This window comes from Artibeus jamaicensis, unplaced genomic scaffold, assembly GCF_021234435.1.
Source record: "Artibeus jamaicensis isolate MK-2021 breed Jamaican fruit bat unplaced genomic scaffold, CSHL_Jam_final contig_233, whole genome shotgun sequence".
Lineage (NCBI taxonomy): Eukaryota > Metazoa > Chordata > Mammalia > Chiroptera > Phyllostomidae > Artibeus > Artibeus jamaicensis.
In genome coordinates this window covers 68740087-68812175 of record NW_026521486.1, presented here as the reverse complement: position 1 = coordinate 68812175, position 72089 = coordinate 68740087, and the positions used below count along the sequence as shown (strand labels likewise).

General features: G+C 35.9%; 1 long non-coding RNA gene and 1 pseudogene across 2 annotated transcripts; one reads left to right on the top strand and one right to left on the bottom strand.

The window, feature by feature from the left end:
- Positions 1-36808: 36808 nt before the first annotated feature.
- Positions 36809-48557, bottom strand: LOC119040428 (60S ribosome subunit biogenesis protein NIP7 homolog; annotated as a pseudogene).
- A 13098-nt stretch (positions 48558-61655) lies between these two features.
- Positions 61656-70616, top strand: LOC128626817 (uncharacterized). Of its 2 annotated transcripts, none has more exons than XR_008390875.1 (4): positions 61656-61820; positions 67239-67309; positions 67747-67833; positions 69113-70616. It is a non-coding gene; the product is annotated as an uncharacterized LOC128626817 (long non-coding RNA). The 2 variants fall into 2 exon arrangements; XR_008390874.1 differs by having other exon boundaries at positions 61656-61825.
- Positions 70617-72089: the final 1473 nt, after the last annotated feature.

Here is a 72089-nt window from a genome sequence, read left to right as displayed (position 1 = left end):
TTTACCCCTGACTGGTGTAGCTCAGTGGATTGAGCGCGGGCCTGAGAACCAAGCAACCACAGTTCAATTCCCAGTCAGGGCACATGCCTGGGTTGCAGGCCAGTTCTCTCCCTCTCTCCTTCCTTTCCCCTCTAAAGATAAATAAATTAAATCTTTAAAAGAAAGAAATAGTTTTAATGAACATTAGGAAAGTTCATCGTACATTTCTATTCATTTGTAAAAATACACTTTACGTTATAAAGAAGGTAGTAGAATTTAAACCCATTTGTTGCTAATTTAAACAAGAAATGATTGTTTCCTAATTATACCTCTCAGGGTTGTCAAACTAATTTCCACTGGGGGCCACATAAGCCTCTCAGTTGCCTTCAAAGTGCAAATGTAATTTTAGGACTGTGTAAGTGTAACTACTCCTTAATAGTTAAGTGAGGGCCGGGCACTGCCGCCAGGTAGAAACAAGGCAACCTGCCAGATAAAACAAGGTGGAAGGCCGGATTTGGCCTGCGGGCCTTGTGTTTGCCACCTGTGCTCTCTGTGCATGAGAAGGAAGTAGGATGTGAAACGATGTGTCTCTGATGAAAACAGAATGACTACGATCTCCCGGTGTCTCCACGCAGTCACTTCACGGTCACAGTTACACCAAATGACCAGTTTGCTCACGTTTCCTGATAGTTGGTGAAATGTAAGAATTCCGGACATACTCAGCATTTTATTCACACATGAACAAATATACAATGTTTTTAAATAAATGTATACTCACATTTCTTTTCTAATACAAAGTCTAGCTGCTTGTCTCAACATAGGAAAAATTAGCTTGTAAGTTTCTTCCTGAGAACATTTGTTCTCTGGAAAATTTATTTTGACTTTCATTTTTTGTAAGTTAGTGCAGCAAGATATTTTTATTATTAGGTAACAATGCAAAGAAAAAAAATATTCTTGTAAAATAAGCCAAAATGTTTCAATTTCTTCTGCCTATAGAAGAAATTTATCAAAACCAGTATAGTGAAGAAAGTATGAGGACTATTTTTGAGAAGAGAAATATATTTTTCAAGAAAATTTAGAATGGAGATCATTTGTCCTTATTTTTAAACCTTAAGATTGAAGTAACTTGGCATATTCTCATACCTGGGAGGGTCTCATTAGCAGGACATACAGCACTTGGGTATAATCTGGGACAGTTGAACTTTTCTACATGTAAGTGTGCCCCGTTTGACAGCTATTATTAATATTAAAAGTTGAGGTAAGTCAGTAAGATTATTATAATGCTGTGGTTATAAGTAATGAACACGTATAACATATATATTTTATAACGTAATAAATACCAATTATTTAAGAAATTCAGATGGATATATATGCATATATATGGGAGTAAAATAAGTGAAACAATACATTACTCTTTTATTATTTTCCTTTGCTAGGCATTGTGTCTATAGCTGTAATTAATAACAACATAGTCTATATCCTTATAAAACTTTTAAAAAATTTTTTTCACAATGAAAACAAGTATTCAATTGATGTGCTCAAGTGCATATTGAAAAAGAAGTGTAACTGACTTCCATTCCTGGTATGTCAGACTAATCTAGACTAAATCTAGGCTATGTCCTGCTGTGAATAATTAGGAAAAAAATGTTTAAAACATTTGTTTGACAGCATTGAAAATCTAACAAGGCCCTACAATGGCATGGTTCCTAGATCTGAGAAAAGAAGAACTCCAGGCAAAAGAGTCCAGCTTGGGAGCTGCATTTGCAATGAGTGTGTGTAACAGTTCGGCAAGAGGGGGCCTAGAACTATGGGACCGTGAAGAAGTAAAGAAACCAATTTTGGAATACAGGGTCTGTCAAGAAGAGACCCCTGAAAATCTTACATACACTTTTTGGGAACTCCATAGAGCTAAAATATGGAATTAAGGATAGAAGAGGCAATCCTGGCCTCTTTGCAGGGATGAATCCTGATTTTTTTTAAAGGATTTTATTTATTTATTTTTAGAGAGAGGGGAAAGGAGGGAGAAAGAAACATGAATGTGTGGTTGCCTCTCCTACACACCCTACCAGGGGCCTGGCCAACAAATCAGGCATGTGCCCTGACTGGGAATCGACCCACAAACCCCTTGGTTCAGTGCCTCAGTCCACTGAACCACATCAGCCATGGCTGAATCTTGATTTTGTAACATGACAGTTTCTGATTGGATTAGGTGATCTTTGGTTGAAAGGCCCTTGACAAACTGCCACTCTTAATGATTATAGTGACATCCAGGCCTCAGATAGTATCTACAGTGTACCATATACAATTCCAAGACAGTAGCAAGGTGTAAGGTAGCATCACTGAAATTCATGAGGAACCACAGGTCATGCCTCTTACTGGGAATTCTGGGAACTACAGCTCCCAGTGTCTCCCCTGTGATGCAAGGGCCTAAGAAGATAATAGAGGTGATAGAGAGCTGACACTGGACAGTGCAGCACAGTATGGACCATGATATGGACAACAAGATTGAAAAACTTCAGTTAACACATATAAGACAGCTGCACCTAACCGCAGGATTTATATTTTAAAAAATCAATTTATCAAAATTGACTCTCTGTGAACCATGAGGGAAGACCCAAGCAATAATTAAAAATTTTAATCACATAAATGTGTTCTGCATGTACAATAGATAGATATTAACCTGAAATATTGAAATAAGTAGGAAATAACTAATTATCAAAAATAGTTAGAAAATGAATGTTATTAAGGCTGCTGGACACGAAGACACTATATATAATTTCATTATATTTCTATGTTCAAAGTCAGAGAATAAATGGTAAATGATGCTATTTCCATAGCAACACAAAAATATACACACATATTTGGTATAAAGCTAAAAAATATCAAAGTTCTAATAAAACTAAAATAATTTGGAGAGCCACTGATAAGTTATAAGTAAATCAAGGCATATTTCATTTGCAGGATAGTTCATAAATTCTAATTCCCCAATATTGCTGTTTAGATTTCTTGTAATATCAATAAAATTTTCAATAGCATGTGTGTCCATCTTTATGTAAATCAAAATTTTGATTTCTAAATTTATACAAAGACACAAAGGATTTAGAGTATCAGTGAAGTCATCCATGAAAAATGGCAAATATTTTTCATCAGGCATAAAGGACAATGTTTTTAATAAAAGGTGTTCAGAAAACTTGTCTGTGCAGAAAATATGAAACTTGGATATTACCTAATACCACATATACATATAAATAAGAAGTGCACTATAGTTCTAACGACAAAGGCCAAAATAAATCCATACAGGATACATACATACATACACACACAGGGCTTCTAGAATATACTATAGAAAATATGTTCACAATTTTATGTTATGGAGCTATGAATTCGCTGGGACACTAAACAGTATCTTACTTACTGACACTTCCAACCAACTCCTTCTGTACTTTATTGAGATAATAGTCATGACTTTCAAAAGAGTCTCCACAAGTTCTTTATTCTTACTGGCCCTTAAACTTTTATCAATTGAACATAATAATGCTTTTTTCTTTCTACCTAAAATGTGTTTTGTGTGTGTACATATTTTGGAGGCAAAACAAGAGCAAGAAATTTCTGGGGAGAAGGAATGGTTCCTCTTTGATATTAATTAGCACAATTAAGGTGATAACGTCTCAGATTTTTTCCCCATTTTCCAACTGCTCCCTGCCACTCCAGCTGAAGCATTCCTTTCCACCAGGCTAACAAACCCCGCCTCCTCCCAGTACAAAGGGGGAAATATACACGCTGTTCTCCAAAAATCCGTATCTTTAACTTTGGAAACTGAAGTTACCAATGTAAAACACAGTTTTGCTAGACAACCACATTCAACACATTGCATTTCAGAATTGAAATGCAATAAATAAAGGCAATGCATGGCCTTCCAATGAAAAGTATTTGACAGCTGAAAAAAAGGAAAAGGAGATGAATACCCAGGAAGATGCACAGGGGCTGGATTTCATTAAAACTTCTCAGACAAACCCTCTCTGGACAGCATTTTCTTAGAGACCAGCTGTCTCCGTGTTTCAACAGCATAGAGATTCACGCTTGACATTCCAGAAATAATCAAATATTGGTGACATTTGTCATAATGATGACATTACATTATATCAGTGTCAAAGAGAGAATTATATAAAACCTCTTGGGGAAAAGAAAGGAGGGAAGAGTTTTCCTTACCTTCAAATGTTACTATCAAACAGAGAAAGATGAATTTATACACTGAGATAGCTTGTTTTACAAACATATTCTGTCAATAGAGTCAATCTTATGTAACTTTAAATAGTGACGTAATTAATATATAATATAAAGTATATGTCTAAAGTAATAAAGCCTTATTAATAACTTTAATAGATTTGGTTACTTTTTAAATGTTTGACTCAATTAGTGAAATAGAATTTTGCCAGCTAGTTTCTCATTCTATATCAAAACAATAATAAATTAACTGATCTTACAAAAGACAAATGAAATACTTGTAAAGAATTTATTTATTTATTTTTACACAGAAGGGAAAGGGAGAAGAAAAAGAGGGAGAAAAACATCAATGTGTGAGAGAAACATTGATCTGTCTCTTGCATGCCCTCCTCTTGGGACCCGCAAGCCAGGTGTTGGGAAATCTCTCTGCCTGGTTTCAGGAATTGTAACTACTTCCATAAGGTTGAGTGAGTGACCTGTAGAATGTGAACCACAAGGAGACAAAGCTTGTCTCTGGTAGCCAACTCTGCCTCAGCTTCCTCCCCTACCCCAAAGCTTGGTCAATGTCCTTGACGCGTAAGACTCCTCACACAGAGTGGGGCAACCTAAGCCAGACACGATCACTTGGGAGGCCATCATGGAAGGACTCATGGGGGCTGTGACAAAGAGGGAGCAATGGACCCTTGTCCCCCAGCTATTCTGACATAGCCCGAGTCCTCATAGTTCTTTGAATGCTATCTATTGTTTTATCCTTACCTGTATTCTTGTGCAAATGAACCCAATAAAAGCCCCTTGAGGAAGGGGCTTTCGGCCCTTCCCCTTTGAGGGATCAGCCACCTTTCCTCCCCAAGCAGATCATGTTGTGGTACTTTCACTTTCATTCGTGGTGACGAGAGTTGGGGGAGACTTTCTGAAGAAAGTTGCCCCTGCACCCAGACGTGCACTGACTGGGATTTAAACTGGCAAACTTTTGTTCACAAGCCAGCGCTCAATCCACAGAACCATACAAACCAGGCTCATTACATAATTTTACATATTTAGAAATTATTATATGGAGCTTAGCAGTACCTGTGTAACCTTTTAAAAAAGTTTTCTATATATATATCAATATGAATTTTATAGCATGATATACATTATGCCTTAATTTTATTTTACTTTTGTAAAATAGTATTTGGCATATATATATACATATATACACGTACACATATATGTGTATATATACATATATCTATGAATCTCTATAAGCTTACACACGACTGTATGATTTGTAGGATTTACCATGTGGAATCTAGAATAAATAGGAGAAAAGTGTTGTATAAAAGAATGAATAGATTTCAAAAAGGGAAAAGAGTGTTGAAATCCATCACACCCTTATAAAACAAAACTGTAACTGTACTCAGAGAAGTCCAACATGATTCACGTCACTTAAATAATTGACTCTTGGGGGACTTTCCAGTATGTTTCCGGGAGCCGCAAGCATATTGCCCTTGAAAGGCAGTCATTCTTATCCTTAACTGTGCTATGCCCCTGGGAAAAGGCAATAATAGAAAAAGGAAGTAAAATAAGAAAAACCCCCATGAAACTAGCTGTCATTCCCAAATCTATCCATTATCAGCTGTGGAAGCTTGAGGAAACTCTTCAGCTTCTCAAAGTTTCAGTTCCCTTCTCAGCAAACGACTAAGGTTCTCAGCAGTTCTTCCTTATGGAGATTTATATTTTCCATAGCACTGGCAAACTCATTTTTTTAACATGCTTAGTTCTAGATTTATGAAGGGAACAGCACAGGAAACTCCTGTTGAGCACACGGAAGCCTGTTATTTAAAAGTTGAAAACTTAACCCTTCTTTTGACTCTACTTTGTTTCCTGAGCCCACGCAGCGCAGCTGGCTTACTTCATGAAAAGAAAAGAAAAAGGTAAGTTTAAAACTTAAAATATTAGGTTGAAAAGGAGTGTGCATATAAAGTTTTCAGTGATTTCAGCAGGTTCTTGTTCAGGGTATATATATGGGTCGACCTTCCACTTATGGTGAAGCTCTATTAATTAAAAAAGTTATGTAAACAAAGAGCACTAGAAACTAAGAGAAAGGAGGATTTTGCTTGTTTTTAATAAGAAGTATTCTGCATTTGATGTGAAATACACTTGTTTTTTTTTAACTTTTTTATTGATTATGCCATTACATTTGTTCTATTCCTCCCCTCCACCCTGCATGCCCCTCCCCCACCATTTCCCCCTTTAGTTCATGAACACGTGTCTCAAATTCTTTAGATTCTGTATTTTCCCTACTATTCTTACCCTCCCCCTATTTTCTATCTACTGTCTATTACTACTTATTTTCTGTACCTTCTCCCCCCTTCTCCTTCTCTCACTCCCCTGTTGCTAATCCTCCACGTGATCTTCATTTCTATGATTCACTCCTGATCCAGCTGTCCTCTTAATTTGCTTTTGTTTTAGGTGTGGTTGTTGATAACTGTGAGTTTGCTGTCCTTTCACTGTTCAACTTTTTTATCTTCTTTTTCTTAGGTAAATCCCTTTAACATTTCATATAATAAGGGCTTGGTGATGATGAACTCCTTCAATTTGACCTTATCTGAGAAACACTTTATCTGTCCTTCCATTCTAAATGAAAACTTTGCTGGATAGAGCAATCTTGGTTGTAGGTCTTTGGATTTCATGACTTGGAATACCTCTTTCCAGCCCCTTCTTGCCTGTAAGGTCTCATTTGAGAAATCAGCTGACAGTCTGATGGGAACTCCTTTGTAGGTGACTGTCTCCTTATCTCTTGCTGCTTCTAGAATTCTCTCCTTCATTTTAATCTTGGCTAATATAATGATGATGGGCCTCGGTGTGTTTCTTCTTGGGTCCAACTTCTTTGGGACTCTCTGAGCTTCCTGGATTTCCTGGAAGTCTATTTCCTCTGCCAGAATGGGGAAGTTCTCTTTTATTATTTGTTTGAATAAGGTTTCCACTCGTGACTCTTCCCCTTCTGGTACCCCTATAATTCGAATGTTGGAATGTTTAAAGATGTCCTGGAGGTTCCTAAGCCTCTCCTCCTTTTTTTGAATTCTTGCTTCTTGACTCTTTTCTATTTGGCCATTATTTGCTTTCTTCTGATCCACTCCATTGATTTGAGTCCCAGACTCCTTTCCATTACTATTGGTGTCCTTTGCATTACCATTCATTTCAATTAGTTTAGCTTTCATATGTTTCTCTAATTTGTGACTAAAATCAACCAGTTCTGTGAGGATCCTGATAACCAGTGTTTTGAACTGTGCATCTGAAAGTTTGGCTATCTCCTCATCGCTTAGATTTATCGGCTCTGGGGCTCTGAGTTGTTCTTGAGCCATTTTGGCTGCTGTTTGCGCAGCTGTTTGCGCTGGTAAGTAGAGGGGCAAAACCTTAGTTGTTTACCAGGGCGGGGCCACCCAGGTTGCTGGTTTGTGACGCTGTGTGTGGGGGCGTGGTCAGAGAGGGAGCAATGGCGGTCCTCTCCGCTAGCCCAGTTTGTCCTGTCCCTCCACTCACCCCGGCCTGTTTATCCAAGCAGAATTGTCCGAGCCTGCTGCCCCGCCGTGCGGTCTCAATGCTCGCCTCTTCACTGGTTTATTTGCACGCAAATGCGCGCCTCTTCCACGTGTGCACCCGTAGCTAGCCCGCAATCCACGTCTTTGGCTGCTAGCGCGCCACCAGGTCAGGGATCTCTATGGTCAACTGGCTTCGCTGCTGGCTTACCCGTTTAGCTGAGCATTTTGTCCTTTTTTTCGGACTCCGTATTGTTGATTTTCTGTGTGGTCTGGTTGTGTTAATCGTTGTTAAAAATAGTTGTTTTTAGATTTGGTTGTGCACGGAAGCAAGGGTCCACCTATGCCTCCATCTTGGCGGAAGTCCTGAAATACACTTCTATATGTTCAAATAAATAAATGCATTGTGGCAAAACTGGAAAAACATATGAAGCCAATGATTAGAAAAAGAAATTATATTTATGTGGGGTATCAAAAAGAGCTATTGCTTTATTTATATTGCTGGAATTTCTTAGAAAAACTATCCAATATTATTCACCTAATTTATATTCATTGTTAATTAGAAGGCAGATAAAATTGTACTGAGGGGTAAATGAAAGCAGGCTATGCCAAATTCACACATCCCTAAAGAGGCTCCACAGACGACTGTACAATTACATGCTCATGTTTGTGTCCCCATCATTTCTTTTCCTGCAGTTTGGGTCTTACCTCTACCTTGAAACCAGGGACAGGAGTGGAAGAGAATTTTGCCCCTTTCTTCTAACACTCCACCTTTCCTACCCACTATGCTGCTTTTTATTCTTTCAGGATTAGGGTATAGTGTTACAGAAAACAACTCAGCTGCTTTCGAGTGTACGGAGTGGAAGTTTATTTTCATGTGCGCTCGGACCCAGAGGAGTCAGTCTCCAAATTCTGGGCCCAATCAGTGGGGAGTAATGGCTTATATAGGGTGAGGGGGGCAGTCTGTCACTCGGACCCTTACTTCTAGCACAAAAGTAGGAAGCAGCTTACCGAAGCAAGAAAGCAGCAGAACTGCTGATAGGAGTTAATACGAATTTCTTTGTTCTTACTCCTCAGTTACTTAGTTACTTGCTCTCCCTGATCCTGTTGACTAACTGGCTCGCTCCCCTCCTGGGCAGGCCACTACATAGGAATTAGGCATTATATAAAGAAAGGAAAGTTAACATTTTGCCTAGTCATTCATAGGTTTCTCTCAACTGTTGGCCATTCACTGTCATAGCAGAACACAAAACAGATGCTAAGTGTTCCATGGGAAACTGATTTAGAAGAACTGATTGCTGATATCATAAATATTTGCTCAGCATTATATCCTTTTATTCCACTGCCATCATGGATTGGTCCAACCAATGGACTTTAGCCTTTAATAATATTGTAATGAAAGGTCAGGCAGCGCACTATTTTTACATGTCTTCATACTTCTGGGACTCCTGTAAGTTCACAAAAATCTTCTCATGCTGTGCTCCAACTGCATTACATGAGGTCTACAGTTCTGTACTAAAGCATATGTCTTCTTGGATAATGGGAGTATATAGCCTTGTCATTCTTGGAAACATCTAAAATGTCTTTAGGAGTTTCTCCTCCTGATTCCTATCAATTTGGCTGTGAAGAAGTATCCTTTTTTTTAAAGTATATTTTACCGATTATCCTATTACAGCTGTCCTGTTTTTTTCTCCCCTTTATACCACTCCACCCTGTACCAGCCTACCCTCCAGCATTCCCCCACCTTAGTTCATGTTCATGGGTTAAGCATAGAAGTTCCTTGGCTTCTCTATTTCCTACTCTTAACCTTACCTGTTTATTTTATGTCTGACAATTATGCTTCTTATTTCTTGTACCTTTCCCCCCATTCTTCCCTTCTCTCTCACCACTGATAACCCTCCATGGTATCTCCATTTCTGTGAATCTATTACTGTTGTAGTTGTTTGTTTAGGTGTTTTTTTAGGTTCAATTATTGATAGCTGCGAGTTTGTTGCCATTTAATTGTTCATAGTTTTTTTTATCTCCTATTTCATAGATAAGTCCCTTTAACATTTCCTATAATAAGGGCTTGGTGATGAAGAACTCCTTTAACTTCACCTTATCTGAGAAGCACTTTATCTGTCCTTTCATTTTAAATGTGAGCTTTGCTGGATAGAATAATCTTGGATGTAGGTCCTTGTCTTTCATGACTTTAAATACTTCTTTCCAGCCCCTTCTTGCCTATAAGGTTTGTTTTTAAGCCAGCTGATAGTCTCATGGATGCTCCTTTGTACGTAACTCTCTTCTCTTGCTGCTTTTAAGATTTTCTTATCTTTAATCTTGGGTAACTTAGTTATGATGTGCCTTGGTGTGTTTCTCCTTGGGTCCAATTTCTTTGGCACTCTCTGAGCTTCCTGGACTTTCAGGAAGTATATTTCCTTTGCCACATTGGGGAGGTTTTCCTTTATTATTTTTTTCAAGCAAGTTTTCAATATCTTGCTCTTCCTCTTCTCCTTCTGGCACCCCTATGATTTAGATGTTGGAACATTTGAAGTTGTCCCAGAGGTTCCTAAGTGTCTCCTCAGTTTTTTGAATTCTTGTTTCTTCATTCCGTTCTGGATGGATGTTTAATTCTTCTTTTGTTCGAAGTTGTTGATTTGAGTCCTGGTTTCCTTCCCATCACTGTTGGTCTCTGTAAATTTTCCTTTATTTCACTTTGTGTAGCCTTCATTTCTTCCTTCATTTTGCAACCATACTCAACCATTTCTGTGAGCATCCTGGTTACCAGTGTTGTCTATCTCCTTGTTGCTTACTTCTTTTTCTGGCGTTTTGATCAGTTCTTTCATTCAGGCCTTCTTTCTTTGTCTTGGGGCATCTGTTATGTTGTGAAGGGGAGAACCTTAGTTATTCATCAGGGCAGAGAAACCCTCTTTTCTGTGTTGTGGCACTGTCTGTGGGGAAGGGGCCAGAGAGGGAACAGTGCTGCTCGTGCTCTTGCCCCACTTTCTGTCACTTCTCTTGCTTCCCACAAGTGGATTGTACCTTTTCAGGTGTTGATTCTCAGGTGGGTAGGTTTGTGTACCTTCTAGGATCCCGTGGTACTGTCTAATGGACTCTCCTCTGAGGCTGGGAGTTTCTTCCACCTCATAACCCCCACAGAATTTTCCAGCTAGAGGTCTTCAGTCTTTAGTTTCCTGGTCAGCCAGCCCCTGCCTTGCCTGTGCGGTCTGCAGCCTTGCCGCATGTGTTCTGTCCATGTGGTTGCCAGTCTCTGTCCGTTCGGCCTGTCTGGATGAATGTTTCTTTAACTCCTTTGTTGTCAGAGTTCCGTGCGGTTTGATTTTTCTGGCAGTTCTGGTTGTTTTTTTTTTTTCTTTTCAAATTGATCGTTATCCTTCTTTTGGTTATGAGAGGAAGTGAAGTGTTTCCACCTATGGCTCCATCTTGGCTGGAACTCCATGTGAGAAGGTGAAGAAGTATCCTTAAGCATAGAAGTATGACAGCACTCTGAATCCCTACAATATCTCTTTAATTAACCAACATTTCTCCAATAAATCTGTAATCTCTGAAAACTCTTGATAGTTAAATATGTCGGGTTGCTTTGACTGTCTTTCATTATGTTCTGCAAGATTGTATCTGACTCTGTTCTTGAAAATGGGTGGATTAGTCCACCTGTTATGTTCAGGCTTAGTGCCTCTCCCAACAGGTCAATCTCATTCATAATATAAAGCTTGACAATCGAAAACTGTTATATCACTAAGTAAGATTTGGAGCTGGGAGTAAGAAATAGAGATAAAGATAAGTGGAAGTATGCTAGTATTGTTTTTTTTAATGGAGTTAATAGATATTACCTATATTTATAGATTAACAAATACATTTTTGAGTATATGATAAGTTAATAGTTGCAGAAATGAAAATTTGAAATCTGTTAACAATAATTGGCTTTGGAAACTACCCTGGGAATTGGAAATAAGAAAGACTTTTATTTTCATACCCTATATATTTCCTCAAGGCAACTGTGCAGACTATGTGTGTGAGTTATCAGAAAAATTGACTAATCAACTTATATTGTCATATATTGGCTCAACTTTCCTCAGATACAGAGAGTACACACACACACACACACACACACACACACACATAATATTTTTCTCAAATGTACCAATGTAGTGCTTACTGGGGGAAATATATTAACTTTTAATTTTATTAAACAAACTTTTAAAAATGCTTTTTTATCAGACAATAAAGACAAAGATTAGGCACTTTTTTATAGTTCAGGAAAACAGAGTATACAAAGCCGTGACATATTTCTAACAGAGATTTTATGGTATAGTTTAGTCAGTTTTTTAACACGTAGCAATCTCTTTCACTGGGACTATTGAAGAAGTAATTTAGGCCTTTTGTAGGTTTCCTCAGAAAGAATTTCTGATACAAAACTACAGATTTTGATTTACTAAATTTCAGTTCTCTTTTAAGTCTCACAAAATTTTATACTAGTAATATCAGTATTGATTGAATCTTAACTATCCATACTTACATGTTAACATTAAAAATACTTTTTTGAAAATAGTGTTATGAATTATTTTTAGCCTGCTCAAAACACTGATGTTCATCTATGGTTAATGAAGACTGATTCTGAAGCTTCAAGATTATGAGCTGTGCTGATCCTGGCCTTACCTAGCAAAATCCTCAGCTACTGTAGTTAGAATGCCTAAGCTGCTCATTCTCCTAGAAGTGGGGATGTCTGGTTAAAATACCACTGCCTTCTGCCCATGTTCTGCCTTTCAATGAGAAGACACTCTTATTGTACTCGCCTATTCCCTTCAGGCATCCTGTCACTGTTTGGCAACTAACTTAACCTCTTAGTTAACATGTATTCGAGCCAGGTTGTGATTGATATTAATATTCCTGACAACCCAAGGGAGAACCTTATGACATATTTTTACCAATGCCAATTCCAAGTAAAGTAAGATCTTTTGAGAATAGCCAATGCTGCTTTCATTATTGCTTTTTCTCTCATTAGAATAAAAGAAGCTCATTTTATGCGCTGCACTTCAATATCAAATTCTGCCAACAGTAAGAAGAAATTTATGTAGAACAATATTGTGTGTGTATGTGTGTATAATCAGCACCTATTTTCCTTTTTTAAACAGCAAAAATCAGGAGATATAAAGCAAGAAATTTGCTGTGTTCTTATAATTCTTAGATTACTTTATTCACTTAACATTTATTAAGAGGTTACAATGTACCAGGAATTCTTCTAGGCATTTGGGTATATTTGTGCATAAAAGAGAATAGATTTCTAATTCCATGGAGCTTATATTTTAGCAAGAGAGAATATAAATTATATAACTAATATGTTATATTAGTTATATAATTATTTCAGCCAAAGGAAATAAAAGGAAATAAAAGGGAGGAAAAAAGGAAATAAATTTAAATTCATATGAAATAATATTTTGGTATTAGTGATCACACATAGATATTTATATTCCAAATCCCTAGAAAAAATTACATGGGATCAAAGTTTAGGTGTGCTTGGGAAACAATAACTTTTCCCATTTTGCTGGAACTTTGACAGATAAATGAATTATATAGCTGTGGATTTATATATAGATAAAGATAAGAAGAGATTGTTTTTGATACTTGAAGTTTTTAAGAATTTCAGGCTTTCAAGATTCTTTCCAACCCAGATTAGGAAAATGCCAAAATAGCCTTTCAAAATGACATGCTATCTTAGGGGTGCAAATTTAAAAGAGACAATAAATATGCCAATGAATATTTGCTTATGGAATGTGGGGATGTGGAAAGTTGCCCTGAGATACGATCATCTGGAGATAACTCTGAGGAAATATATGATCTGTGAGCAAAGTGACAAGGAGATAGTCAGGCAGGTATTCCAAATAGGGGTTGAAGCATGTGTCTTGAAAAAATATAAAAATATAGTTCTTAATTTGAGAATCATAAAAAGTATGTGTATATGCCTATAACATGGTAAGCATGTGAGAAAAGCATGGGAGAGAGAGTTGAAGAGGTTAGACAGGAAGATTACACAGTATCTCATATGCCAGGGCAAGGAGTGTGGACTACACTGTAAGGGTGATGAAAGCATTTAAAGCACTGGTCCCCAACCTCTTAACCCCTTTGACACCAGGGACCAGTTTTGTGGAAGACAATTTTCCATGGACTGTGGGTGGAGGAAGGGTTTAGGGATGACTTAAGTGCATTGCATTTACTGTGCACTTTATTTCTATTACTATTACACTGTAATAGATAATGAAATAATTATACAACTCACCATAATGCAGAATCAGTGGGAGTCCTGAGCTTGTGTTCCTGAACCTTGGTGTGATGGCAGACAGTGACACCCAAAGTGTGTGGCTTATGTGCAGTCTACTCTGTAATCTCATTTTGGTTGCCTGTCCCTTCAGAAAATCCTGCTTCTCAAAGGTAGGATGTTGGAAATGGAAGCTGGTTTTTCAGTGCTTTTGTGGCAATCTCAGGATATTCCACCTTAATTTTAATTCAGAACATATGGGGATTTGAAGTTGTCTCAAATATATTTTTACGGCCACCATCATTTGTGATCTCAAGCAGTTGATGCTCTTCTGGCATGGACAAAGCCGGTTCACCGGGCTTAGTCACAGATGGGTCACAGATCCATTCCTTCCCAGCTTGCAGGTCTTTTGTGGTTGGGAAGTAATGCCCAAATTCTTTGGAAAGCTGAGATAGGTGATGGTTTTCATGCACCAACTGGGAAAAAGAAGGCCTTGTCTCAACCTCTCAAAAGCTCTGCTAAGTTTTAAAACATGTCAAAAATCCCAGTGTTCAATTTCAGTTTGACTTCGAATGCAGTCACTGTATCTGCAGACTTGAACACAGTTGTTGTTGTCCCCTGAAGGGGACAAATTGAGTTCATTGAGCAAGTTGAATATGTCACACAAGTAAGCAAGTTTTGTGTCCTATTCTGTACCACTGAAATGTACTGCCAGAGGTGACTGTTTTTCTCACAGTAATCTCTGGAGCAGCTCTCATAACACAAAAACTCTGGCCAGGGATCCGCCTGTAGAAAGCCATCTCACTTCTGCGTATAAGAGAAAACGTGTGCTCTGTGTCCATCTCCTTGCAGAGCTGCACGAACAGATGTGAGTTAAAGGCATGCACTTTAATGTGGTGAATAATTTTAATCACTTCCTACAAAATGCTGTTAAGTTCAGGTGACATTTTTTGGCTAGCCAGCATTTCCCTATGGGTGATACAGTATGTAGACTCACATTGAGAAGTGACCTCTTTGACCTGAGTAATGAAACCAGAAAGCTGTCCAGTCATAGCAGCCGCTCCATCCATGCATGTACTGACACAAAATGACCAATTCAGTTTTCCTGATATTTAATCATTCAAAGACTTGAATAGTTCTTCTTAGCTTTAGCAATGCAGTTAGCCACTGAGAGTGATGCTCTCACTGCAGACACATTTGATGAAGTGGTAGCCTTCAATAATTGCTTCTATTCTTTGTGTTCATCTTTTTTTTCTTTTGAAAAACTCCAAAGTTTTAATGCAGGGTGCTTGGTCTCCATTTGGTGAAACAGTTTTGAAGGTTCCATGGCTTCATTAGGTAGCTGGTCACATGTTATACAACGTGGGCTTGGAGAATGGGAATCGCCCATTGCAATGAATCTGTAATTTAAATAGGACTTTTGGTATTTTCTTTTAAATGCAGCTTTCTTCTTGTTGGCAGTCTTAGAGTTCCCTGATGTGTCTTTGTTCCTAAGATGATTAGATGCTGATCAGAACCTCACTGCCCTGAAGGCTTAATGATTAAGGAGTGGTCCTATAAGGGAATATGATGCAAGTGTGTCAGGATGCTGGAAAAGCCAGTTTGAATCAAAAGGAAAGAAAAAAAGAAAGAACTCATGGACATGACAACGGTGAAGTGATTGTGGGGGGGGAGGGAGTGGGCATACAAATGGTGGTGGAAAAAATAAAATAATAAAATACAATGATAAGAAAGAAAAAAGAAACATTCGTATGAAAGAAATAAAGTTTTTATGCAGTTACAATTTCCAAGGGGATTGTTAAACTATTAGAAAAAATGGCCTTTGCCTAGCCACAAAGGTTTGGGGACTTTGCAAAAACACTTCTCTTTCATAATGCAAAAGCCTCTAAAGTTAAAGAGCTTGGATGGGAAAGAGAATAGCTTAGAATGTAAAAGAAAGAGGAAGTGAGGAACACAGGGTCACCTCTATTTTCTCCTACCCCAATTAGTGTTACCTCCTTTTCTGGAAAGAACAATGAAACACATATTATGTTCCTATACTATAAGTGGTGTGTTTTTGACTCTACTTATTAATAGACAGTGTGCATGAAAATGTTCAGTGTCCTCAATGAAGTTAGAATTCAACTGTAAAACAAACCTGTGGACTTCTTTTGTTTCATAATTTACCACTGCACAATATTTCAGGAAAAAGTTGTACAACTTCAATCCTAAATTGGATTTCTGCTATCCCACTCCACATGACCTTTCTTAGCAAGTTTCCCTCACTGCCAATTCTTCTGTAGCAGACAAATCTAACAGTTCCCCCTACACTTACTATATTTTTGATCACCGCCTCTCGCTTTGTTCCCCATTATATTTCTACCTTCTTACTGTAGATAAATTCAGACTTTTTGGCATCTTTATATTTTTCAAGCTATACTTTCAAGATCAATCCAACAGAAGACCAGTGGAAAAGCTAATCAAATAGCAGATCTTTCATAGAAGAGGGGTGTGTGTGTGTGTGTGTGTGTGTGTGTGTGTGTGAGTGAGAGTGTGTGGATGTCGAGAGGGAGCTGTGAATACTTCAACACTAACCATTTTGGTTCAGATAGATGAGATATTATCTTTAGAATTTTTAATACATAAAAATATATGAGGAATCTTTCTACAAAAGACACATTTTCTGAAATTACAAAATAGTTAAATTATCCAATTTTAAGTTTTAAATTCTAAATTTCAAGTGGTACTAAACTTAATCAAGAATCAGGAACTCATGCTTTCAAAAAAGCCTATTAAACAATTAATTTGTCTCTATCTTAATTAACGAGGAAGCAATTCAACCAACTTAGCTTTTAAATTTAATCATAATCTAAATGGACACAGAATGTTGTGTTATTGCAGCTCAGTAAGAGATTGTAGGCAGCTAGGAGGAGCATTTCAACTCTTTCAGTTGCTTCATTTATTCAGAAGGTGATAACAAGGCAGCGAGTCATCAAGAAGTTGTCTGCTGAGATGATGGCGCATTTTTCAGAGTTTGTCTCTAGATATGTACTATAAAGGACATGACCTTCATGTACAGTTGGAGTGTATTTATAAGAGTTCTCACATACAATATCAAAAGCATAAACCACAGAAGGGAAAATTTGATAAATAGAACCTTATAAAATAAGAAATATATATTTTGCTTTGCAAAAGACCATTTGAAAAGATGACATGGTAGTTAAAATTACAAAAATTATTTCTCTATGGCATTTTTACATGTATGCTAATCAGCTATATAATTTAATGTTATACACAACATGTAAAATTTAAACTTAATAATTGTGTCTCACCTATGGCAAGTTGAAATAAATATAATTATTTTGGCTGTTTTCATCTAAATAATTGATTCAACTTGCACAGTCTATCATTACTGAAAGCAGAAGTTCTTTTTTAAAAAGATTTTATATATGTATTTTTAGAGAGAGGAGAATGGAGGGAGAAAGAGAGGGAGAGACATATCAGTGTGCGGTTGCCTCTCACATGCCCTCCCCTGGAGACCTGGCCCACAACCCAGGCATGTGTCCTGATTAGGAAGTGAACCAACGACCCTTTGTAGTCCAGCACTCAATACACCGAGCCACACCAGCCAGGGTTGAAAGCAGATGTTCTGAATTCAATTCTCAAACAACCATTTAATATCCTACCTCCAAAATAGCAATTGATTTTCTGTAAAAGCCATATTGACCTAAAGATGATGAAGGCTTTGTCCTGTACAGGATATCTGATGATAATATGAACAATTAGAGGGAGAGAGAGAATGAGAGAGATAGAGACAGAGAGAACAAGGAGGAGGAGGAGGGGGAGGTAGGGGAGGAGAAGGAGAAGGGGAGGGGGAGGAGAAGAGGAGAGGAGAGATGCTGAGACAGCCTCTTTATAAGTATAAGAAAAAGGCTCTGGGTAAGAATATGTGAACTCCTGACTTGAGTAGTAATATGGTAACTAAAAGAGGGGTGACAAATAAGAGAAAGTAGTATTTACAAAAATTGTTAAATGCTTCATGTTCTTCATCCATTATTTTCTTTAAAAAAATAGTAGCATTAATGCAAAGCTTTTGATGATATATTGCCAAACTATAAGGCAAGTTAAAAAAAAACAAGACAAAGTCAAAGTATAACAGTAGAAGGCTGTCTGAAAATTTGAACATAATCACCTAGAAGCAGTGTTAAGCAACAGAATTCTTTGTGATTACATATTTCAAAATGAAACAGAAAAATTGTGTCTAATAAATATTCCAAATTATTACATATATTTTCAAATATTTGAATGAGTTAACAGCTTTTGAATATATGCATTTTCTTTGAAGTATAAGCAAAATTAACTTATGGGCCTTTAAATTTATTTTCATTTAATAGTGAAGTACTTAACAGTCAAAAGCATTTATTTCAACAACTGGTTTTAAAGATTGGGTATCTACAGGCCAAAAAGAAAAAAACCCTCTAAACAAAAGGCATAATGCTATGCCTTACAAAAATAAATTGAAAATGAATCACAGACTTCCATGTAGGGTATAAATTATATAGTACTTGTATAAAACATCTTTATACTTTCAAGGAGTTATTGGCTGATAATGGGCATATGGTTTCCTCACTGATAGGCCCTTGCATACTAGTAGTTTCCTATATTGTCATCACTACCGAAAGCAAATAGCTACCTCAACTTTAGTAGATGAAAGTACTGCTGGTAAAAATAACAGAATTTCTTGTGTTGAATAGATGTTTTCCTGCAATGGATCAGCAGATTAAATCTATTAATAGAAAATAGTAAATGTTAATTTATAACTTAAAAAGAATGTTTCCTACTCATGTAACTATATGGTTCTTAAGTTTTGTGGACAAAAGTGAACAGATAAGTTTACTCTGGACATATTGCATAGGAACACTTTGAATGGTCAGTTGGAAGCAGAGGACTGAAACTCAGAAGAGAAGAGAGCGAATGTCAGTAGATATCACAGGTATGCAGATGGCATTACAATGAGTGAAACAAGAATGAACCAAGGACAGAATCCTGTGTAGAGGCTATAAAGAGAAGACAGAAAGAGAAGAGAAAAATGTGACCCAGATGTTTAACAAATGTTTGAATAAAGCCTACAGGGAAAAGTAAAATGTTGAATGCACAAAAAAATCATCTCAAATGCAAATTTGCCTCAATTTATATTTTCCATCTTTCTGTCTATTATTTATAAGACTTCCAAGGGTCAATTAGATCACTAAGTACACACATAAAACCATGAAATACAGACAATTAAAGGAAGGTTGATGCATATTTCTAATCTTATCTCCACTATTATTACATACTTGTTTTTAGAACATCATTAAGATATGTTTAAATCTAAGGACCAAATAAAGATTGTGAATGAAAAAAAATGTTTTCTATAGGAAACCATTAGCTACAGCTTTTAAATAATGACATTAAAATGTTGTGTTTTTTTTCAAATGAATTTGACACAATATTGGTAAAGATTTGGTGGATTAACCATTAGGTGCCACTGAGGAAAACTGCATTAACCATTTCATGACCATTGTTTCATCAGATAATGAGATCTTTGTATCCCAAAATAAGGACATCAGTCTAACTGCTCTTGTAAGCACTGAAGTAGGTGTTCAAGTAGAAAGAGCAGTTAGCCACAATGACCCTTGAATTTTCCTCAAATAACTCCAATTAAAAATCCAGCCATATACAGTGATGTAGATTATAATATATTGCACTCAGAACTAAAAAATGTATTATTCCATTGGGGAATCATATTCAGGAATTAAATCACTGAAGGGTTTAACCACCTGGAAAGTTCAGTAATTCACTAATGCCTCTACAGTTAAATATTTGATTTGATTAAATTTAAAGGCATTAATGATCCTGCTTGACTTGGTAAAGGAGAGACTGTTAATTCATGGCAAGTAGTGGCATAAAAGTTACTTAAATTATCATTGATAGCTACTTATCATCAAATGCTTGTAAATGCCAAGGCTTTGAGTACCAAGTGGAAGACTTAGTAAAACAAAGAGTAAACTGTTGGTTGTATCTAAGGATATTCACTGAAGAACTTGAGGAAAGTAATAAATGTGCTTGGGGCTTTATTTTTTAATTTTTATTTTTAAATACGTTTCGAAACATTTTAAAGATTTTATTTATTTATTTTTAGAGAGAGAGAGAAAAGGAGGGAGAGATATCAATGTGTGGTTGCCTCTCACATGGCCCCCACTGGGCACCTGGCCCACAACCTAGGTGTGTACCCTGACTGGGAATCAAACCCGTGATACTTCAATTCACAGCCCTCACTCAGTCCACTGAGCTACACCAGCCAGGGACTGCTTGGGGCTTTAAATCCTGAGCTTGAAGTCCAAGTGAGTGACCAGAAAGCTTCAATGACTATCCTAAAAGAACACATTTCCTATAGCTTTAGGACTAAGATTTCCAAAAACCAAACTAAAAGGCTAATGATGTTGCAAATAGCTGAATTTCAATACAAAATTTAATCTCCCATCTCCCAGTATCCCTTTTGTTAAAATTAGGGCATTGATTGGGAAAGTAAGGAACCAGAAAACTGAGATGGGGACATACTGGAAGATTTTCCTAAAGCTGGAGAACTTGAACTCTTGAATCTGTTGAGTCTTTTTTTGTAGCCCTAATCTGTATTTGAGGAGGTGAGTCTCCTCTTGTCTAAAGAAATTTAATCTTCCCCACCCCAGGCAATTGCCTTGTAGAGTATTTCTGACCCTTTCTTGATCCTACCCTCAATACCTCTATATGCTACTAGACCAATGAATAGATGTACACCAGCAGACCCCAGAAGATGAAGTTCAAAGTGTAACCTATGAGGTGGTATTGACACTGAAGAAAAGAATTGCATGATTTTCCTAATTAAGATAGAAACCTAGGAAACATTTCTGGAAATACATTCAAAGAATGCAATGTTAGTTCAAGAAAAAAATTATTACTATAGCACACTCTGAGAGATTTTGAATTCATTATGTTATCTTGAGTGGCTAACAATAACTTACAAGTTTGCTTACCTTGTGGCCCATACTAAATAAAGTTGGAATGCCAAAAAAAAAAAAATTACACTGTACCAGTAAGTGTACAAAGTCTTACAGATGTCAGAGTACTTGAGTGGATTTATCATGTAATAGCTGCTTACTTATCCATTGACTGTGTTTCTTAGGAGAATCAAGAGTAAACTTGAAAGCAACTCTGTGAGAAATATATGTGTGGTGGGAACCCTGGAATCTTCAGTGAGCCCTTGGTGAGGTACTCACAGCGGGCCAAGAATGACAGTGGGACCTGCCTCCAGAGAACTCTGCAGGTACGAGAGTTTGGGCCATCCCCACCGGACAAGGAACCTGGGAGAACTGAGGCACTTTCTGAGAGGAAAGGGAGAATAAAATCATAAACTCATAGTGTAAGAAAGTAGATGCAAATACCTGCTGCAATCACATGACCATTAGCAAATTGAGGGCTATAAGAGGTCTGTAGTTGGAAAATGGATGGATAAACATATGTGCTTGAATGGTTTAAACCCAGGCATGATTCCATAACAGAGAACCTGAGTATAGCTAGGATCAAACTTAAATTTAAATAAATGTTCTTATATTATGATATTAAATACTAAACTATATTAATATGATTTAAAATAAAACCAGAAGAAGAAAATTTTTTAGCATTTTGTATGATTAGTTTCCTATATGGGTAATACTAACTATGGAAATAATAAAAGGATGTTTCCTAGTATATAATAAGTATATACTTATATATACTTATGTAAGTACATATACTTATATAAGTATATACTAGTATATATAGTATATCATATCATATATAATATGATATTTGCATGAAATAGAAGGAATATGAACTAAAGATTATTAAAGTCAGTAATGAGAAGGAAGAAAGGATTTACAGAGCCACTGCTATAATCTCCGAAGATGAAGGTTTCTGCAATGATTAAGCTGCATCACTAAGCCTTTTTTGGCACTCACGAATCTCAGGTGTGCCTGATTTTTATTTTAAGTATCTTTGAGAAACAGGAAGTTTATTTTTTCCTGACTTTATTTACCCACAATTTATTAAACCCAGAATCATGTGCAGTGGCTACACATGATTAAAGAGTAGACATTGGAAGTGAAGTAGTAAGCAAGAGAGCACTACAGATAACCATTAACAAAATATAAGAAATGCACTTACCAATACCAAAAGTTATTGATGTTTTCAGATAAAATAGCTGGCAGTGTTTCCATATCTGGGCTTATTTAAGAGAGTCAACATAGGACAGCAGCAGTCAGCAGCTCCTAAGGCAAACCTGGTACTTGGTCCTAGTAGCCCTGTTTCTTACCCTGACCGGTGTGGCTCAGTTGTTCAGGCATCATTTCACAAGGCACTAAGTCCCCGGGATTCCCAGTCAGGGCACATGCCCAGGTTACAGTTGGTCCCCAGTTGGGACGTGTGCAAGCAGCAACTGACTGATGTTTTCATCTCACATCGATGTTTCTCCCCTCTCTCCTTCCCTTCGCTCTCTCTAAAAAATAAATAAAATTGAAAAAGAAACTGTATTTCTCTTAATTAGACTGAGTTTCCATGCAATGAAACTTGAAAGGGGAAAATAATGTTTTAAAATAGGGAGATAAATGGTGATGGAAGGAAACTTGACTTGGGATGGTGAACACATAATACAATACACAGATAATGTATTATAATCAACCTGAAATCTATATAGTTTTATTAACCAATGTCACCCCAATAAATTCAATAAAAAAGAAAAAATAAAGCAGAAAAAACTAAAATTAAAAAATCTATATACACTTATTAAATTTAATTCAATCAATAAATAGAGTTTTCTGTTTATTTTGTTTTGTTTTGCAGATAGAATAGACACTTGCTTAAGAGCATAAACTCTGCTCCCTGACTGCCTGGGTTTGAATCCTGGCTCAAAAATCCACTGGGTTCATGGATTTGGGTCACTTACTTTACTTCTGTGTCACAGTTGCCTCATTTGTGAAATGGACATAAGGTGCTGTTAAGCAATCAGTCTACAGATCAGTTAATGTGTATAAATTGCTTAGGATAGAACCTAGCATGTAGTAGGTACTATGGAATTATATACAATTATTATTTTATTTTAGACAATTTTGAAACCTTAGTTTGTATCAGGCGCTGTAGGAAACATTCTCAGTTTTTCCTAGTATTTACCTCTCCTTCCACCCCAAAATAGAGATAAATATTAAATTTTGCATCTATTGCAATAGCACATTGAATACTAACAGCTGTCAAAAATAGCCAAAATAAGTGTGTGATGTCAAAAGCAGGACTATGGCTTTTTAGTTCCCTCTCTCCCTGTCACTGTGCTCTTTCCATTCTGCTGGTATCATTGACTTCCAGGAGTGATGCTCTGTGGCCTACCTGGGTTTCTTATCTAGATGCAAGGGAAACAATCTGATTAATTAATTAATATTAAGTAATTTATGAACTCTAGCTCGGCTTTCTGGTATAACATAATTAAGACATTTTAACTATCAGAGATGTCCAACTGCATTAAGGGATGCTTTACAATGCATGTGCCAGTCCTTCTCAGTGCTCTTTGAAAGCAGGAGCACACTGTTTTTTGGTTGTCAATCAATGTTCAGTAATCAGTAATCAATGATCTATACAAGTTTGCTGTATAGCTTCAGGTTTATTTTGGTATATATCAATGATAGATTGTTGCAAAGACCAGCTATAGCTACATTTAAGTTAATCAAAACAAGTATTAATCTGAAGTCAGGATACACCATCAAGAGATTCATAAATTTATCCAATAAAAGTGTAGACACTGGGGGGCTCCAAATTTTTTTAGAGCTTCACCAAGAAGTAGTCAGTTACTCAGAATAAATTTGAGTGAAGATTGGTCACATCAGGCACCCTGGTTTGTTAAGTTTCTCTTCCAAGCCTAGGCTTGTACATAAGGTTGAGACAATCCAGCTGTGAACCTTGGCTGGTGACCTACTGTAGACAATCTCACCTGCACCAGGTGTACCACCCCATACGAAGCTCAGGCCTGAACCTCCTTCTAATGCAACAAGCTTAGCCTAACACTTCTTATGTATCTCGGGAAAAATAGATTCCCTAACTCAATTTTCAGAACTAGAACAAGGGATAGTTATCCAGATGTTTCTGCGAATTATCCTCATAAATGCTTACACCAGCTAGTATATACTAGCTTGTGATATAAGGGAAATATTGTGAAATGATTCTTATGCTGGAGGTTGTACTAGAAAAATTGATAACAATAATTTTAATAATGATGCTAATTGTAAATATATAAATATCTTATTGCTCTTATTGTGTACAATGCTTAAAAAGCAAACATTACTTGTATTATTTTATTTTATCACTACAACACTCACCTGAGCTAGTATTAAAATGTTGACAAATATAAAGAACAGAGTTAGTCCTGGCTGGTGTAGCTCAGTGGATTGAGCGCAGGCCTGTGAACCAAAGTATTGACAGTTCAATTTCCTGTCAGGGCACGTGCCTGGGTTGCGGACCAGGTCCCCGGTCGGGAGCATGAGAGAGGCAACCACACATTGATGTTTCTCTCCCCCTCTTTCTCTCTCCCTTCCTCTCTGTCTAAAAATAAATAAATGAAATCTTTATTTTTTTTTTTAAAAAGAATGGAGTCATAGCTGGGCAGTGTAACTCCAAGGTCTTACTCTATGTGACATTTAAGTATAGTGGCAACTTTTGCCTACATTCCTGCCAGGGGTTCCCACCTATGTTCTTGTCATGCTACTAGGCAGCAAGGAAAACAGGGAATTCACGTGTGCACATGATCTCCTTCATCCTGTGAGTCCAGAAGACTCTGAAGGATGCTGCTGAAGTTCACCACCACTGACACAAGGTAGCCTGAGGATGCCACCCTGTACAGCACAGAGAGAAACAGAATCAAAGTTACTGTGTTGTAACTGTGAATTGTAGCCTATGCTTTAGAAGGCATCCAACCAACATCCCCTTTTAGAATTTGAGTGTGTTAGCACTGTGTATAATTTTTAAAGGCTATGGGTTTTATGGAACTCTATATGTCCTTTAGAAAAACACTAATAAGTCATAGACTTTGAAAACTTACCCAGGAAATGTAGGAAGATGCTCTTCTTGAAACAAGAAAGGCAAATGCAGAAGCAGAAGGCCACTTTTATAACGCCATAGAAATAAATATATAATCACGTGGTTCTGTTTTCCTGACACTAAAAAATACCTTAATGTCAGCTCACAGAATTGACCCAGAAAAGATACATCAATTGCCACTTCTGTTTGTGCACCTTTAAAAATTTTGTTGATGAAAATATATCAATAAGATGTTAACACCAAGTATCTGCTAAAAATCAGCCCACCCACCACTAATGCAGTCTAAAAGATAACAGTTTCACTGATATGCTTTCAAAACACATTCTTTAAAATGTGACTTTGTAAATAATGTTAAAATTAAAATATTAACATAAGAGAAAATCTTCTACTGCACAACCATTAATTGAATTGAATAAATATCTAATGACAAACTTGTTCTTGCAAATCATTATACAGTAAAACTACACTTGACAACATATTATAATCCTTCATTCTGTTTTCGAGCTTGTGGTAACTGTTCTTATCTTTTTACTGATGGCAATAGGCCACAGCATATATTCCCTAGCCATGCACTACAAGCAATCTCTTAGAACAGCAGCCTCTGAAATTGAGTAGGTAAAACGGCAGCATTTGGAGAGAGTAGCCAATAACAAGCAGGTCTATAAGATCTCCCAGCAGATAGATTATTTTTAAATTTAGCCTGTTGGGACATTGTTCTCTGAAGGGTCTGTTTGTTCTTCATTGCTGCTTTCGCTATATGTTTTGTTGCCACGACTTTCACGTTAGCACACAGCATCAACAATTTCTGACACCCACGTCGGATGGAGTTTATTACTACTCACCAGGAGGGTTCACTGTCAGTAAGCCCACACTTAACACTGGGAAAATCGAGACTAGGAGTTATAAATATGTAGTTGTAGAAAAACAGCATATTTTTTTTCATAATTTCAGCATTAGGACTTATATGAATTTTTAAACTTTTTATTAAATTTATTGGAGTGACATTGGTTACGAGGGTCATATAGGTTTCAAGTGCACAGTTTTTATAACACATGGTCAGGATATTGCATGGTGTGCCCACCACCCAAAGTCAAATCATGTTCTATTACCATGTATTTGGCCGCCTTTGTAGCCAAATCATTTTCTGAGGAGCACCATACTGTTGTCTGTCTGTGTCTCTGGGTTTTGGTTTTATATCCTACATGTGAGTGCAATCATGTAGCTCTTAGCTTTTTGTGACATGAATTTATTGTATTAGAACTGATTGACTTAAGACAAAATACCATGAAGTGATAAATGAAGTAGAACTAGAGAATAATGGAGAAAAGTAATAAATAAATAAGTGTTTTTTCCACTAACGAAATTTCTTAACACTGAGTCTGGCTTCAAAATAACATTTTGTAATTATGGAGCTGGTAGCTACACATTATTGAGGATTTACTGTGCCTGGCACTGTGTGAAAGTATCATATGCATTACTGCTAATTCTCACAAGAATAGATTAAGGGCATTATACTTTCTTTATTTTAGATATAGGAAAAATGAGTCTGAGTTCATTCAAATAGCTTTCCTATAACTAGCTAGTTAGCATCCAACTAGTTCCTAAGAAACAAGGTGGCACAGAAAATTAAGCAATCTTAGATGATTCACAATAAAGTTGTAGTTTTGCTACTTTCTTCTGCTAGTGACTACTATAACACTTTTTATAAAAATAGAAAACTGTTTGATAAAACAGAAAATCTACCCACTCCTGAACTAAGCAGTGAGGAACTTCTTGGCTCTACAACTGGAAAACCCAGAGGCAGAGTTTGTCCTAGAAGGCTAATGTGAAAGATCAAGATTGCATTTCATCGCGTTTCTTCATTATAGCCACCCACAGCTTTGTCTTGGCCCAAGGCTGCCACGGCAATGTTGGACAGATGCCAGCGGCAGCACAGGCGTGCAGGCGTCCTCGCCATGTCTGTGGTAATAAAGGAGAACCGTGACACAACCATCAGAGAAAAGGGCTGAGCTTCATACTAATCAGGTCTTTCTAAACAGATTTGTAAACCAATGGCGTGCACTGATTGCAGAGCTATGTCCACGTGTCACTGTGGCACAGGAAATGGGACGGAAGAGCCAATGTCTTAGAAAAAAAAATCCTGACCTGATGTGGAAACAATCTTGATGTTTTCAAAAAAACTTCAGATAAAAGGCAGGTAACATATCGTTGGGAGAAAAACAAGAGTAACTAATGTGAAGGCTGGAAACAGTGATACAGTCCAAATCATGTGAAATTCTCATAGGCCATATTAAAGAGTTTAGACCTGATTCTAAATTCAAATCATCATTTTAAATTAAAAAAGTGTACTATCTAAATTAGGCCTTAGAAAGTGTGCTCTGGCTTTTGTGGGAATATATGATTTCTAGAAATAAGAGCAGTGAGACTGGTTTGTTCCAGTAGTCAAGGAAAGAGATAATGATCACTAGGACCAGAATTATGAGTTATACATATAACTCATAATCAATAAATTAATTCTTCTTCCACTGTAAATCTTCATAGGCCTACTCTATGTTGACAATCTACATTAAACAATTGATATTGATTTGCTAGATACCTCTATCAAGTAAGACTTTTCTGGAGTAAAGAAATCACAGTGCTCATTCCCTTGACAAGCATAGATTTAAAACCAAGGAAAATGAAGTGAAATAATCCACGTTGCACCAGAATCAGTACATTATTGGTCTTCTAAATTACTGAATCACATTGCACTTCAATACTTACTTTTCTTCCCAATGCATGAAACAGATGATTGCTATATACTCAAAGTTCAGATAAGAAAAATATTATAGTTAGCTCTGCTTTTATACAAAATTACCACTTCACATATCCTGTTGTATCGAACTCATTAAATACATGTTCATGTGTTCCTCTGCTTGAACTTTATTGGTAGCAGTGAGAAATTATTTCTGTTGTATTTGATGAAGTCTAACCACAAGTCACTCATTTTTCTCACATAAGAGGGACTAGAATGTATGAACGGAAAGCTTCAGACAGTAAGAAATGTTTCTCCATTGCTCCTTTCTGACTTGAAGACATTGATATATAACTTCTGAAATTAAAGAGATTTTCTGTTCTTTCTACACATGGACTAGAGGTTTTTCTATTTGAAAATATGAGTGGTTGGTGTAAGGCTTCTTTAACTCTAACACTCTATTTAAGATTAGTGATGTGAAAACTTTGGATTGGTGTTCTCTAAACTTTTGATTGCCTAACTTTTCTAAAACCTGTGTTTATTTCTCTTGCTTTCAGCACCATTTGTTTCTTGATCAAGAACAAAAGATTTTGGACTTTCAATTTATTATGATAATCATAGGAATAAGCCATTGATAAACTATGAAATATGTTGTGAATAAAGACCATTGGCAGCATTATATATTTTTTTACTTAAAGCACAAAATATGGAAGAACTATATTTACACTGATACCAGAGTCACCGCACCTTACATATCAGTGGCTCTAGTCCAATGTGAAAAAAATGCTAAAGACCATGTGAGGTGAAAGTTCCATTAAGCAAATTAAAAAATATACCCTCTTATTCAAGGATAATCCACTTCTATTATGGATCTCATCTGCTTTCTCATAACAATATCATTGACCTATTCTTACTTTATTAATAAAATTTTGTTAATTTTATTAATCAACTACAAATATTATAGATGATTGTAACTCTTAGAGGATTCTTATACACTTGCACTTTGCCTAGACAGAATAACAGATTAGATTGTTGTGATGATGATTTCCTAGAGTTAATATTGTATATAAATCAATTATGTCTGTGATATTGCTGGCCTTAATTGACACAGTTGATCTTCCCAGGTGAATAACTTCTTTCTTCTTCAGCACTTCACAAATGCATTTATTGAATATGTAAACTTTTTAAAAAATAAAATGGGTCTCCAGAAAAACTTATATTTTTTTCTCAAGGTGAATGAAACTATGTTACTCATTATAAAAATCAAAACAATTTCTAAAGATGTATACAATTTATACTAAGGGAAAATCTCAATTATTTAGGATGTCCTTGAATATTCTCCCTATTCAGATCATTGTAATAAGACAGTTTAGAATCTAAAAGATGTAGTTCTATCTCTACCAATATAGTTTCTGGCAAAATAAAATCAGTTGATTATGCTGTTAATAATCCTTCTGAGAACCAAAAAGGGGGTGGTTGTATGAACCCCCTTAGAAACAGAGTCATTACCAGGTCCTTACAGCAAAACTGCTAAAGATTGAAGAGAGGTTAGACTGGTCTGTTTTCTTGTTAAGTTGCAACATTTTATTAGTTAGATAACTCTAGCCAGTATGAGAAACTAAAAATAGACAGGATCTTAAACATAATAGAACATTATTTTCTGTTCACATAATAGTCCATAACAGGTGTTCCTGGATGACAGGAAACTTCCATTTTATGTTGTGAATCAGAAACTCAAATTCATTTCAGCCTGCAGCTCTACCATTTCTCAGCATTACATTCTTATCTGCACCTCTGTGGTGGGAAAGCTTGTGGGTGGTGGTAGAGGTGCCTGTGAATCTTAAAAGTCTTGCGTCAGAAATAGACACATGAACTTCTGTTCATATTTATTGCTAAAATGCAGTCCCATGTCTCCCACTTGATTGTAAAGGGAGCTACATATTACAGGCAAAGGGTTTGCAAGGTGAAAATAACATTTTTAATAAAAAGCTAACAATACCCGCCAAAATAAAGAATGCTAATCTCCATATCTATTTAAAGACTTCTTGCTGCACATTTAATGCCCTTAGATCCTCATGCAAGAAATACAACTCGAAATACGACCCAGCCTAAGTCTACAATCAGTACGGATATATATAGCCCTCAAATATTAACACTGAACAACAAGTAATATATCTTCATTGCACTCAAGATACAGTAACGAAACACTACTGAATTATTTGCAATAAAATTCTACTCAAAAAAGGAGAAGGGAAATGAATAGTAGCTGTGGCTTATGACAGTTCTGCCCTTCTACAGATCAGGTATCGTGAAGACCCTCCTGGCCTAGCTATGGAGAAGAATCGTTGATTAGACCTTGTGCTTTTCCTCTGGGGGGAATCTCCTTGTCCATTACCCTTGTTATGTTGGATAACAAGGAGAGTCTGAGATTCTGACTCACTGGCCAGATAAAATGTTAGCCCGACACAGTATTCTGACAGGATGTCACAAGACTCCTGGATCAGACCATCAAAAACAGCAGTCATAACAGGCAGTACATCTACTCATCATCCTTTGAAAAGAGAGCTTCTTGTTACTCTAAAGTGAGGACATCTCCAGGGCAGTGGCAGTAGGGCTTTTTTACTATGCTAGAAAATCTGTATAGAATTGTCTCTGACAATTTTCCATGGCTACATTTAAAATAGTCATTGGGATTACAGTCCCATGTGACTTGAAAACTTTTCTATACCATTATGCAAGTTTACAGTGCATTAGGATGTGAAAGCTAGTATACTCAAAAACATTTTAGTTTCAAACAAAGTTTTCATTAAAAATAATGCCCTCCCCCCAGCGCTGGCTGTTGTGGCTCAGTTGGTTGGGTATCATGCCATGAATTGAGGGGTCACAGGTTAAATTCTCAGTCAGGGCACATGCCTGGTTTGCAAGATCAATCACGGGTCAAGGTGCATACAAGAGGCAGCCAATTAATGTTTCATCTTTCATTCATGTTTCTCTCCCTATCTTTCTCCCTTACTTCTCCTCTCTCTAAAATAGATGGGCATGTTCTCAGGTGAGGATTAAAAATTTAAATACAATAAAAAACAATAAAACATACTCCCATAAGATATTTAGTAAGCCTGCAATATGTTTGCTTCTAGTAGATTTCTTTGGCCTGTAACCACACCTATTACTCTATTCTGTATTTAATTTTCCATCCTGCTTTATTTCTTTTACTTGTTCCATCCTTTGTATCCCTTTATTGATGGTCTACCTAAAGCTATATAGAACAATAGTCTTGTGCCGGCAGCTAGTTACCCATTGACTGATCTTAGTGAAATCTTATAGGCCCCTATGTCATAGTCTTTATCGATCATTTTTCCTATTTTGGTTTCAGAAATAGTCATCATCACAAATATATGAATTCTCAATATCCCTTTTATTTCAGCTTATAGATATTTCAAATCTGCTTGAGCTGATCCTTTTCTTACAATGTCTTAATTACTGTAAGGTGAAAAGAGCAACTAACACACAGTAATAAACTAAGTCTGTTAACTATTCACCTGGAGTTACAGGCTATAAACTAAACACAAAAACCAGTATGTGACTTTGGATGCTGTTATCAGAATTACGGCTCCTGGAGAATATACACCATTGTAGGCAAAAATCTTAAAGACCGGTTTTCAAGTTCCTAGGTGGTAGAAGAGCCTTGACTTTAAAAATAAATAAATAAAACCACTGTCTATATAATCAGTTTTGCACAATCCCAGAGTAATTTACCTTGATAACAATACTTGCTTTTTACAGTTAATAAACTGGTTTCATGTACACTAGAATGCATGTGATATTATCTCTCTAGCTCACCACTGTATTCCTAATACCCAGCAATGTGCCTGCCACATAAAATGAGACAGTAAGTACTTGATGAATTAATTTTAATGTAGGTACCTTATCAACAACCAATGTAGCATAGTTAGAATTGTAAGTATATTACAGATAAAGAAATTGGAAAATAAAAAATTGCCTAAAGTAAAACTACTCAAAGAAACAGTAAAGTCTAACTTGTATGAATGAAGTCACTTTGTTACTGGCTATATAAATACAAATATAGCTACAGTTAAAAAGAATAAAAGATACATAACATGTGTGTATGTTTATATATATAGTCTGTCTGGAAAAATCCAATCATAGTTAATATAATGAGAAAGGTTTGCACAACATTGATGTAACCTGGCAGCCAAGGAAAGTGGACTGGAATGCATGTGGTTGAACAATGATGACTTCATTGTACTAGTCAATGGGGGTGGTAGATGCCATTGAATGAGTATGTGTATCTTGTGGCTGTCACATTCAAAATGACTGAGGGAGCAGAATAACAAACCTGCATCAAATTTTGCATTGAACTTGAACATTCCTTTACAGAAACTATTCAGATGATTCAGAAGGCCCCAGCTGTGGGAAGCTGGTGATTAGCAGCTTCTTCACACCAACACGTCCACTCATGCATCAGGTCTCATGCGGTTTTTAGGCAAAGTGTCAAATCACCCAGGTGACTCAGCCCGCTTACAGCCCAGATTTGACACCCTGCTACTTCTGGCTTTTCCAAAACTAAAATCACCTTTGAAAGGGAAGAGATTTCAGACTGTTTATGAGATTCAGGAAAATATGACAGTGCAGCTGATGGTGACTGGGAGAACTGTGTGAGGTCCCAAGGTGCCTACTTTGAAAGGGGATTGAGGCATCATTGTCTTATGTACAATGCTTCTTGTGTCTTGTATATTCTTCAATAAATGTCTCTATTTTTCATAGAAGATGACTGGATATTTTCTGGACAGGCCTTGTATATATACACAAACATTGTATACACACCTAAAGAAACTTGCAAATTATTAGGGAAAACATGCACATACACTCCACTTAGGATTACAGGGCTGAAGAAGACCTTACATGGCATCTAGTCTACCCATTTCACTTTACAAAATGAACAGAAATTATGAATATGTGTATAAAAAGTCACAAGTAGGTTATTTGCTTAGACACAAACTGAATTTTATTGCATTGCTCATCAGCCAGTTAAATTACAGTGGCTGACAAGTTCTGACGGAACCACGCCCTCATAGACCGGGGATTTTCCCGGGGATGGCGATCAAGCTCAGGGCACGGACCCCGAGTGACACACTGCTTTTGCTCACACTCAGGTTTTATACAAAATTCATATTCAACCAGATGAAACTGGATTAGTGGATTCAAAGTTCTATGTAAATTTTGAAACATTATGGTTCTGCTTGAAAATATTCCAGCACTTTTTGCCTAAGGAAACAGTAGCAGCGTAGGTGCCCTAATGGTCATCGCGTGGGACTGTATCTAACAGAGCAAGGTTTTGAAATATTTTAGAGATTGGTCAGCTGGATGAATTTTTGACAATTACCGTATCTAAAAATAGTAGCGTACTCTTCGAAGTTGGAAACTTGCATTTTCTCAAACCTGTGGCAGTCAGGCTGTGAGACAAGAATAAGTATTCATTACCTGTGTAAGGACATAGCATAATAATAGAAAGGTAACTAAGTACTGTCTTGTTCTATTACTTTAATGTGTGATTTATGAACTGATTTTAACAAATAAAAAATAACTGGATTACTAACAAATTTGTAATAGATGTTAAATTTCAATGCCTTTTATTAGTAAAAATTTTTGAGCATTAATTTCTTATATTGTCTACACATTTTTACTTTAACAAATGAAAGAAATAACAAGTAAATTTCCAAGGCAAAATATTTTTAACAGAATGGAGGTAGCAACATAGAGGCAATTTAGTATCTTTCAAAAATAACATTTCTAAACCAGGCCTGAAGCCTGTACCAATAATACAATTCTATATTGCACCCTCACTCTGTAGAAATCAATCTTTCACTGAAATAAGAAGTTACTTCTAGTTTCACTTTTTTCCATAAGTGCTTTTGCTTTAAATTGAAGCAGTTTTAAATTCTCCAGTGGAAACTCTGCCATTCTTACAATAATGATGGCAAATACAATTTTTAAAAAGCAAACTACCAAATTGATGTGTGAGTTTTATACCTCCTATAATAAAATAATTTCAAGGGCCACTAAGGGCGTAGTATCCAATGCATTTTTAGAATGAAATTGTTATATTACTCTTCATTGATATGCCTAGAAAAACTATATTTAACATTAATTTGATATGAATAAAACATTTTAAAGATGTGCAAAATATTATAGGTTTCATTAATAAAATGTAGTTTATTCTCTTCATGCAGAAAAAGAGACATAAAAAATGTCTTTTAAGAGCACAGGCTTCATGAGCCGGACTGCCAAGGGTCAAATCCCCACAAGTATCTATCATGTGAAAATTGACAACCACTTTATGTTTCAGGTTCCCTGACCCATAAAACAAGGACAGAAAATGCACTTACTTTTATAAAATTGTAGTGGTGCTATGACTTTAAATACATAGAGTAATTAGAACAATGCCTAGCACATAGTTAAGTGTTTTATAAGTCTTGGATAACATTATGATTGGTGTATCCCAAACAGAATTACAAAAGTATTTCTCAATTATTTTTATCAACCTATACTCCCTTGTACTGTGGCATTCCTGAATCCATAGAAAATGAGATTTATTTAAAGCATGAGCCTTACATTTGGAAAATATTTAATTCATGCAAAACTTTATCTATCTGATGTAGTATTAAATCTTAAAATAAGTAAAGGAACTTTCAAAGACATAATCAATTTTATTGCATATTTACTTTTAATAGCATAAAGAATCATTTTGAGACAATGAATGTCCCATAGTGTACTATCATAGTGTTTAATCAAATCTGATCATTATAAAAATACATACAGAAGGGGGGATTGTTGGCAAAGTGGAGGGCTGGGGTGCATATTTCTCTGCCTCGCTTACAATGTGTCTTAAAGGAACAGTTGGAATTAGCCCAGCTAGGTAAAGTATAATGGTTATCGTATAAACTAGTAGAATATTCTAGGCAAGGAAGCTTTATAAGAAAACCTCCATCCCATAAACAAGGTAGGTGTGCAGAGAATTTTAAGATTTTTAATTATAGAGTTAGGCAGAGTTTTGAAGGTATTGAATCTCATGCTAAATAAATTGGGCCTATTCCTATGAGCCAACGCATCCAAATGTTTGGGATGCCTTCTGGCCACAGGACTTAATCAGGAACATCTGTTCAGAGTATTTTCTTTATCATTTTACACATGAGTTTCTGAAAATTGCTCTTGAAATTTACCAGCATTTAGCTCAGTATAGATTTGCCCCATAAATATGCCCTCACAGTCAGAGAGTGACTTTCTATTTAGATATGAGCTACTATTGGGAAATTCTTAGACATGTTGACAAACCTGTATTAGCTAATACTTCAGAATAAAATGATAACACTTTCTAAGTTTCTCTATATTCCTCTAGGGAAATATAGATCTAATACAACTTTAGGAATACCGAGAGAATATATTCTCTATATTCCTTTAAGGAAAATATATCTAATAGAACTTTACATCCATGAATGGATGAGCAAAGGAATTAAAAGTATAATTGTTATTTTGAAGAAAAATAACACACTGAATGTTAACAATTTTTTAATTTTAGAGGGAGATTTATTTACTTATGTATTTATGATTAAAAATGCTTCAATTTTAGAGATGTCATCTTTGGAATTTAAAATAGGATATTAATGAGAGAAATTGTTTTACAATACAGGCAGTTTTAAAATATTTGTGAGATGTCTTTCATTTAAATTTTTTAATAATTCTATAAATTATTTTGGGAGGCATGTGGAAGAAAAATAGAAGAGGTAAATTATTTCAGGGTCTCTTATTAGTGCTTTTTTGTAGTCCATTAAGGTCTCATAAAGAAAACATTTTAGGAAACAAAGTTGATGAAAATAAAATTCAAACTGAGCTCTGGCTGGTGTGGCTCAGTGGATTGAGTGTCAGCCTGTGACCTAAAGGGTTGCCAGTTTGATTCCCAGTCAGGGCACATGCCTGGGTTGCAGGCCAGGTCCCCAGTAGGGGATGTGCAAGAAGCAACCACACATTGATATTTCTCTCCCTCCCTCCCTTCCCCTCTCTCTAAAAAATAATAAATAAAAATCTTTAAAAAATGAAATAAAATTCAGACTGTGATCACACCATCCAAGAAAAAGAAAGATTGAGAAAAAAGTTTGGAAAAACCAAAATAATATAATCAAATGACACTCATTAGATTCTACTCTTAGAAGCAGAAACACTCAGTACATGCAACATAAAAATAATTCTTAACATTTATTCAACACCTGTAATTTTCTAGGCACTGTCCTAGGTACTTCACAATCACAGTTTCTAATTCTAAAAAAAATTCTTAGATACATGGCAAAAACTGTTTTTTCAAAGAGAAGAAAATGATCTTCATTAAAGTTTAATAAATCAGATAGAGCATTGTATAACCAATAGGTACTTGAACTATGTTTTGAATCTAAGTTTTCTTCCACCCTGCATAGCACCTACCATCAGGAAAGTCAGCATCATAAACTGCTCTTAGTATTTTATCCAAATTTTATTTGTAAAATACCAGGCATGGCCTACTATTTGGATACAGCGATATCTTTTATAGTATTAATAAATAAATGAGAAAACCTGTTGTGTTCTTATTATGAGTTTAGAAAACAGTGTTATCACAGATAACAATGATAAACCATTCTTGTCCTCAATTCCAATGGTTTAGAACCTTTTACTAAAAACCAGAAGCCCTCTGACTGAAATGTAAAACACAACATCCTACTTAATAGCAAATACAAAGATCCAAAACTCCATTTTTTGAACCATTTCTGCTTAATATAAATCCATCTTACATTTGTCCATAAGAGAGAGAATATAAAACTAATAAGTTCCTGGAGAGGTCACAGTGTTGACATAATTCAACATGATGGGGGAGCCAACACAGACACAGGAAACACACCTAGGCTCTCTCACACAGCCATGAGTCTTCGCGATGCTTTTCTTTTAAGACAATGTCTCTTCATGTCGCAGATTTCCCCCTGCTGAATGAGATACTACAATCGCCATGGGATTGACTTCCCTGAAGTCTTTTGCGTAGACTTAGCTGCCACTCCCAAACCCAAAGGGGTGACTGCCATGAAGTGCCCCCTGGCACGGAGAAGTACTTTCAGATTTTACAATCTGCATGTACTTCTGGTTCCCATGTAAGAAGGACTGCTCTACTCCAGGCTTTATCCACACTTTGTCTTTGGCACAGGGGGCAAGGTGATCCAGGGCTTTGATGCAGAACCGGAATTTGTGGGTCTTGATGAATTTTCTGAAACAGATCTCCAGAGACACCAGCTTGTCATCAGAGATGTTGGTGATCAACTTCAGGATTTTTTCACTCATGTGTTACACCTGGTCTTTTTGCAGCCTGGAACAGCAGGTGCCATCAGGCCTGCCGGCTAGCACCTGAAGATTCTCCCAGATGTGTTTTCTATCTTCTCAAACAGGACATGGATCTCCTCTTCCATCAAAGGCTGCGTTTTCTCTCTGTTGGAACACTGGTTCCTTGTGCCTCATAGAGATATTTATTTTATTTTATATTATTTTCAATCTTTGTTGAGGTATAAGTGACAAATAAAAATGTATATACTTAAGGTATACATTGTGATGATTTGATATAAATATAATTGTACAATGAATAGCACAATCAAGCTATTAACACATCTATCAACTCACATAGTTACCATTTTGCATTTGTGCGTATGTGGTAAGAACACTTACGATCTACTCTTAGTAAATTCCAAGTATAAAATACAGTATCATGAATGAGAGTTACCTTGTTGCACATTAGATCAGAACTTACTTTAAATGGCAAATGTGTACCCTTTGGCCATCTCCTCGCTTACTCCACTGCTGAACACACCTCTTCACTGATTCTGTGAGTTTGCCATCTTTTAAAAAATATTTTATTCATTTATCTTTAGAGGGGAAGGGAAGGAGAGAGGGAGAGAAATATCAATGTATGGTTGCCTCTCGTGTGTCCCCCGCTGGGAACTGGCCTGCAAGCCAGGCATGTGCCCTGTCTGGGAATCGAACCGCGATCTTTTGATTCCCAGGCCCTCACTCAATCTACTGAGCTACACCAGCCAGGGAGAGTTTGCCATCTTTAGATTCCCCACACAACTGAGTTCATACAAGATGTGTCTTTCTTTGTCATCGAGTTTAATCCACCTTGTCACAAATGGCAGCAATTCCTCCTTTTCCCTGATATAAAGCCATATAAAAATTCCGGAAGCTTTTTCACAAATATCTTCTTAAAAATTCTAAAAATTTGTATGAAACCATGAAAGACCCCAAATGGACAAAGTATTATTGAAAAGAAAGAACAAAGCTGGAGGAATTCTACTTCCTAATTTTTTAATATATTTTATTGATTATGCTATTACAGTTATCCCATTTTTCTGTCCCTCTTTGTGCCCTCCACCCTGTACCCTCATTCGTCATTCCCCCAACTTAGTTCATGTCTGCGGGTCACATAGACAAGTTCTTTGTCTTCTCTGTTTCTCATACTATTCTTAACCTCCCCATGTCTATTTTGTACCTACCATTTATACTTCTTATTCCTTGTACCTTTCCCCCACTCTCCTCCTTTTCCCTCCCCACTGATAACCCTCCATGTGATCTCTATTTCTGTGAAACTGTTCCTATTCTATTGTTTGCTTAGTTTGCTTTTGTTTTTGTTTTTTAGGTTTGGTGATTGAGAGTTTGTTATCACTTTACTGTTCATATTTTTTTAATCTTCTTTTTCTTAGGTAAGTACCTTTAACACTTCATATACTAAGGGCTTGGTGATGATGACCTCCTTTAACTTGACCTTATCTGAGAAGCACTTTACCTGACTTTCCATTCTAAATGATAGCTTTGCTGGATAGCGTAATCTTGGATGTAGGTCCTTGTTTTTCAAGATTTTGAATACTTCTTTTCAGCCCCTTCTTGCCTGCAAGGGAACTCCCTTGTAGGTAACTGTTTCGTTTTTCTATTGTTGTTTTAAAAGAATCTTAAAGATTCTTTCCTTATCTTTCACCTTGGGTAATGTAATTATGATGTGCCTTGGTGTGTACTTCCTTGGGTCAAACTTCTTTGGGACTCTCTGAGTTTCCTGGACTTACTGGAAGTCCATTTCTTTTGCCAGATTGGGGAAGTTCTCCTTCATTATGTTTTCAAATAAATTTTCAATTTCTTGCTCTTCCTCTTGTACTGCTGGCAACCCTATGATTTGATGTTAGAATATTTAAAGTTGTCCTGGAGTTTCTTAAACCTCTTTTCATTTTTTTGAATTCTTATTTTTGTATTGTTCTCAAGTTGAATGTTTATTTCTTCCTTCTGGTTCACACCATTGATTTGAGCCCCAGTTTCCTTCCCTTCACTGTTGGTTACCTGTACATTTTTCTTTACTTCACTTTTCATAGCCTTCACTTTTTCCTCTATTTTGTGACTATACTGAACCATTTCTGTGAACATCCTGATTACCAGTGTTTGAGCTCTGCATCTGATAGATTGGCTATCTCTTCATCACTTGGCTGTTTTTTTTTTCCTGGAGCTTTGATCTGTTATTTGAACCGTATGTTTTTGCCTTGGCACACCTGTTACATAGTAAGGGGCAGAGCAGTAGGTATTCACCAGGATGGGGCAACCCATATTGCTGCTTTGTGGCACTGTGGGGAAGGAGTCCGAGAGGGAAAAATGCCTCTTGCTTAGGTCTTGGCCAGCTTTCAGCCACTTTCTCCACTACCCACAAGCAGATTGGGCTCTTCTGGTGATGATTACTAGGCAGGTGGGTATGTGCATGTTCTACGACTCTGTGGGTCTCTCCAATGAACTCTCCTGTAAGGCCGGGAGTTTTTCCCACTGCCTCAACCCCCACAGGTTTTTTTTGAGTCAGAAGTTTTGAGGCTTTATTTCTCCACATCAGAACCCTGGGTTGTGTGGTCTGTCTCACTCCCGAGTTGTTCCTCTAGGCTTATGTGCACACAAATGTGGGACCACCTGGTCTGCCAGCCGCCACCTTGATCACCCTGGGCCTCCATCGGCTGCCTTGTCATGCATCCTCTCTGCCTGGGCTGCCTCTCTCTGCACCTTCTACTGGTCTGGATGAATGTTTCTTCTTTAACTCTTTGGTTGTCAGACTTCCATACAGTTCAATTTTCTGGCAGGTCTGGTTATTCTTTTATTTTTAAATGTATTATTGTCCTTTTTTTGACTGTGTGGAGGCAAAGTATATCTATCTACACCCCCATCTTGGCCAGAAATCTCCACTTCCTAATTTAAAAGTATATTACAAAGTGATAGGAATTAAAACAGCATAGTGCTATCATAAAAACAGACACAGATTAATCAAACAGAACAGAGAACACAGAAATAAATCCACACATATATGGTCAAATTCTTTTTTGGATAGCCTAGTGTTAATGTGTAGAAAAACAATTGATTTCGGTATCATTTTTATCCAATAATTTTTCTGAATTTGTTTATTAGTTCTAACAGTTTTTTCTGGTAATCGGGGTTTTCTATATATGACATATCGTCTACAAATAATGACAACGTTGCCAATAAGGATGCCTTTTATTTCTTCTTCTTCTCCAAATGCTCTGGCTAGAACTTCCAGTACTACAAGGTCTGGCAGAAGGGATGCCATTGAGTGTGGTTGTTAGAGTATGAAAATGTCTCATGCGATTTGAACGTTTCATCTAAAATGTCATTTCATGAGCTTGAGTGTGATATTTTTATGCCACAGAATTACATGTTATAATTTCGTAATAAAATATCTTAATGTAATTTAAAAAGGGCATTATTTGTGCCTGACCCCATATGTTGAATCAAAGTAGTAAGAATGGGCGTCCTACTCATGCTCCTGGGTAAAAGCTCCTGACTTTTCACCACTGACTGAGTTTGTGTTGCTGTAACTTGTTATATATGGCCTTTATTGTACTGAGATACATTCCTTCTATACCTAATTTGTTGAGAGTTTTTATCATGAATATTAAATTCTTCCCTTGCATCTATTGAAGTTATCATGTGATTTTCATTCTAATGTAGTATATTACATTTTGATTTACATTATGTTTTGATAAGGACTTCTGCATATATATTTAAAAGGGATATTGGCCTGTAATTTTCTTTTCTTGTATCATCTTTATTTGGATTTGTATGAAAATAATGCTGTCCTCATAAACTGAGTTTGGAAGTGTTTCCTTTTCGTCAGTTTTGTGGAGGAATTTGAGAAGCACTGATGTTAATTCTTCAAAGATATGGTAGAATTCACCAGTAAAGCCAACTGGCCCTGAGCTTTTATTTGTTGGGATAATTTTGATTACTACTTCCATAATATTAGTCTTTTCAGATTTTATACTTCATGATTCAGTCTTGGTAGGTTGTATATTGCTAGGCATTCATCTTTCTTCTGGGTAATCTGGTTTGTTGGCATGTAATTGTTCATATTAATCTCTTATGAGTCTTTGTAATTTTGTGGCATATTATATCTTCATTTTCATTTCTAATTTTATTTGAGTCTTCTTTTTTCTTAGTTTTGTGAAAGCTTTGTCAATATTGTTTTCCTTTTCAAAAAAACAACTCTTAGAATCATTGATCTTTTTTTGTATCTTATTGCTATTTCATTTATTTTTGCTCTAATCTTTACTATTTCCTTCTTCTAATTTTGAGATTTGTTTGTTCTTCTTTTTCTATTCCTTAAAGTGTAAAGTTAGGTTGTTGATTGAGGTTTTTTAACATAAGAATTTATTGCCATAAATTTCCCTCCTAGAACTGCTTGCTCTCTCCTGTAAGTTTTGGTATGATATATTTCCATCTTTGTTTTTCTTAAGATAATTTTTTATTTCTGTTTACTTTCTTTTTGACTCCTTGATTGTTCAGGAGTGTATTTGTGAATACGAGTGTATTTGTGAATACAAATATATTTGTGAATTTTTCAGTTTTACTGCTGTCACTGCTTTCTAGTTTCATATCATTATGATAGAAAATACTTATTTGGTGGTTTAATGTTCACCCAATTCTTCATTACCTATGTAGCCTTACATAGGTGTCTGAGACTTTGGAGGAGCAAACACCTTTTCCAGTCTTTACAGACTGATTTCAGCAGGTAAAGACTTCTCATGTCTATGGTCCCTGGGTTGATGAGATTACCTCTAAAATAACAGTAGATTTGGGTTGAGGCCAGGTCCTGTGGCTGTTGTAGGGTCTGCAATGGGGTGTTATAGTTGGCAGCACTGTTACAAGTGGCTTGGGAAGGCATGTGCCTGGGCACACTGGACTGACTGTCTTTAGGTACTTGCTTAGCAAAGCTGGTGCGGGGAGGAGGCTCTGCAATTGGATCTGCAGATGGCAGGCTTCCTACCAGGTACACAAAAGGGTGTGGCTCCCACCTGGATCACTGAGCAGAGTTCCTTCAGAGACAGGATTAGACTTGGTCTGTGGCTCAGGGGGCTGAAGCCATGTCATACAGCAACATCAGGATTTGCAGCTGGGACCAACACCTGCAGGCCTGCTTCTGGGGCCATGAATGGGCAGGAATCTTCCTGCCTGGTTTCTAAGCCAGCAAGACTGCTTCCTGACCATGGCAAAGAGAGACTAATGACTCATTACAATGCTGCCTCAGGATCCAGAAGTTGATGGACCTGCCTTTGGGGACAGGGACCAGCCTGTCTTTTAGGGGATCCCTCAGCTGGCAGGAATGCTCCTTGACTATGGCTGAACTACTGGAGTTGGGTCTTGGATTACTTCAGGGTTATCCAGGACACAGGTAGGCATGACTCCTCCTAGGTCCTTTGGCAGATGGTACCAGTGGCAGAACTAAGGCCAAATGGAGCTATATCCAACTCCATAGAGAGATGAGGTTGTTTCCAGGTCCATATGTCGGAACATGGTTGGCAAACTTGCCACGTGGGCATAGGCCTGCCTTCTCCAAACAGCACCCCTTGGTGTGGGGCCCCGCTAGGACTTTGCCACTTCCTACCTCGATCCCAAAGGTCCCACAAAAGTATGTTTGTCATGGATGGCTGCCAGATTATTGCTGCTACAGGGGGGATACATTTAAAGTATCTCTTTTCCTATCATTCCTATGACTTTATTTATTTTTAATACATGAGTTTGGTCATTAAGTGAATGCATTCAAAGATATTTTTTCATAATAGGTACACTTTTATAAGCTCTTCATATCAATTTCCTTAATTGTAAGGAAAAAATTAAAAAATTGGATATTCTTACAGTATGGGATATGGATTGAATATAAGATTAATGAATATTTGTAAAAAGTAAATGTTCTAGAAATTATTATGCTCTTATATTCACTAAAGATTAATATTTTAAGATAGATCTTTAGCAGGTATTTGTGTCTCTTCATTTAAAAAAATCAGTTAAAGCTCATTCTCCTTACCTGTTCCAAATAAAGTATTAATACACAAAATCCATTGGTACCAAATTACATGCAATGTTTAATGTCAAGATTACTTAAAGTATGCTGTTCTTAAGACAATTCTAGGTAAGAAATAAAAGGAGAGCTGAAGCAATTATTATTTTAACAACAGCATCAAATGCACAATAAACAAAAAAATCCTGTTAAATCACTTGATTTTTAGCTTCAAAGTTATTTCAAGTATATAGGTAAAGAATCAAATAGTGTTTAGTGTGATTTATAAATATATTAGTCAGTAATATTATCAGACATTTTTAAATTAACTATATTTCCCTTAGAACAAATATATTCACATTTCTCCAGAACTTTGTTTAATATTTGAGAGCTTAGGTGAACTGATCTTTAAATTTCCAGTCTTCTGAAGATTCCATGCTTTTATTATCTCTCTCCCTCTCTCTTTTTTCCTTTTTTCTTTTTCAATATATTTTTCAATTCCTACATTCATGCACTGGTCAAAGAGCTTACCCTCAAAACTCTTCATTTCTCTTGGCATTTTCTGGGTGCTTATTTATTTGTCTTCATTCATTTCTCTCTTACAAATATCATCAAGTCTGTAAACTAGTCAGTTCTGAGGGAATTTCTTAAGGTCACTAACATGGCGGCCAGCTCAGAGAATTCTTAAATTTGTTCTATGGAGCACTTGCCAGTATTTGCTGAGGTACTTGGCTACTTATAAATGCATTACAACTTTTCATCTTCCTTCCATAGCTCACAGTAGTTATCTAACTTTCTGTTGTTTTATTTAATATACTTTGCTTCTGGGTGGCTTTTGTCTCAAGGTATCTAATATATCTATGTCCATATTGCCAAGTAGCAAAATCAGTTTTTATTCAATTTCTTCTTCCAGATGCTATGAATTCCAAATACAGATAAAAAAACCTCCTTCCACTGAAACAACATGAGACCATTTCACTTAATAACAGCAATTCTTTTTAAGGTTAAAGTTCATTTTATTTATTTGGCAATGAAAATTCTGTCCTCGAAAGTCTTTAGCTTATTTACTTCATTGTTTGGGTGTTATTAACTTGGATCCACATTTTAAAATGTGTCTCATTTTTTTGGAAAGTAATATAATTCTAACTCTTTTAAAATTATTTTAGTTTGGTTTTTTATCATAATGGAAAATGACAAATGGGGCATAGAAGTAAGTGGATAATGAACTGAATATTAGTTTAGTTTTTCAATAGGCAGTGAAATATTAAGAAGATTCCTATATAATTTAAAAATGTTCATTACCCCTTTCTTTTAAAAAATCTAACTAAACAGCTCTTTAAATAAATAGTTGTACTGTCACAACTTATTAAACTTTGGTCCCGTGTTTCAATTTTGATTCCAGCTCACCTTAAACAAACTGTATGTTTGAAAAGAAAGTATGGCTGATTTTAGCTGTAGTTTCTGTTGGCAAAGAAATGGGAGTAACAAGAAAGCTGAACAGAATAGTTTTTGGTGTAGGAGAGAGATTGACATGATAGCAGGTGTGATTATAGTGGCAAACCTACTTCAGATGGTAAAGTTGGTGACAAGAGTAAGATGAATGAGATAATGAGTTAAACTGGTAGGATCTTCAAAATTCAAGCAAAGGGTTTATTGCTGTGAAGAGTCCTAAGAAAATGTTTGGGTGTAAGCCAGTACATGGTAAGTGAGTCATTCCAGAAGCAATCTAGGGTGGATATAGAGAAGCTGGAAACAATTATCTATGTCCTTGTTCTTAAGCCTCTTTGCCATTGACTTTGGCTTTAGAGGACCCCACATATCAAAAGCAGGCTAAAATTTAAATTAAATACACATGTGAGAGAACACATTGAAAGCTCAACACTAGCACAACACATGTGTAATGAAAATATCAAGTCATCAACACTATTGGGACCACAGGGAAAACTTTCTCATCTCTTGTCAACACTTCCAAATTTCAAAATGATTTGCTGGTTTTTCCACTGCTATCATGGCAAAGACACACAGTGTAATTAAGAGGAAAGACAAGTAATAAACTTGGTACCTCTTTCTCAGATTGAATGAATATAATAGAGCTTTGTAAAATAAATTTTTATTAAAAGGTTTTAAAACCTAGAGATATTTTTACTAATTTAAAATGTGAATGAAAAAATGTAAATCAAATATAGTACATGTGAACTAAAGCAGCAAAGTTTCTAGGAAGTTAGAATAAAGAAAAAAGCATTTGCATGTCTATGAAGAAGAATCATATCCAAACAATCCAAAAATTATTTCTATTGAGACTTTTTCCTGGCCGTTACCAAACAAGGTAAATTTTGGAAAAATTAATAATAAATTATTATTTCTGGATAATAATTTCTTTGTAATATTGTAGTTTGAACAAAAATTGAAGAATTTAAGAACTGTGAATTTATACATTGTGTAACATGATAAAGTCATGTATAATGAAATTAAAATATTTTAATTGATTCTATTATTATAATAATACCTTATTATTATATATGACATTTCCTTAACAGTTTCCTAATGTTTGAATATTACATCTGTGGTTAATATCTGAATCTTATTATTGGTTAAAAGTTCTTTTGCTAAAGGAATTCCTGCTTAACCGAGTAAAATGTCTTCAAATTGAACTTATTAAAAGACTATCTTAGAATTTTAATGAGTTAAATAACACATAAATTGCCATTACTATTGGCTGAACAAAAATTATCTTAAAACATCAATTTTAATAATGTTAATTTATGATTTTCTTGAAATTACATCAATATATACATATTTATACTGATTCATGATTTATTTTACTACTTACTCAGACATCATTGACTCATCAAAGAACACTAATACATAAACAGTAATATTTATTTAAATGTAGATACATTTGATATTTTGCTGACTTTAGTGACAAACATTGTTTTTCATGTATATTCCAATGTTGATATTATAGAGGTGAGAGGAGGAACATAGATCATATGTTACTAATAATTTACTGGTTTCATTTTTCATTTGTAAGTTTCATGTGAGCCTTTCTTGTACTCCCCTAATAGCTGGTAGGTATTAGGGATAAATTTATCTCAGCTAGGATGAGCCTGATTATCTGAAAGAGTAATTATTTTTAGATACTTTTTAATTACTCATCTCTTGATTACTCTTTTATCAACTGCTAATGAAAACAGCAATCAAAACTAAATATATTTTGGAGATTTAATCACAATTCACATTTTAATGTTTCTCTTTTACTTACTTTATCGAGGCTCATTTTCCTGTGAAGCTCAGATCCTGTACTATCAGAACTTGTTCCAGTTTTTCCCCTATGTTATCACTCAGGGAGTAACCTGGCCCTAGTTTTCTAACCAAGTCACAAGAATCATAATAGCATTGTTTTATCTTATTCAAATCAAATGGTGCAAAGCTTATATCAGTTGTGACAGTTAGTTGGGAGGGTGTTCGGGGGTGGAGGGATTGAGCAAAAAGGAACAAGGACTCATGTACATAGACAACAGTGTGCTGATCGCTGGGGAGAGAAGGGTACAAGGGGACTAAATGGTAATGTAAAAAATATAATAAAGATTACAAAGTTATCAGTTGTGTTCACTAATTAAATACACTTTTGTAAAAATAATAAAAGCATAGAAAATAATAATTTTTAAAATAATTTAGAGTAATAGCCTAGCTGAGATAAACTTATCTTTTTTTTCCAGACCAACCAATTATTTAGGAAATATAGACAGATGTGAATGAGTGGAAGGAAAATCTTTACATATTCACGTATTCACATTCACATTTCACTGACTATCTGTATATATCAGCACAAACAATTAGAGATAGACCTGCTGAGAGTCAAATGTGACACCATAGAGGACATCTATAACGATGACTTGAAGTGTGGCAATTATTACTTTCTTCTGTTAAAATAATACTTTCAATAATTTATAATAACCATGATAATAATAAGTGCTACTATGAGTTTCTGACCTAAAAATGGAGTCCCCAAATCGAAATTTAAAATGTGTATGCCAATTTAAACTGGAAATGTATTTTATGATATTTTAAGAGAACACAGTTAATGCAACACACACACTTTTAAGTTAGTTTACAGCACATGAGCCCTCAATACCCAACATGCTGTTATTGAGTCCAGGGTCGGTTTTTCTCCAAATGCATTTTCCATGTTGGCATCAATAAAACAATCACTAATTCTTTCAAAACTAAAACAAGAACATTTTTATCATGCGGGCGTTTAATTAGAACTTCAAAATAGATTAATTATAATTGAAAAGTAATAAAATGTAGTTTGGCATTTTTTAGAGGAATCTAAATTAGCATGGTTATTTTATTTTTGCTTTGTCAGTAAACTCAGTCTTTCCCCTTGTCCTTAGAATTGAGAAGCAAATAATTTGTAAAAATAGAATAGATTTTTTTTTTACTTTAAACTTCTTGAAATTGAAAGGTCTATAAAAGAGGGTTTCACTTGTTTATAATAACTGCACTTTAAAATGAACTTTTGATATGATAAATTTTATTTATGTTCTGTTTTCTACCAGAAATACTTTATTATGCAATGTCAATGGTTTCCCATCTTTCTTATCTTGATAAACAGACTAGAGATGATTTTAAATCAGCATAACTGTATCAATCATTAAGTAATATGAAATAGCTGCCAATCTACCTGCTCCTACATTTCATTCATTCAAAAATTATTTATCAATTGTCTCCTGTATTCTAAGCCCTATTGTAAGTGTAGGACATAACAACACTAATTTTGGAACACTTGTTTGAGTAGGGGTGTGCAGTCAAACAAGAAAAAATTCTCGCACAAAACAAGAATGTTTTACTAGGGATCTGTGTTTTTTATGAAAGTAGAATACTGTGATACCAAGCAATGGGGAAGTACCTTTAAACTGATTGGTTTAAGGTATTGGTGAAACCTGTTAGAAGATGGGTTTTCACATAAGACATAAATACTAAAAGCCCACAATTTGAAGTTCTAGGAGGAAGAATATTACAAGCAAAAGGAAGAGCAAATACAAATGCTCTGAGTTATCTAAAAGAAAGCCAATTTTAGTGGTAGTGACAAAGGGACAGAAATATATTAAAGTGATTTCTGTTCTAGAGCAGGACTAAATGCTTATCAGACACTGAAAAGAAATTAGATGTTTTTATATAAGAGTAGAAAAAAGTTTCTAGTAGGGTTTAGATTCTTGAATTGAATATTTCAAATATTCATTCTGTCTGGAGCTAAGAGGATGGAGGAGAAGAGGGCTTACCTAGGAAGCAGAGAGCAGCTATAGGCACGACCTGGGAGTCTGGTCCAGAGATAGCCATGGTCAGGCCAATTACATTGGTGGGTCAATGGAAGAGAAGAGAGTGTATTTATAATATATTTTGGAAACAGGGCTGAAAATATGTGCCAAAAGAAAAGAGAAAGAAAACATGGAAATCAACAAAGATTCTTGGCCTTTTGGTTACGAAATTTAGTGTTGGTGCCATTCTCCAAGAAAAGGAAGCATGGAGAACAGTAGATTCAGGGGAGAAAACCATGAATTTCACTGGGACTTCTTGAATTGAACACACATCTTAGTTACCAAAGTGGAGATGTCTAGTAAGCTATTGTGTTTATACGTTCAACTTTCATTTGGAAATGTTAGGCCTGGAGACAGGTCTCAGCAAATCTGTTATTTGTAGACACACAACTGAATGATGAAACTTGAGCATGATGAATTTGGAGCAGAGGAGGGGGGTTGATGACTGAGCACTGGGGCACTCAATCACCTAGAGTCAAATGACATTAAAGAATGTCACAACACCAGGCACTGCGGGGTGGGGGAGGCAATACAGTAGCAGATAAGAAAATGTAATAGTTAAAGAATACAAAGGCATAAATTGATTTAAGAAAAAGAAGTAGTATTTTACACTAAATGCTACTGAGACATCAATTAAGTAAGATAAGAAAGAAAAAGCAACATTTGCCAAGATAAAAATTATAGGTTTCCTTGACAAAAGCATTTTATTGTATCAACAGAGACGAGGAGGGGAGGGAAGAGAGAATGTGGAAGTGCACGCAGTAATAATAGACTGTTGGTTCAAAATTCATTATTTTTGTGAAAGAAGAGAGTGGAATGAGGTGGTGTCTGGAAAGGGACATAGTATCAGAATAGGTAAAGATGGTTATGGATAAAAGATAAAGTGGATGAATAGATAGAGATATATTTTGGATGGAAAAAAATCAGACCACATTTGCACATTGATGGGAAAAATAGATACAGACTGCTTATGAAAGTGACAGAGAAAAATTGCAAGAATAAAAGTACTATAGAATAGAACGTGATCAGGCAGAGGCGGATGAATGTGATTTTGTGAAAATAAACTGAGGAGATGGGGGGGGGGTTTGAAGACAAAACATGTTCCTGACAGTCCAGTGGAAGAGTTTGGGAATGATGGAGGAGAGTGCAAAACTGGGCTAGATGAACTGATGTAGAGAGCTTCTCAGTATAAAAATCTAGCTAATGAGGATGATCCAGGATGCCTTATATGGGGCTAACTAAGGAAAACAAGGAATAGACCATCACAGGAGTAGTCCCAGAGGGCCCACAAGCAGTACTTCTTGAACTACTTTTGGTGAAAGACTTTTTCATACATCATCATTTCGTACATCATAGGAGAACACCTGTGTAAAAATAAATTTCTGAAGAAATGACCTCCTACTTTGATGTTGCAGCGATGTCAGTTTCTATAAGCATGCGTAAATGTTTAATCCAATTTCTGGCTTTACTTCTTTGTGGATTGGTGACAAAAATTTGCCAATGGATATCATTTTGAAAAACACGCTTTGAATAAGACTGCCTTAGATAGTGAGAGAAAAAAGATAAATCTGTAATTTAGAATAGTGTTTCCATTTTTGTTTGTGAATCCAACAATGATGAAATCTAGACAAACTAAAGGATGTTTATTTAATTAGAAGAAATTTGTATTTGTAAATTATACACATGTACTACTGTACTAATATATAACGTTTAAATAAAAAAGAACAAGGTACTTACATTAAAAATACCCATGAAGTCACCAAATAAAAGATGAAAACTCATAGTGGTACTTAAAATTAGAGCTGTCAGATAATTTAATGCGAAAAGAATTGGCAGCAATGATAAGGCATGTGAATCTGGATTAAGAGAAATTTAACTCAGGCCCTCATGTTATGACACACCCAAGCAGCATTTATAAAATACCTTTTTAACTATGTTAAGGAAATGCTTCATAACACTCCTAAAAGATATCCCTGAACCCCACACATGGATTTCAGAAACTTTGCAACAATTCTTCATCATCCCAAGACACTATTACACCTGCTTTACTACTGCATTTAGACAGAGGTCTCATATCCGGAGAAGAACTGGGAAGGAGAGTTGAAACTCTGAAGTACATGCAGTGGTAATGCAGGATAGTTGTAAGGTGCTGGTGAAAATTGAAACTTTCTATAAGGAGCTTTTGGCTAAAACCAGGAGGCTAGGAGGAAACATGAGAGATCCAGATAGAAATAAATCCCACTGATCATTTAATGTAGTTTCATCTCATGAGTAATTTTCAGAGTTACATAGAACAGAGCAAAGAGGTAGAGAGAAGATTGCACTTCAATAGAGAATATATGCAAGAGCCCGAATTCTTTTAAAAATCACAAATTGGCTTGGACTCCCATTTCTGTACAACTAATAGTCACTATAATTCTATTATGTGCCTGAGAGATAGTGAAAAAGGCCAACACCCCCTCCCTCTACTATAGATTTTAAGCCTAAAACATATTGAAGATGAGTAGGAAAGAAGTTCTAAATTACATGAGAAAATTACTTTTCGATATTAGCTTGTATGGGACTTATCTATTTAGTAATTGAAGACTGGGATATTTGCTAATATATGCAAATGGCTAGAAAAGTTATGGGTTAAATTTGAGATTTTATGCATGTGTGAAGAATGATCTTAGCAAGCAGGTTTAAAGAGCATTTATTTCTAATGATACCCTACTTAGTCTACTTCATCCTGTCTTACATATTGACAGACTATAGATTGCCACGTTTGAGAGTTTCTCAGAGACCACTAGCTGTTAACCAAACCCATTCCCCTCCTTTGGCACACACTAATGGCCTCATTCTTCAGGCTCATTCAGAGTTAGATGTATCCATGTGACTGAGTTCAGTGGGATAGGAGCAATAATGATTTGTTCCACTTCTGTCATGGTCAATTAAAACCTTTTATCTACTTTATCTTTGGTGGTTTTTCTGTGTGTGTGTATTACATTTACTGGAGTTTTTAATTCTTCTGTTAGGCACATGCAGAGGATAAGAAAAATCCACACATTAGTAGAGATATATGAAGAAGTAGTCTGGGACACTGAATAGGCTCCCGGAGGAGAGGTGATCTGCCACCCTCTACATTTGTCAACTATTATATTGAGAGCAAATTTGAATTTCCACTGCACTGCATTATTTCCTCTGTTCACTTCTATAACACTTAGCCTATCCTAAGTAACACAATAAGTAATAGCCATTACATAAAAACAAAAGCAGTATATAAAAGTCCCATATTACAAGGGAGTGTAGTAATATCTTGAAGGCTCATAATCAAAAATACTTCTGAAAGTTTATAATGTAAGGACTGAAGAATAAATTTTGGCCCTGGCTGGTGTAGCCCAGCGGATTGAGCATGGGCCTGTGAACCAAAGGGTCACCAGTTCAATTCCCAGCCAGGGCACATGCCTGGGTCGCAGGCCAGGTCCCCAGTAGGGGACATATGAGAGGCAACCACACATTGATGTTTCTCTCCCACTCTTTCTCCTTCCCTTTCCCTCTCTGTAAAAATAAATAAATAAAAATATTTTTTTAAAAGAATGAATTTGGAATGTTATTGGCATCATTTGTGAATTGCAAGGGACTTGCTCTTCTTTTTGAGAAAAACAGACCCATAATGATATTAAAAGGTACTGAGAGAACTAAAAGGTGACAATACTGTAATTTTTTAAAGAGGGCTACATTGTAGGAAAGGAAGAGAAAATTTGACACTACAGAAAACTGAGTCAATAAGCTGGAGGACAACATGAGAATCTCTCCTAGAATGCAGAAAGTAGGGGGTTACACATAGAAAATGTTGAAAAAGAATGATAAATACCAAAGTTAGATAGCGATGTGAAAGGGTACCAGTCCCAACTTTATCAGAAGCATGTGAATTACTAAAGGTCTTGAGCTAAAGAAATAGAATAAATGATCTCATAGTTTGCTTAGGAACGCCAAGAAAAATAAGTTATTATGACATAATTTTGGAATACAAAGATAAGAGAAACATTATTTAAACAACTTGGAAGGAAAACCAGACAGACAGACACAGACACACAGACACTAATGTAGGAAGAAAGTCAGTCATTCTTGCCACAGTGCACAGACTAAAGGCCAGAATTCATGAGGCAGTTTACAGAATATTGAGTGGAAAAAGATATGACCTTAAAATAGCAGGCCTTGCTTAATTGTCTTTCTTGTGTGGACTCAACAGAAAATACAAATATTATCTGTTACATAATAATAGCAAATTAAGACTTTTTGTATTTTTCTAAAGTTTAACATATGTATCTAACGAAAAAGGTCAGAGTTAAAGAACAGGACAATTACAATTTAGATAATTAAATGTAAGTGCTAAAAAGAGGTCACACCAAAACTTGCAGTCACTTGGTATAAATCTGTAAAAGAGAAAAATAGTATATGTAAAATACACAATAAAAATAAAAAATCTTCTGTATCTGAAATGACAAACTATTAAGAAAGTTCTTCAGATGGATGGAATATAGCAAATATAAAGCATATTAAATTCTTTTGTTAATATAGGCCACTCAAAAATAATATTTTGTTTGAATTATATCAGATAAAAATATAAGCTGAAGATATTTTTATAAAAATTAAAACTATTATAAATTATAAGATTAAAGAAAATTAAGAGAGTATGCATAGAACAAACAATATTACATGAAACAAAGAAAGCCAGTTTAAAAAGTAAGCATAAATAAACTGACAAAATTAGTATGAGTCAACTTGTATCAATTAAAATATTAAATTTGAATGAATTTTTAAGATAAAACTCTCATCTCAATATATGACCAAAAGTCAAATTTAACTACATAATATTTAAAATATACTTGAAATTAGGTACCAATAAAAATTAAAACATAGGCACTTATAGATAAGCAAAACAAATGCATGACTGTTTTACAGAGTAAATTGCATGATATTTCCCTTGAATGGCTCCATATAAGATATTAATATGGTTATATTTAATGAGTTCTTATACTTTGCCAGAGACTAATCTATAATTTTGTAGTAATTAACTCACACATTCCTCTAAGCTACTCTGTGAATTAAGTATAATATGATCTTCATTTTGAAGATAAATAAATAAAGGGAGTTAATTTTCTCTGAGATTATACAACTGGAACACTATGGAGCTCAGACTGAAATCCAGGGTGGCAGAAATCATAGCCCAAGATTTTAAGTTCAGTACATCTATATGATGATAAAATGGTCATAAAACTTACGCCTTCTGACACCAAATTTCAATAAAGATCTCAAAAAAACAATATAAGTATACCAAAAAAACACTATAACCCCTGCCATCGCTACCACCACCACCAAATTTGCATGCTTGATGGGTTTGAACAAAGACTTATATTTTGCAATAAGTAAGATGAAAAAATTATTACCTTACATCCCACACAGCTCACATATTCAATAAGGGTTCTTAAGGTATAAGGTATAATTATTAACTGGTTGACTTACTTCCAAAACACCCTCAAAAGACGTCTGTGATGGTTATTTCAAACACTTTATATTTTCCTGATAAGGGTTAGAATTAATGAGCACTAAAACACTGTCTTTTCTTCACAAAGCCCTGTCTTCTCTTGTCAGTATCCCCCTTAACAGAGACAATTCCAAACGAGATTTGTGGAGATCTTCTGCATATTCCTGGGAAAACCGCTCCTCCCTCTGTTTGCACACTGTCTGATTTCAGGCTGTTTAACTGACTGATCCTAAAAAAGAAACTATAATTAGAATTGATTACTCAATTTCTCTTAAGAAACTGTCAGTACTAATCTAAACATTGTATAGCCCTATTTATTTCAGAAACGACTAAAATCCCAAAACTTCCACAATCACCCAAATGGCTCTGTATATCCCTTAACTAGACTCACTGTCTTACCATTTTCTGATTCTCTGAAGTGTCACTGGAACCTCACACAGGTACTGAAGATCCTCACCAATATTTTTGGCCCTCCTTATATCCTGGATCTGAGGGAGTTTTGTCTTACTTTCAACTGACCAACTCTACCAATAAAACATGAAAGAAAATGTCACGTGCCACTTTTTGGCACAACTTTATAGAACAAGTTTGTGGTTTCTCATATTTTCCCTTTTTTGCTGATGTAGTCATAGAAATACATGTTTGTATGGCGGTGCCCAAATAGGAAAGCGACCTAAAAAACTGAAGTAATACAAGGTGAAAAGGTGCCCTGGAGAATTTTCTAGTTCTGCATCAGCCTTTGGGCAAATTAAATGATTTTATTCTGTTATGCCAATAAGATTCATTGGGTCATTCAATCATAGGGTTGCCAGGAGTTGGAACTGACTCAACAACACGTAACACACATGTCAATAATATATTGAGTCAATTGGACTGTTACCTGAAAAATCCCTAACCCTCGTTTATCTGAGCTCGGTTATTCATACTTCTAGCTGAGCAACTAGAACATGACGGGAGAATAATCACATTCTTGCTGACTTGTGACCATAAATCTTAACTGCCCTTCTTATATTTTCTATTATCTAATTTCTACAACTCTCCAGGATGACCACTTCACAATTTCCCCACCCTCCCAAATGTCAACTTTACCCCAATCTTTGTTTTCTGCCTGCATAATTTTACTGAGGAGATGGAAGCCACAGTGAAGTGAATGTCAAAGTCCCCAATCCCAACATCAAATCTACCAATTACCTGTTATACCCATATATTCTACCTTCAGTCCTATTAAGTTAGAACAGGTATTCCTACTCCCTTCTAATCAACCCATGCAAACTGATTACCTCTTCATGCTCTTGCTACTATCATAAAATTACAAAAATAATTGAACCCTTTAAACCACTGCAACATTTCTAGTCAAGAACACCAAGAAATTTTATCTTACTAAAACAAATGATTACAAATTCTGTCCTCAACTGACCCAACCAAATTCTTCATCCACTTTCATATATTTGCTTACCTCCTTCTTTCCTCCACAAACAATCTTTGAAAACTTATCTTCAGGGACATCATGACCTTAGCCTTACTTTGATATCTTGCTCAGTTTCTTCTACTGACTACTCTTTCTGTGCTTGAACTCTAAATGTTAAAGTATTAAAAGGTTTAGTCAAGTGTCATCTCCTGGGTTTTTCTGCCCATGTTCACTTCTGAGATGAACTTATCCGGGCCTATGTTTTCTCAATCAAATACTGAATGCCAAATTGTATTTCTATCCTGAACACTTCTCATCAGCTTCTGAACCAGATATGGTATTTCTTGTTAGATGTTTACATTCAGGTGCCCAACAAGCATCTCAAATTTTATGTGTCCAAATCACTATTTTTTCTTTTCACTTAACCCACATATTCCAGAGTCTTACCCATCTCTATAAATAGGGGCATCGGGATCCCCTTGCTCAGATCAAAACCTAGAAGTTATTCTTATTTCTCTAACTTGGGGCAGCAGGCAAACTAAAGCATGCTCTTCTCATGATGGCAGTGGTGAAAGGGAAAGAGCGGAAAACCGTGATGCTTCTTTGTTTATTAGAAGCATTGTGGTGACACTGATTAATAATATCATATAGATTTCAGAAGTGCATCTGTATGATACACAATGTATATATTGCATGGTGTGCCTACCACCCAAAGTCAAATAACCACCTATGATGCTTCTTAAACATCAGGCATAGAATTTGTACTTTTTTACTTCTGCCTACATACTTTTGGCCAAAAATAATTTCAATCACAAGCTTATAGTTAAAAGGAGTCAAAATTAGAGCCAACAATTACTACAGAATCTCTCTACCATTGGTAAAACTATATCTAAGTTAAGATATTTGAGTTCTAAGCAATAATAAACAATGTTTGTTTGGTAGGGGTTTTTTAAGTATGTATTTTCACATGTATAGTAATCCACATTATCCAATGTGATCCTCAAAAAATACTGCAATATGCATATGTTCACCATTTTACAAATGAGAAAAGTAAGCATCAGAGAGGTAAAATGTATATTTACCAAATTACTCATTTATATTTGAAAGAGCATTTGAAAACCACTTCTTTTGTTTAGATTCTAACCATCTTCTGCCCACTTATCTACTGCATTGTAATGCCTCTATAACTTATTAAAACCAAACAAAACAAACTTTGTAATATAACATATTATCAATTGCCTGCATATAAACAAACAATTCCATCTCTAGTATGGAATGTTTATTCATGTTACTAATAAAACTTCACCTTGTAAAGTTCACAGTTATTCTTCTAGTCAGCTTTGATGGTTGATGCTGTTACTCCTGCATTCAAATTCTTTGAAAACATCACTGCCAAACCACTATCATTTCCAATGTATCATGTAAGAAGTCTAAAAAAATCACAAAGTAACCCCTCCACACTTGTGACTAGAGGCTAGATAGTAAAATGGAATTTTTCCTGTAGTCAAAATGGTATATCAAAAGATTACACTTTGGGTTGCAAAATAAAGTTCTGTTCTTGTTTTGGTCTTTATCTTAGTAATTACTTGGCAAAACTCTCTGGGCACCTTCTAGTATATCAGTTTTTGTCACTTCAGGAAGATGTATGATTTAGAATCTTTCAGTAAAGGGCATGATTTTCTAATGCAGTGAAAAATGAGAATGTTTGTCCTGTTTTAACTGTAAACAAATGGTGGTATTTATGATCAAGTCTGCAACTTAATAAAGAATAGAAGAAGGCCCCAAGCACACTTACAGTCATGGCCACAGTTGGCCTTCCTTGCTCTTTATCAGTTCAGCTACAATGGCTGTCAAACGAGTTGACCATACTTGCAATAGCTGCTAAGGACTCAGTGCTAAGAGGCTTAAAAGTTTCTACTGAATATTTTTTTTAATTTAAAAATATTGCTCTTTTCAGTGTTTGAGGCAAAGTTCATGCCATCATTCCAAAGCCTTGGCTCCATTCCAGGGTATAATTCATAAAGAAAAGGTGTTTGAAACTCTATTTTTATTATCTATTTTTATTGTTGTTCAAGTATAGTTGTCTCCATTTTCCCACTACCACTTTCCTCTGCCCCCCCCCAACCCCACCTCCTGTCCTCAATCTTTCCCCTCTTTGGATTTACCCATGGGTCCTTTATACATGTTCCTTGATGACCCTTCCACCTCTTTCCCTGTTTTCCCCCTCCTCCCTTCCCTGTGGTTACTGTCAGTTTGTTCTTAATTTCAGTGTCTCTGGTTATATTCTGCTTGCTTGTTTGTTTTGTTGATTAGGTTCCACTTACAGGTGAGATGAGACCGTATATGTCTTTTACCATCTGGCTCATTTCACTTAGCATTACACTCTCCAGTTCCATTCATGCTGTCTGAAAGGGTAGGAGATCCTTCTTTCTTTCTGCTGTGTAGTATTCCATCATGTAAATGTACCATAGTTTTTTAATCCACTCATTTACTGATGGACACTTAGGTTGCTTCTAGCACTTGGCTATTGTTTTTCCTGCTATGAATTTTGGGGTACATAGGTTTTTTTGGTTTGGTGTTTCAAGATTCTTAGGGTATAATCCCAGCAGTGGAATTGCCAGATCAAAAGGCAGTTCCATTTGTAGTTTTTTGAGGAAATTCCATACTGTTTCCCACAGTGGCTGCACCAGTCTGCATCCCCATCAATGTACTAGGGTTCCCTTTTGTTCATAACCTCACTAGCACTTGTTTGTTGATTTGTTTATGATGGCCATTCTGACTGGTGTGAAGTGGTATCTCATTGTGGTTTTAATTTGCATCTCTCTGATAGCTAGTGATATTGAGCATCCTTTCATATGTCTCTGGGCCTTCAGCATGTCCTCCTTGGAGAAGTGTCTGTTCAATGGAACAGAATAGAAAGCCCAGGGGGAAAAAAACATGTCTCTATGATCAATTAATATTTGAAAAAGGGGGCAGAAGCATAAAATGGTGTAAAAATACCCTTTCAACAAATGTGTGAAACTTTTTAAGTGTAGTTATATCCATGATTTGAAGGATCAGTAATATTCTATTTTTTTTCCACAGGACCTAGCAAGTGTCTGATATCTGGCAAGCAATCATACATATTTAATGAATTAAATCAATTAACTGGTGTGAAGTTTTCTTAGTGAAGAATAAATGCATGCAAGTCTAGTAGAATTCCCAGTGTTATATTTATAAAAAATTATAAAGAAAATAATACCTTAATATAAAGCTTTACATTTTCTATAAGTTATCATGGATTGCTAAAAAATAAAATTCTCAAATAAATAAAATAATGTTCTGGAAAAGAAAAATATGAGTACTTATAAAAGTTGGAAAAAGATATGAAACATAAAGTTCTGATAGCACTGTTGTGTAAAATGACTCTTGTAGAAAACAAGAAAACCCAAAAGGAGAAAAAAATCATAGATCTATTTTATAACAAAATCAATAATAAAGAAAATGTCTGTAAAAGCAAAGAAAACAATTTTGAGAGTTGAGTCAATCCATAAAAGAATGGGAAAAAGTTTAAGAAAATTAACTTTTCACATAAAGATATACTTTATGTGAAAGATACACATATGATTCACATCTTACATGGATAAAATGTGTAGTTGCTACAAGCAGCTGACTACTTAGTACTTTAAAACTTAGGTTCCCTCTCATCTCTGACTCTGCTTCATTCAAGACTTTATGACACATTATTTAAAAATCACCACCTACACTTTCTCATGTATAAGAGTAAAACAACATGAGTTTTACACAAGATTATACAAATACACAAATTTTTACACAGACTAGAAAAGATTTTCAACTCTGTTACTAAAAATTGTAACTTGGAAATGAGAAAAAAATTAAAGGCATTTTTATATTAGAAATCATTTCAGAGGTTTAATGTACTTTGTAATTTATCAGGTAAGTGTATTTTAACCTGCATACCAAAGAATAAAAGAAGCAGCTCCATATCATGAATTCAAAGAAAAAATTGTCAGTGGATTTTGATCATACTTACAATAAAACGTGAACTCCCTATCTGTTTCACGGGTTCTTAATCAGACCCAGTCTTCTCCATTTTTCAAGTTATGCTTCTCTCTTGTTCACCACCCATTTACAAAACCAGTTTTCTCCAGAGAGGGGGTGTCTTAATTATGCCAATTGTATTCTTTCCTTAGAAGTTTGCTAGATATCTCTCATTTCTTTAACTGACTGATTCCTGGCCACATAGACATCAGGCCTTCCCTAGTCACCTGTTCTAAAGTACTATGTACAGCTCTGTCAGATCACCTTATTTTAATCCTGTTTTAGAATGCTCATCACTACCTGATGTTTTGTAGTGTCCCTATTTCTTTTATCTTATTTATTGTTTACCTCCAGTCCCTTGAATTAATATCCAAGAGTAGAAGAACCTTGCCTTTGTTGTTTGTTACAAGTATTCAAAGAACCTGGCAAAGAATTGGTTTTCAACATATGGACATTAAATAGCCATAGAGAAACTCCAAGATGAACACTTGTTGGTATTAGAGGTTCAGAGAGGTACACTGTTTGTGCAAGGTACATGTGAAAATTATCACAGACATTAGAACTATTTAATGCTCTTACTGGTTTTATTATTACAATTCACAACTTTACATTTAGACTGACTGCAGAGGGCATAAATCTACTCTATTTTTATAAAGTTGAGAAATATTTCTAGAGTTCTAAGAAAAAAGCAGGCATCCTGCTGACCAAATAAAAAGAAATGCTGAGAAGTTGATCTGGATCAATCATTCCCTCAAGTATAAAAGAAGGAAAAAGTGTATGTACAATATAACAGAAATAACTTTTCAGTCAGAAAAATTCTAAAGGCATCGAAAACTCCAGATTGGGGAGTGTCATTGGGAGGAGTTAGATTAAAAGCCGTGTTCATTTTTATGACTCCAAAGTATCATTTCTAGTAATTTCAACAGAGGCATTAATGAGGGATTGAGCAAAAAGGAACAAGGACTCATGGGCATGGACCACAGTGTGGGGATTGCTGAGGGGAGGAGGTCTAAGGGGAATAAATGGTAATAGAAAAATACAATAAAGATGAGATTTTGAAAAGCAAACAAACAATTGTCACAGTTTCTGGTAGATATTTAAAGACAACAGTCCATACAGTTGGGTCTTTATACCCAAGGTTCTTTATCCACTTAAGTCGTGGATCAAAAATATCTTTTAAAAAAGTTCTGTTGTTGTTATTGTGTTCTATGTAGTTTGACTGTAGGCTACTATGTAGCCTAGTTTGACTGTAGGCTACTATGTAGCCTTGTCTTTTCTGAACATGTGTACACATTTTTTCTTGTTACTATTTCCTAAATAATACAGAATAACAACTGTTTACCTAGCATTTACACTGCATTAGGTGTTATAAGTAATCTAAAAATGTTTTAAAGTACATAGCGTGAGGGAGAGAGGTTATATGCAAATTCAATATAATTTTAAATAAGAGACATGAACACTTGCAGACTTTGATATCCATTGGGGGCCATGGAACCAATGCCCTGTGGACAGCAAGGGCCAACTGTACTTGGAAAAACTGTCCACTAAGAAGGCCAATAAAAACAGTCATCTTTCATGTCAGCAAGAAACAAAAGTATAAGCAGTTATCCACTTATTTTCAGGGGAAAAAAGAGAAAGTGACCAATTAATAAAACATTTTAAGTTAAAGTATGCATTTTTATGACTTTTAATCGTTTATAAAACCAAGTTATTTTTACCCTCAAATTTAATATTAGTTCTTTGTAAAAGTATTTGTAATTTCTCCTTTAAAGAAGGGGGTCCTCACTTCAGCTATGGCATATAAAGAGTTTGGAAATTTCCATTCTTGTTCTACAACAAGAAAAAGCTAGACAAACACACAAGAAGAACAAAATCAATGCCTGTTTGTTTTTTGTATATTTGGACCTAACATAGAACTGAAGTCTCAGGGAAAATAGCCACCGTGAAATGTGGTAGATCTAGAGGTATAAAATCCAAGATATTATTAACCTGGAACAGAAGTTAATGGACACCCTCAGCCAGGAGGAACAGTAGGAAATGATGAGTAATTTTGACTAATTCTCGGAATCTGAGTACAGACTAGGGTGCAATTGAGAAAATTCCAGAGCAAAAGTCACAGTGGAACATCACAATTTCATTATTTTTCCCCTCCACTGGGTTATTATGGTAAAGAGTCAAGAATTGCCCTTCTTGTGGCCCTGGAAGTGGGAAGAGAAGACCAGCCACTGTGAAACACTTCCAGATTCTTCTCCTCCTCTGTCCGGCAGGGGAAGCCGTCACCAGTGAGCAATACTGAAATCTTACCCAAGGTAAGGTAAGTGAACTGCACCCCATTCTAGCCTGGGACAGCCTTCCTCACTCAACTGAGGGGGGAAATCCATAGTCAACAAGGGAGAGAGAGTCATGTAAACAGACTAGAATGCTTTAGAAAAGGAGAGCAGTGATAGGAAGGAGAAGAAACGAAATACTCCTTTAGATGAGACAGAAGTATTTGTAAAATCTACACTCTGAAACAGGCTCTATGTGAAACTGTTACTTACTAGCTTGGATCACAGCTGCAAGACCCAGGCCCTCCCTAAGAGGCAGGGCAAAGCAAAGTTCCAAAGCCAAGAAGGGAGGGCAGAATAAAGACAGTAGAAGAATGTGAAGTCCTTGGTACCCATAATTACAGCAAACATTGGATGCATCCTAACTATTAGATTAACATAAATTCTCACATTAAAGATTTATTTATCAGTTCCTATTACCCAATATAACTTGGCTAGCTTTCAACAGAAATTTACAAAGTGTATCAAAAGGCAGGAAACCATAAAGCCTGCAGGGGCAAAGCCTGAAGGGACAAAGCCCTGCGTGCATATCTGTTTAAAAATGGAATGTAACTGTGCAAGAAGAAAAGAAAATATCTAAAGCCAATTTTAGCTATTTTTTTTCACTTTAAGTTTAGTTAACAAATAGTTACTTTGTTCCTTATTTGAATCAGAGGTTCTATTTGTTGATTTAACAAAAGCTATAGATTAAGACATAAAAAGTCAAGGCACCCGCCCTTGAATTGGTTACACTCAAGTGAAAAGAGACATAATTAGGTGGCAGATAATGCTGAGTCTTAAGGTATATAATTAGGCAGGTTCTGAAATGGGGGGGTGGGTGGGGCAACAATCTGAAAAACAAAACTAAATGTGTCATTGCTAGTAGTGACTGGCATTGCTAGTGCCAGGTAACAATAGACAAAGGCGAACTCTTCTTCATATTCTGGTTTTTCAGTCTCCCTTAATAGAGTCCATCAGGGATCCAGCTGGCAAAAGAGAAATAGAACAGCCCCAATCCACATCACAAAGAAAAGGGTAGGTTTCAAACTGTGAGACAATAGCTTCAAAGCCAGCATACCGTGCCCCCACACTTCAATGGCTGTTTAGCATCTATGCATTCCTTGTATTGTGAAAACAAAACAAAACAAAAGTGCCTTTATTAACCAGATGTAACAACGCTTCACACAAGCAAAGGTGCTGTCATTGCCTTCAAAGTCCAAACACTCGCTCCTACCCATCTCTGGCTGACACATGTGGCAGCCATCCCTACATGGTGATAATTGCTCTGGAAAGTTAGTAACAGTCTGCTTTTTGTAGCCTAAGCACTAAGTTATAAAATTAAATACCCGCAACAATCCTTTCATAAAATAATGAGAAAAAAAGGGGAAGAGAGAGAGAGAAGGGGAGGGATAAAAGGAGTGGGTGAAGAACAGGGAAGATGATGATGAAGACAAAAAAGAAGACAGTATATGTATACAACTAAATATTAAACAAGCAAGTACCATATGATCTCACTTATAAAAGGAATCTAACAAACAAAATGAATTAATGAGCAAAATAGAACCAGAGGCATAGAAACATGGAACAGACTAACAGCAGCTAGAGGGGATGGGACAGGGAAGTAAAGGTGGAAGGAATGGGAAGAGACTAATATAGAACATGTGTGAGTGACCCGTGGACAGGGACAACTGTCCCCATGGGGACTGAGTTTGTCTATCTTAAGTTTATTTTTGTATATGGTGTAAGTTGGTGGCTGAGTTTCATTTTTCTGCATGTAGCCATCTAGATCTCCCAACACCATTTATTCAAGAGGCTGTTGTTACTCCATTTTATGTTTCTGTTCCCTTTGTTGAGTATTAATTGACTGTAGAGACTTGGGTTTATTTCTGGGCTCTCTATTCTGTCCATCGATCTATGTGCCTGTTTTTATGCCAGTACCAGGATGTTTTGATTACAGTGGCCTTGTGATATAGTTTGATGTCAGGGATTGTGATCCCTCCTACTTTGTTCTTCTTTCTCAAAATTGCTGCAGTTATTCAGGGTCATTAATAAATGAGCATTATTTGGGTTTTATATAAATTTTTGAAATGTTTGTTCTATCTCTGTGAAATAAGTCATTGGTATTTTAATAGGAATTGCATTGAATCTATAAATTGTTTTGGGTAGTATAGACATTTGATGATGTTAATTCTTCCAACACATGAACGGGGTCCATGTTTCCATTTGTTTGTGTTTTCCTTAATTTCTTTCTTCAGTTTTATGTAGTTTTCTGTATACAGGTCTTTTACCTCCTTGGTTAGGTTTATTCCTAGGTACTTTATTTTTCTTGTTGCTGTATCAAATGCAATCCTTGTTCCTAATTTCTGTTTCTGATATTTCATTGTTAATGTACAAAAGTGTCTTTGATTTATGTTTATTGACTTTGTATCTCACTGTTTTGGCAAATTGACTTATTAGATCAAGTACGTTTTGATGAAGTCTATAGGATTTTCTATGTACACTATCATGTCATCTACAAACAATGACAGTTTTGCTTCCTTCTTTCTGATTTGGATGCTTTTTATTTCTTTATCTTGTCTGATTGCTCTGGCTAGGACTTCCAATACTATGTTGAATAGTGGTGAAAGCAGATATTCTTGTCTTGTTCTTGATCTTAGTAGGAAAGCTTATAGTTTTTGCCCATTGAGTATAATGTTGTAAGTCTTTCACATATTGTCTTTATTATTTCAAGGTGTGCTCCCTCTATTCCCACTTTGTTGAGTATTTTAATCATAAATGGGTACTGTACCTTATCAAATGTTTTTTCTGCATCTACTGACATGATTATGTGATTTTTGTCTTTGCTTTTATTTATGTGATGTGTTACATTTATTGATTTGCAAATGTTGTGCTATCCTTACATCCCTGGATGAATCCCACTTGATCATTGTGTGTGATCTTTTTAATGCATTGCTGGGTGCAGTTTGCCATTTTTTTATTGAGGATTTTAGTGCCTATGTTCATCAGTCATATTGGCCTGTAGTTTTCTTTCTTAATTGTGTCTTTATCTGTTTTTTGGATTAGGATGATGCTGACATCATAAAAAGAGTTTGGGATTCTTGCCTTTTCTTGGATTTTTTTGAATAGTCTATGAAGTATAGGGGTTAGCGCTTCTGAAAATGTTTTGGAAAATTCTCCTGTGAAACTGTTTGGTCCAGCTCCAAAATATATAAAGAACTCATATGACACCATTACAGAAAGACAAACAACCTAATTAAAAAGTGGGCAAAGGACCTGAACAGACACTTGTCCAAGAAGAGCATACAGAGGGCCCAGAGATATATCAAAGGATACTCAACATCACTAGCCATCTGAGAGATGCAAATTAAAACCACGATGAAATACCACTTCACACCAGTCAGAATGGCCATCATAAACAAAGCAATGAACAACAAGTGCTGGCAAAGTTTTGGAGAAAAGAGAAACCTAGCACACTGGTGGTGGAATTGTAGACTAGTACAGCCCACTATAGGAAACAATATGGAATTTTCTCAAAAAACTGAAAGTGGAACTGCCTTTTGGAACCTGGCAATGCTTCCCCCCTTTTCATCATTATCCCCTTACACATCCCCTCTGGTTACTGTCAGTTTGCTCTTAGCAGCTGTCAATTCTGCTGCTAAGATTATACCCTAAGAATCCTGAAATACCAATCCAAAAGAACCTATACACCCCAATGTTCATAGCAGCACAATTTATAATAGCCAAGTGCTAGAAGCAACATAAGTGCTCATCAGTAAATGAGTGGATCAGGAAACTATGGTACATTTACACAATGGAATTCTATGCAGCAGAGAGAAAGAAGGAGCTCCTACCCTTTGAGACAGCATGGATGGAACTGAGCATTATGCTAAGTGAAACCAGCTAGGTGGTGAAAGAGAAATACCATATGATCTCACCTGTAAGTGGAACCTACTCAACAAAACAAACAAGCAAGCAAAATATAACCAGAGACACTGAAATTAAGAGCAAACTGACAGTAACCAGAGGGGATGTGTAAGGGGATAATGATGAAAAGGGGGGAAGCATTGTCAGACACATGTATAAAGGACTCATGGACAAAGCCAAATGGGGGCAACTTGAGGGTGGGATGATGCAGACACCGGCCTGCAGTGTCAGCAGCATCATGGATGAGATACGAGGCAAATTTGCACGGACTACAGGGTCCTGTGGAGGAAAAAGGACAGCACGGCTACTCCCTTAAGGGGAGAGCGGGCAGACCCTTGCCTGGACTGGCTTTTATTGGGTTCAATTAGCACAGGAATACAGGTAAATCTCATTAATCATTGTCAGGTAATAAGGATCAAACAATAGCTAGCATACAAAGAACTATTTGGGCTTATTCTGAGTCAGGGCCTGTTAGCTAAAAAGGCTACAAAACTTTGGGAAACAAACTCATTTCCTGCTTGGACCCTTATCATTTAATTGAGAGCACTCTTGCAAAGCAGGTTTTGCAGGATTTTTACATAACCTCTCTCAGGCTTGATCACCAGGGGAACCCACCCTTTCCAGCACAGGACTGCAACTCCCTCTGTCATTGTTTCAGACTTAAGTCAGGCAGTGGAAGTAAGGCAGCCAAGAGATTAGGAGACTTCTCACAGACAGACTGAGGACCCAGGCTATGTCAAAGCCAAGGGGTGAGGGTCCATCACCCCTTTTCTCCATAGCTTCCCAAGTCCTTCCCTGGGGGCTCCACGTGATTGTGCCTTTCCTTAGGTTGATCCTCCCTTGAGGAATCTTACCAGTCATTGGCTAACTGATCAAGCATTGGAAGCCTGTTATGGAAAAAGGAGCAGAGGCCGCACTCTTGCCAGGGAGATAAGCTTTGTTTCCTTAGCGGCTTATAGTGTGAAGGTCGCTGACTCAGCCTTAGCCATGGGGGGTGGTTACAGCTCCTGAAACCGGGCTGGGCAGTTCTCAACAGTGGAAGGTGGAGAGAGTTGGAATGGAGAGGAATTGTGGGACAAAATAAAATGGAAATAACTATACTTGAACAACAATAAAGAAAATTTTTTTCAAAATCTGCTATCACCTAAAGTTTTTGTTTCTGTGCCATGTCTCAAAGTCCTAGTTTATATTAAATTTCCCTTTCTGTTATGCATTTGCCTTCAGTCAGAACTAAGCCAGTCAGAGTTTTTGCCTCATGGAGAGATTTATATGTCCGTGTTTTGAATACATAGTGATTTTGAATATTTGCAAAAATTTTAATATTTCATATTGAAGTAGCAATGTGTCAGTAAGACTGACTCATTTAAAATTTTGTTTTTTCTTCTACCATATACTTGGTGGCTATAAAAATATGCCTGTTCAATTAGATGGATTTTACTAATGAAAAATTTATAATGAGTTAATTTTACTTTTTTGCCTTCTTTTCTTGCTTTATAGTTACAAAATTAGGTTTGGAGATCACAAATAACTTAAACCAATTAGTAACATGATGGAAGAAAAATATTAAGGTAAGGTCCTTCCTCTTTTAATCAAACACACTTCTTTTCTTACAATGATTAAAATGTTACTTATTTACATAAACAAAGATCATTTTGTACCTTTTCTAATTCTATTCCAATAAAGGGAACCCAAAAATGCTGATACAATCTTTTTATTTTTAGTTTTCTTCTTTTTAAACATTCTTTTATGTGACAGGTCAACATCATAGGTCATAGAACAAGATTCCAAAGAAATGAAAAAGTGAACTATATTTAATTTCCGTGGCCTTTAAGGCTTCTCAGAATTAAGGTCAACTCATAAATCCTGTAGGTACATATTACCTCCTTCACCTGTTGTTAAAACAAGCCCACAATCTACTTTCTTTTTTTCTTTGATACCCTAGAGAGATTGCTGTCACTGCACTTTTTATTTTTTTATTCCTCACTAAAGTACTTATTTATTTCAGAGAGAGACAGACAGACACAGAGAGAGAGACCCATTGATCAGTTGCCTCCCGCATGCACTCCAGTGAAGGATTGAACTTGCAGCCTAGGTATGTGCTCTGACTAGGAAGTAACCTGCAAACTTCTGGTGTATGGGATTTTGCTCCAGCCAACTGAGCCACCTGGCTAAGGCAACTATCACTGAACTTTCTGTTCCCTGGCTCCTCACTGCATTATGACTTTGAGATCTAGAAAGGAAATGATTACTCCTCTCAACCACAAGAAAATTGCAACAGACTATTGGTGGAGCCACTCTCAGAGAAAAAAGGGTCTATCACATGTTCTATCGGCTGCCCCTACACCATGCAACAATCATTCGCCATAAACAAGACAAGCAGCACCCCTCAAAGAGAGGCCTTGTAAATGTGCAGGTAGAAAAATGAAGTAAAAACACATTCAAGGGAAGAAATTTAAAAAATATATATTTTGAGTCTATATCTTCTAAGGGTCTGTTAAGGTGCCTTGTAAGATGCATGGATTCATTGAACAATTGTTGATAAGGGATGGTTTGACATACTGTATGGTGAAAGCATTAAGTTCATATTTTGTAACAATCTATTTCTTTTATGGGTGGGGGGGTGTGTGGCAAAAGAGAGATAAGCCATAAAATCATACAGTTCTATGATAGTCACACTTAAACTCACATATATTCAATTCCTTAAAACTATGCCTGAGTGACAGTTTATTCCATATATTTGCATATTTGAAACCAGTCATATAAAAAGGATTTATGGAAAATGTGTACCTTTTATCAATGGTTGAGTTTTCAAATTTATTTCCCATATTTTAGCTTAGATTCATGATAAAGAAAACATACAAGCATCCCTGAATATTTCGATTTTTTAAAAAAATGCAAATTGATAATCATACTTGAATTGAGAATTCACACATTTCCTATAAGCATTTAGGTGAGAACAACTTTGGGTAGAGTACCCTCAGTTAAATAAGAAAGGGTGAAATTAGTTCATAAAGCATATCATTGCTTGTTTCTTATTCTTTCTTCAGTAACCTGACTGAAGATCCTCTTACAAGAAATTTATTCTAATTAGTGGAAGATAAACAACACATTACTGACATCTCAAGAGAGCCACTTCTACTGTTTTCTGGAAGGGAATGTATTTGATAAACTTACGATTATATGCTCATGAGATACCAACAGCACTACCAATTCCAATCCTGCTCAGCCAGGTGTTTTCTTTAATACCCAGGTGTCAATATTGATCTGTCTGCTTTTGGAATCTCACATTCAGTTAAGTGACTGGTTTAAAAGAAATCCTTTAAATTTAATTTCTTCGTAACTAAATGATAATCATTGTTGTTTTTCAACAGACATTTCTGGTTCTCTTTCAAGGCCAAAAGTAGAACTGACTTTCCTGTTTGCGTATAATTTCGGGCAAACCTAAGGAAGCAAATGTGATTTGTGCCACTTCTTTGGAAGGGGCTTTAGAACCAGCGCACGAGTTTGTGATGCTGTCTTCCCTGGTCCTAGATGCAGCCTCTTCTTTCCTGGGCCCTGTTGTAAGTATAGAAAGTACAACTTCCTGACAACTTGTTTTGAGAACATATAATTAGTAGGAAATAAATTTTGGTTGTATTTAGCCACAGAAATTCAGGGGCTATTTTTTTTTCTCCCCAAGGTGTGAACTATAGACTAATCTTTCTAGGAAGCATGTATAAAACTTATTTTCTTGGTTTCGTTTTGGAAAACATCGACATAAAATTTGTAGTTTCCTTTTCGGTGCTATTGTTCTGAGCTTTGGCTATAGAATGGGCATAAGGGATAAGGAAGAAATGAAAGGACAGGGAGTTGGAGTAGGATGAGAAAAGACAGAGACACCAGGGAAAATATGCCAGTACATTTTTTAACAACTTCAGTAGAGTTAGTAAGAACTTATGTCATCTCCTGTGACCACAATGACTGAGAAAGCCTGATGCAATATTCAACCATCAGCTCTCACTTCCTCTTATCCCTGAATACTTTCTTCTTACATGACTGTTGCCACTGTGGATGTTTTTGAACATTAAAAAAAATCCTGCCATCCTTATGACCGTGAGGAATTAAATTCAGATACACCTTACTTGGTAACATTATTTCAGTCCTCCAAACCACAGTAAGTGTTTATAAGGTTACTAACCATGTAGAATGCAATGTCTTCTCAGGAGGAATTACCCATGTTTCTTTTGGATGTTTATACCAGTTTACATTTTTCTGCAGAGAGAAAGGGAGAGAATTTGCTAGGTTATAACAAATATTAAAACAATGCTCAATGGGAAAATAAAAGTCAAGTTGAAAAGAGACCTTTGCTGAAGCTGAATTCAGCATAGACTTGATGGGCTTGAGGAACAGGGACCTAGCAGTCAACTAAGCCAAGGATTATACAGAATTTTACATATGGTAATTGCCTTGGAACAGCAGGACTCTACTAGTATCCTTTGTCTCCTCCTCCTTCCACTGATGTTTCTCGGTCCTGCCACTGCTAAAGGCCACTGATAAAGGCCACAGCAATGTCCTGGCATAGCCCTTCCGTCTCCCGAATTAAAGTGCTGCCACTTGTCCGCAATGTGTCCAGTAAGTACATTTAGTTTCCAGTTCTTCCCTTCAAGATATTGTTTTTAGTTTTCTAACTCACAGAGTAATGCTAAGTTATTGGTCAAAATAAATAGTAAGCAATGTTATTTTTAACCTGAAAGGCAGTAACTGTAAAGGTTAGAGAGCAACCTCATTTAACCATATTAAAACTGTATCTGAATACCAGCCTTACTACTTAAAAGAATCTGCACTTTGAACAAGGACTTAAACTTTTTAAGTTTTAGTTGAATTATCATTTTTAGAATGGTGTTGAAAATGATAATGATGTTCGTAGTATTACCTCATTTTTGTCAAATAAATAAAGAATAATATTTTAGTAGCAGTATGTTCCAAATATTTTAACATACTTACATTAAAAAAATAGTGGAACACACTGATATATAATATAAATATGAATAATATAATATAAATAATACAAGTATATACTTACACACATTTTAAATTTTATTTAAGTGCAAATTAAAAAAAGCATCAACTGCATCATTTACTAAATTTAAAAACCATATATAACCTCAACAATTTGTAAAGTATGATGTTAGTAAAGTGATAACAGCTGATTCTTCTTGTTGTTGTTGTTATTATTATGATGCTATTATTATGCCAATCATTGGCATGTCCCTAGAGTTTTATATTTTGAAACAAGTATGATTCTGCACTACCAGAACTATAAAAATTCAGGAGAAATCTATTCTTCTAAGGCAAATTTAAACCTCATTTCTTCCCACCTGTTGCTCTACTTATCTGTTCATTGTATGTACTTCACTCAGAGGTGATCTTCACCTAATACTACCTGTGCCAGATCAACTTTTAAGGTGGCTCCCATGACTCTGCCTCCTGTCATTCATGGCCCTTGAATGTCGGGGACCCATGGCTTGTTTTTAACCAACAGAATATGGCAGAGGTGACAGAATGTATGTGATTATATATATGTGACTATGTGAGCATATTACATAAAATCATAATGCCCACCTTGCTGGAGTTTCTTTCCTTTGTTAGTTTTGAAGAACATGTTAAGGTGTCCTACACTGTAAATAGCTATGGGCACCTTCTAGGAGCTGATGATGGCCCCCCAGTTAGCAGCCATCAAGGAGCTTCATGAAGACCTCAGTCTTGAAACCTCAAGGAACTGAATTCTGTCAGGATTATGAGCGCTCCTCCTGAGTTGTTTTTCAGTAAGGCAGCAGATGAGACTGCCCTCTTGGCCGCATCTTGATTTCAACCTTGTAAATTCTTCAGTAGAAGACGCCGAGAATCCATGACCAAATTCCTGATCCGTAAACACTGCGACATGTTAGCAATGTTTCCTTTTAGGCCACTATATCTGTGATGATTGTTACTCAGCAGCAATAGGTAGCGGATATGCTATCTTCCCCTTAGTTACTGGTTGGCTAATATGACGACCATACATGAATGTGGGCTCTTGAAAGCCTTGGTGGTGATCTATGCTAAACAATAAATTAACTCTTTTCATTTATCTTAGATAGCATTTGAAACACATTATTCTAGCATTTATTGCATTGACTTGTACTTGTTTTTTGTTCACATGTTATATTACTTCTCTATAAAAGAGAGGTGCTAGCATGTATTTTGCTGAGTATTGTAAGATGTAGCCATTTCACATTGCCAGGCAATTGATAAATGATAATGTCTTTCTGTATCTTAATATGATTTTCTTGAGGATAGGGACTTCTGATATATTTGGTTTTATATATCCTT